We start from the raw sequence: 72089 nt of genomic DNA, 5'->3' as shown, positions 1-72089 counted from the left end.
AGAATTATGTGTCTTTTAAGGGCTTCTCATCATCTTATATTTCCTATGCACTCAATGTTTATTCCCATCATAAACCCAGTTCCTTCCAAGAAGCCAATCTTGATCCAAAATGGAGACAAGACATGACCGAAGAGACCCAAGCTCTCGAAAAAAATTGTACCTGGAAAATGCTCCCACGATCAGAAGGAAAAAGTTGGTCGGATGTCGATGGATTTATAAGATTAAGTATAACAACAATGGCACCATTGAACGATACAAAGCTAGATTGGTCTCAAAAGTATACACTCAAATTGAAGGAATAGATTATAATGAAACATTTGCCCCGGTAGCCAAAATGACTTTCATAAGAGTTTTAGTCTCTGTAGCCACAAAAAATTTGGAAAATGTATCAATCTGACATCAAAAATGTCTTTCTTCATGGAGACTTAAAAGAAAAAATATACATGAAACTTCCTTCGAGCTATAATTCACAAAACCATGGCAAGTTAGCCTGCAAATTAAAAAGGCTATATATGGTCTCAAGCAGTCTCCAAGAGCATGGTTTGCTAAACTGAGTATGGTTCTTGTTGAAATGAGTTTTAAAAGAAGCTCAACTGATTACTCGATGTTTATATTTGTTCAAGGATCGATGACGGTTATTTTTATGGTATATATTGATGACATAATAATGACAGGTAATGATGAAGGTTTGATTAAGCAAGTGAAAGAGAAGCTTCATCAAAAATTTGAGATCAAAGATTTGGGGACTCTTAAATATTTTCTTGGTTTAGAAGTTGCTCACTCAAGCAATTGCCAATGCAAGTACACTCTTGATCTCCTTAATGATGCAGAGATGCTTGGTGCCAAACCCGTTGACACACCCATTGATCCAAGCTGTAAATTAAGACAAGAAGATGGCAACCAAGTGACAGATGTTGGTGAGTTTCAAAGATTAGTGGGTCGGCTCATTTATCTTACTGTCACCCAACCGGATATTACTTATGTTGTAAATCTGATAAGCCAATTCATGCATAAGCCTAAAGAACCACATCTTGAGGTTGTTTATAGAATCCTTAGATACCTAAAAGGAACTATTGGAAATGGAATTTTAATTAAAAGAAACGGCAACCTAAAGGTCATCGAATATACAGATGCTGATTGGATTGGGGATCCTAATGATCGAAGATCTACATCTGGCTACTGCGTATTTATTGGAGGAAACTTGGTGTCACGGCACAGTAAAAAGCAAAATGTTGTTGCTCGATCTAGTGCTGAAGTCGAGTATCGATCTATGGGCCTTGGAACCTGTGAGCTTATATGGATCAAGTCCCTTCTATCTGATATGGGAATCAAGGTTGATGAACCTATGGACTTGAGATGTGACAATCAAGCTGCTATTTATATTGGAGCCAAGATCAACTTGCAGATATTTTCACCAAAGGCTTGGGTAATGAAAAGCACCTTGACATTTTGTGCAAGTTGGGGTAGATCGATATTTGTCCACCAACATGAGGGGGAGATTGTTAAGGACTCTTCATACGAGAGTCTGTTTTATTCAGAAGATTGATAATTGATTGTTAAGGACTCTTCATTCGGGAGTTTGTTTTATTCAGAAGTTCGTCTCATGCTTATCCTGTGTAGCCGTGGAGTCTATTTGTGCTTTTTATGGTTATCTTCAAGGCATCGATGCATTATAAATAGGCTATATCCCCTGTAGAGTTTATTCATTTAATAAATGAGAGTATGTGAGGTTTTTAGTCATGGACGTAGGTTGAATGATGAACCACATCATTTCCTTGCCGTGTTCTTGATTCGTGGGTTTACATTGTGTTGAGCTATGAGTTTTAACATGCATACCTTGAGTATCAAACTCTTGACACCCCTTTCCTTGAAAGCTTTAAGCCTACCACGCCTAGCCAAGTATATCGAGCTCTTGTAGGGAAAATGTTTTGGACATAGCCCAAGTTGTTTAATTTTATTTTAGACATAGCATTGTGTTGTTATCACCAAGCCAATTAAGCCTGGTTGATATTTTGAAATGATCTTTTTAAAATAATTATTTTCAATAAACTTTGGAAAATCGTCAACCAAAAATATAAAAACCGACTTTCCACAAAGTGGTAAGTACGGGTCGAATCCTCAGGGAACAGGAATTAAACACAATATTTCTAGAAAATCTAATTTATTAATGACAAATATCAATCTACAATTATAAAGTTAATACAACTACAAATAATCACTAAAAGAAAAGTAATCAAGCAATCAGTCTTCTGCTCCACGCCAAGGGTATTTCCGTCTTTTCGCCACGTAGAGAATCTTCTCACTTGGTCAATAACCCTGGACACTAAATATGTTTTTCAACCTAAAAATGCAGAAAAATACAAAGTTAGTTTTCTATTCTAACAATTAAAACAATAACTAAAACTATTTCTAATTTTACGAAAATTACAAAACAAATGCTATTTATCAAGCAAAAATTAAATAAAATACTAAGTTAATTCTAAAATTAACCAATTTAACTCTACTAATGCTGTATGATGATAATGCAACTCCTAAAATGCAGAAATTATTGAAAACAAGTCTAAATTGCCGAAACTAAGAAAATTACGAAACTGCCCCTAACTAGTGTAAAATAGCATTCTGACAGATTATCGGAAAACCACAGTTTGACAGGGCAAACAAGGTCCGATTTTCCCGAAATTTGTTCTGTTCTGCAACTGACAGATTAAACAATCTGACAGTTTTTACAGAATTGAAAAACAGTATTTGGAACTCCAGATATAAGCGTTTCAAAACTGGGAAAAATCAGGATATCGAAAGTCCCGAAATAAAAAAACCAGAAAAAGCGGTTTTCACAAAACGCTTAAAAATCAGACCAAATCAACTCCGAATGAACTGAAATTTGGTCTGCAGTCAAACAACACGTCTAGAAAGTGAATAGAATAAAAATGTTTGGAAAACACAGAATTTTTGTACAGAAAATAAGGCTGGTGCGACAGGGCAAAAATCTGGTTTTGATTTGAGTGCACTATTCACTATTTGAACTATTTTACTCTCTAAGAAGGTAATCTACATGCAATGCAAGCTTAATTAATCCTATATAACTGATTATATGCAGATGATAACTATAATGAAGCTAAATGAACTCTACACGGAATATGATATGCATGTTATGACTATGCACTAAATGAAATACTAATGCAATTACAATCAATACACTAAATAATATAGTTAAATATATGACTAAATGATATATGCTCTATAAACTAACTATACTAACTAACTAATCAACAAACGGCAAACTAACAAACACCAATCAAATCGACAATTAGAAATTTTGGCTAAACAATTAAAGAGATAACTATATTAGCTAATCTAAAATCGCTATAAGTAAATAAAAAAAAACTTAGGGGACTAAAATGGGCCAATGGGACACGTGTTCGACTAGGACTAGGGTCGGTTGACTCCAATGGACTCGGTTTAGGCTTAGCTAAGGGGGGTTAACTTGGGTAGGCTCGAGTTAGGTTTGACTCAACTCGGTTCAGGTTTGGGCTCGGCTAGGTTTGGTTTCGGGTTTGACTTGATCAACTAGGTTCGAATAGGATAAGGTAAACTCGGTTGACCCACTAGGTTTAGACTAGGGTTTGGCTAAGCTTGACTCAACTTAGATTTGACTAGGCTCGAAAAGGTTGAACTAGGTTTGACTCGACCTAGGCTCGGTTTGAGTTAGGTAGGTTGGGATAGACTTGGATCAAGCTTGACTCGGGTTAGATCTTGGTCTTGGATTAGACCTATGGTGGACTTAGGTTGACTTAGACTAAGTTAATTAGACCCTACTCTAATTTAATCCACTAAGGAAGGTTAACTAAGAAGAAGGAAAGGCGCATTGATGATTTTTAGAAAATGGGAATATCAAAAACCGTCTAACCCCATTAAGAATGGCATTAAAATGCAAATTGGAAAGTGGAAACGTCTAACCTAGAGAACCCCACGAATTGAACTTTCCAAAAAGAATTTAAAAGCACTTATTTCTTTCTTGAAATCATAACCTCTCACTTGGGAAATGCAATAAATTTTCAAATCACTTTCCAAAGTTCACTTCGTAACTCCCTTCTAATAAATAATCAGATTTTAATGCTTTCTTTCTTTACTCCACACGATTTTTGAAAATTCAATTCTTTCCAAAAAAGAGTTTCCCAATTTCCATACATTAATTTCCCTCCTCCTCAAAAATCGTCTACACTAATTAAAACTATTTAAACTAAAGAATTTAAAATCTACCTAAAGTAATTAGAGGATCTAATTTGAAAAACACGATTTCCTAAATTAATTGAATGAGCTACTCTAATTCCCAAAACTTCCTTAAATGGCCCCTAAAAACGACTAAGACACTAAACCCTAATACAATGAACCTAGACAACCTAATTACACTTACCTAACTCAATTAATGACAATTAATAATTTCTAAAAATTCGACCAAGAGCTCAAGGGGAGCTCTAATGGCTGCCGCCCCACCTTGGGGAAGAAGAAGAACTACACGAAAATAAAAAAAATAAAATTATAAACTAACAAAAAGCAATAAAACTAAGTAACTACTATTTTGATAAAACTAAGTTAGAAAATACTAAAAATGACTCCTAATTACACAAAAGCTAACAAGACCATCACTATGCTGGAATTAAAAACATAAAAAATAAAGAAAACTTGATTTTTATAATTTTCCATAATACACTCAAACACAAAAACGAAAAAATGATTAAAACAATTAAGTAAATCAATCCTAAAACAATAGAATGACTAACACCAATTTATGCTACTGTTAACACACTAAACACACAGCAAGCAACACGACTTACCACTCTTAACACCCTTTTAACAAAAGTGTAAAGATCGGCTAGAATATCTCTAGCCGATTTTTTTTTTCTTTTTCAAAAATAAAATCAAAACGAAACACAAGCACAACCCACGACTTAGAAAAAAAACTAAAATGAAATTTCCTAATGAGATTTTCAGCAACACAATACAAGACACATGCTGGACAAAACAAAAATATCAAAACAGAAAAATATTTTTGTAAAAATCAAGAATCGACTAGAATAAGTCTAGCCGATTTTTGGATTTTTATTTTCAATTAAAATCAAATGAAACCCACACACAAAACCGACTAAGATGAATCAAAATGAACACTTTATTTATTGGATTTTCTGTAAAACAACACCAAGAACACTTATGACAAACTTGAAAAATCGGCTAGATGAAGATCTAGCCGATTTTTATAAAAAGGATGAAAAATCACTAAAAACTCGATTCCAGCGAATCAACCAAACACATAAACCTAATCTAACGTGCTGGTCTATGCACGAATGCTACTCTAAGGTTGAAACAAAAAGAAAACTAAGAAACACACAAAAAAAAACAAAACAAAATCCACACACAAATCGGTTTTATCTAGAAGAGAAGGAAGAAGAAGACCTACCTTTTGGAAGATCCGACGACCGGGGGGATGAAGAAGAGCTGACCGTGGCTGGAGATGGACGTCCTATACAGTTCGAGAATGCTGTACTTCACCAAAATCGATACCTTTTGCAGCTGCTACACGTTGGAGATCCACCGACGATGGAATGTGAGCCGATTCGCGATCGGAGGGTGTAGAAAGCAGGATGGAGGTAGGGCCAGCTCACCTTGGTGGTGTGTTGCGCACTCCCGCCCAAGATTAATGGTCTCCACCTCTGCTACACCTGCAAAAGTACAGAAAAATGGTGAAAAGACAGCAAGGAACAAGAAAGAAATGAAAAGAAACAAAAGAAAGCTCGAAAATATGCTTGAAAATCAAGCATAGGTCGATCTTCACTGGCCAACACGTGGGGGAGATGGAGAGGAAGGAGCTGCTGCTGTAGAGTCACTGTAGGGGGCGTCCAAACACAGCCAAAGACGCCTAGGGCTTCTCTAAAAAGTATATTTATACTTTTTGGAATTTGCAAAAACAATGTTATAAAAAATATATTTTCTAGGCGCCTCTTTCTGGGGGGTTTTCAGAAAAACTTTTTGAAATGGATCTGGATAGGCGTGTGGGTTGGGTTTTGGACTTTTAAATAGTTGATCCAAGGTCCAATTAACCTAATTGGGCGGATATGGATACGATCCACCTCGAAATCCGTGCCCAAACACTGAAATAGCCATAACTCTCTCATTTTAACTCCGATTTTTCTGAAATTCGAACCATAGCCCCTTACTATCAAAACACATCTAAACATGGGTTTAAAACCTTAAACTTGATACAAAATGCATGAAAAACTTGTTTACATGATGTGCATTTCATGCATCATCAAAGCCGATCGCTTTCCCTTATTCGTATAGAAGACCTATCGAAGTGAAAGAAAGGTTGGGTTGAAACTTGATAGTTAAATTTCTTGGTACTTGTCATCCTTATCCCAAAGAAAAATCTTTGTCGTGCTAACTAAAACTAAAATTAAAGGGAAAAACAAAAGTAAACCATAAAGGGATAGGCAACATCAAAGTCCTAAGGATTCAATCATGCAAAAAGGTCTAAGGATTCAATAACTTATGGGTACTGCTAGGAGCATGAGTCAGGCTGGGCCCCCCAATCCCTTCCAAGGTTCCAAGTTTCCACCCAGAGGACTTGGCCAAGCAAAACCTACCAATGTTTCAAAGCCTCTGACATGTCAATTGAGCATAATTCTCTAGCTAAATCTTGCTTACAACTTGTCTCAATATGTGGCCTTTCTAAGGAACTACTCACGTAGCTAGGTAAGTTCAAATCTTGTTCTTATAGGAAAAAAGAAGAAGTTTAATTCTTGCATGAATTTTTCAAGTATATATATTTCAGAATCTAAGTTCCTTTCAATTCTCTATTCTCTTAATTAAGTTTATTAGTCCCCCAATTTCCAATCTTTCTTATTTGCCAAGGGACCACATTTAGATCCAAGTTATATGATTTAGCTAAAAGTTCTTTAATTCAAGCCTTGTCTACTCTCTCGGGTAATATGGGTTGTGTTCAATTGAGACTGCTTCAATCTTAATAAATGCAATATCGACTTGATTTCATGAGCCTTCTCAAAATAGAAGCTAGCTAGGCATACTGAAGGGATGCAGGTGAAGAGCGGATCCAAGACCACCTAGGAGACCCTGGTTTATGTATACTCCATTCAACTCTGTCGCGGGATGGTAGGTCCAATTCTCATGTAGACCAAGTTACAGATCAAGAACCCAATCACAGTGAGGGCACTATTCATATGTTTCTGCAGAGCACGAGGGGACGATGGAGGCTTGTCTATAGCTGGTCGGCCTAGCTTAAGTTTCTTAGGACCAAGATAGTGGTTCAATCTGTAAAATCTGTAAATTTCGATAATTTTTGAAGTAAATAAAAGATAAATTTTCTTCGAAATAGATATGATAATATGATATTATCCAAATGAATTTGATCCAAATGGATCTTGGATCCAAACAAGGTCATATGGATCTAGTATTTGGATTTGGATATGGCAAGTGGATTTGAATTCCGGATAAATTCGAAACCCAGTTGAGATTTGATAGCATTTTTAATAGATCCAAAATATTGTATGACCCAACCAAGATGCGAAATCCAGTTGGGGAGTTTTAGAAGATCCAAAGTATTATATGATCCAACTCAAATCTGAGATCTGTTAGAAAACCCATATGCATATAAATAAATTTATGAAGACATAAATTACAACGAAAAGAGTAGTATTGTGAAGAGGTTCATTGCCTCTTTGAGAGATGATGTGAGTTCAAATATTAGCACACACAGTTTTGGTAAGAAGGTGATACATTTACTTTTTGACAAAAACTTTAACTCCTATATACATACAAATAAATTAATGGAGACTCTAATTGTAGTGAAAAGAATAATAGTGTTGTGGAGAGGTTTGTTGCCTCTTTGAGAAGTGAACTGAGTTCAAATCCCACCACACACACGATTTTTGTAGTGGTGTACTATATTTCTTTTTGAAAAAAACTTTGACTAAATTTTATGAGTAAACATTTCTTTTTATGGAAGATAAAGCCAATCAAGAATTCCAAATTGAGAAACACAATTAGGGTTTTGGAATTCAAAATTTTGTTTTAAAAACATAAAGAAATTTTCTCATATAGCACACGTTTTTCCTATGGGATTTAAGATAGAATTTAAAAAGAATGTGAAGGCTGAAAAAATTATCTTGGAAAACTATCTATTCCTTCTTCCATTTTCATAATTTTTCTTGAGGGATTTAAGGTTGTTGCCTTGTGTATATAACTAGAAGAAAAGGTAAGAGTGGAAAAAAAATAATGAGAAATGAGGAAAACAAAATAAATAAGGAAAGAACCAGATGGGCGTGAATGGAGAAAGAGGAGGGACAGTTTCAAAGAAATTGTGATTATGACAATGATCCAAAAGAAATAAGAAAAGTCATTTCTTGAAGTTGCCAAAAGACAGGTTACGCAATTTTTTTGTTGGTCTTAATCCCTCTCTCTCTCATCTCACTCATCCCTCTCGATTTTTTCTCTCTTCCTCTCTTCTCTTCTCTCTCCTTCTTTGTCGTGCTATCACCCGTAGTGGAGGTGCTGGACAAAGGAACAACCGAAGGAAGGACTACGAACCTTGATCCAGCCACATAACTTAGGAGTTGTTTGGTGATTCGACTTGTTGGAAGAGGTAGGGGCATACTGTTCTTATATGCTTGCTTAGGGACGCGTGATACACATAGACATTCACTGTTCGAATATATGTACAACCACACATATACTAAGTTGTGGGTTCTATATATATATGGGATACTATTCGAAAGAGGATCAAGCACTCGATCCTTTAAAAAAGAGTATACAGGTATAGATGAAGTCTCTTGATTTACAGTTTTAGATCTGCCAACAAAATTATAGCTATAAAATATTTGGATTTATGGTTTTAGATCTATCAACAAAAGTATAGCTATGAAATATCCTGATTTACGGCTTTGGATCTATCAACAAAATTATAGTTATAAAATATCTTGATTTACGATTTTAAATCTGTCAAAAACAAATTTAGATATAAAGTCTCTTGATTTAGAGTTTTAGATCTGTCAAAAAGATATAGCTATGAAGTCTCCTTATTTACGGTTCTATATCTGTCAAATGAAAATATATATATCTTGATTCACAGTTTGATATTTGTCAAAAGAAAAAAAATATAGTTATGCCTATATCTAATTCACTGTTTGATGTATGTAAAAAAAAAAGTTTTGCATGTATGTTGATTTACGGTCTCATATTTGTCAAACTCTATGATGATCTTAAACATGCATGCATAAAGACTGTGTGAGAAATATTTTTCACGATTCGAGAATATTGATCTTTTTGTTATAATATGAACTGAAAACCAATGTGCTTATCATTTAGAGATATTAGGAGAAATTCTAGTGTAAATGCTTCTCTCAATATTACAAACCATGAAAAGTGTTGTTTCTACATATATCGATGCTTGATGATTTATGACTACATTTATAATAAAAAATTGTTAAATGCAAAGTTTGTGCTGTGGGCTGCAGGCTTGGCATAGTGTGCTAGAACAACCAGCCGTGCCGTTCAACACAAACCAACACAGCGTTGTGCTGGGTACTGCAGATCCGAAGGGCAGGGTTCTGCCGCAGCCCAGCCTGCTTTACAAAAAAAATATAAATGCATTGTGGCTGGGCACTGCAGACCCGGACTATAGGGTTCTGTCATAGCCCAGCTCGCTTCTCGAAAGAGAATGTACAATTGGTGTTGGGTGTTGTAGACCCAACCAGTCGAGTTCTACCACAGCCCAGCTTACCTAAAAAAAAAGAGAGAAAATATATATGCATGTGCTGGGAACTGCAAAACCGCATAGTGTGGTCTGCCGCAGCCCAGCCTGTCTTTAAAAAAAAAATTACATAGGTGCTAGAAGTTGCAAACCCACACAGAGTGGTTTTGCTGCAACCAAGCTTGCGTTCCAATATATATATATATATATATATATATAAGATGATGGCTGGGTGCTGAAAATCAAACAACAATACATGTTGTCTCAGTGAGCTTGAATATCAACATAAAAAATATATATATTATAGATATAAAGATAAGATGGCAATCAGATGGTTTCCATTGCCACCACCAATACTCATCGTTGTAAGGGAGTGATCGACTTGTATGCTTAATGGGGCAGAAGCCCATCATGGACTTGCTGCAGTCAGTGTGTAAAGGAAAAATGACAAATCAGTGAAATAACGAATTGTTTTACGTTGGATAACCTGACACCCAGTCAGGATAAGTTCAAAAATGGATCAAAAGAGGTTTTTATAGCTGGTCCATGAATAACACACTCTTATATGTATATTTGTGTGTAAAATTGACATATATAGTTATATATGTCGTGGTATACTTATTGAAGGAACTAAATTGAATAAATTTTCAAATTGCATATCAAATTATGATAATGCACAAGAGGTGTTCACACTTTGAATACAAACTAATGTTCAGTTTAAAATTAGTGGTACCCTAAAAGGAGATTTCGTGCATTTCTAAAGCTCAGAAATGCATGTGTAAATTCACCGAAAACTATATAGAGTCATAGAAGCTTTGGTGAAATCTATGAGAAACCTGACACGGTCATATACATTCGATTTATCAAAGTGACTTGACATGTAATGAAAGAGTGTTAGGTGAACATGAGTCGGTGGTTTGTGAATAGTTGTCTGAGTGTTTACTTGCGCTAATCCAAACCTATTTATACTTGTTTCCACCAGAGTGCGGGATGGAATTACGGTATCCTTGTGAGATGTTGTGACATGAACCAAATAACATACAAACCAATATAAACACTCTCAAGTAAAATTTAGGATTTTTGGGTATACCTAAAAGATGGTATATGTTACTGGATTCCCTGGGTTCTGGGTACACCTAAAAGATAGTGTATGTTACAGGACTCGTGGTCTACTTAGAGAGGTAGATGGTACAAACTTTGTGGGACACTCTTTGTGTTTGTGAGAGAGAGACGTCTCATCCAGTCCCTAGTCCTCGAAGTTAGGGGGGCAGGACTACCAATGTGTCCTAGGTGGTAGATCCAAGTCCTCTTCATAAGTTACAGGATGTATCTTAGTTCTAGTTCTTGCCATTGGGGAGTACTCTCTCGGTCATGCAACATCCCCTTTGGGTATCCATACGGCTAGTCACTCAGATTACTTGATAAAATCATAATGAACCCTCGAGTGGTCTCGGTCCGCTACAACGTTTAGCCTATGCATACTCACAGAGCGAGTTAATAAGATAAACTTAAATCTTTACTATTAATTTGTAGTAATACATGTCTTTTTGAATCAAAATGGTGATACTTTGGTTTTGAATGAATGTTGTGAACAATTAGTGTGATTCGTATGAAATATGCAAATTGTACATTTATATTCTGATAGTTACATGTTTACCTATACACATGACACTATGCACATATACAATGATAGCATGTTGCTTACTCAGACTGGTTGTAGTCTGACCTCTCTACCTTTCTTGTTTTTTCAGGAAGTGAATGATGTGCATGGAGCGTATTATGGGCATCATTGTGAGAGGAGCTATGAGATCATATATTTGTAGTCTTGTGGATCTCTGATCAACGTTATGACATATGACTTTTATTATTCTTGTAATAATGTTAGACATTTAATTTATTGAAATGATATTGAATTTGGCATGAATAATCTTTGTTATCCCCTGTAACTCGCCCAACTATTTGACCGAATGGTTAAATAAATATTTTGTTGTGATTTAAAAAAAAGAAAAAAAAATTATTCTAAATTTTTTTATTTAAATAATTGGGGTATTACAACTTTGGTATCAAAGCAGGACAAATATGTAGACTCATAGCTCTTCCAGTGACCAACAATAACTCTATAAGTATAAATTAGTTAAATTCATAAGTGTAGAGTAAATTAGAATAAATAAAACACTATGTATGAACAAACTTGAAATAAGAATATATATATATATATATATATATATATATATATATATATATATATATATATATATTCTGTTATAATTAGATGGCATGGGCAAGTAGGTGCAATAACATTATGGACACCTTGAACAACCTAGCCAAGGTTGTGGGGCAATAGGTGACCACCATGTAGCAAATGGGCATCAATCTACAATACGTGGCACAAGAGAAGATGATTGTAGGAGAGGGTATGTCCTATAAAAAGTTTATAGACATGTACCCACCTTTCTTTCTGAAAAAGGCTGATCCAAAAGCGACAGAGAACTGTCTAAGAGAAATCAAATGGATTTTTTGAGTGCTCGAAGTTTCAGAGGACCGTTAGGTCAATTTTAGAGTATATTGCCTCAAGGAGCATACAGAGAAGTTGTGGGAGACCACCCATGAAGTCAAGTTCCAGAATGGTCTGGTGACTTGGGCTCCGTTTGTGGAGACATTTAATGCCATATATTTTCTAAATCACGAGAAAACCAATAAGATGTAGAAATTCTTGGACTTGTAGCAGGGAGAACTTTCCTTGGCGGAGTATATCACGAAGTTCCATAGTTTGGAAGGGTATTGTCTGAATGTGTATAAGATCGATGATGACAGGGCAATAAAATTTGGCCAAGGAATGAAGGCGGGTCTGAGGAATCATCGATATACTAGAGAGCTGAAAACCCTCGATGATGCCATCCAGGTAATAAAGGCGTATATCTTAGCCTGTTAGTTTTAGATTGTTCGAAGATAGTTAGTAAAATCTTACCCTTGATTCTAATATTGTTTGAGCATGTTGCTATCCTGCTGGAGGATGTCTGGAAGGAGGGACAAAAGTCTCGAAGGAATCGAACTGAGGTGCAAAAACCCGAGTTCAAGAAGAGATTCAAAGAAAAGAAGTTTACCCTGCCATCAAAGAAACATAAGCATAACGGGGAAAACAAATAGAGACAAGTGCAAAACCAGAGGTGCACGAAATGCAATAGCTTCCACCCCAGGTAGAAGTGTCCCCGAGAGACCGGTGTCTGTCTCTACTGTGAGAAGATGTGACACTACATCAAGGAGCATCGCAAGAAGTAGGCAGATGAAGCGAGCCGTGCGACCAGAGGACCGCAGCAGTGGCAACAACCACAACAATCGCAAATAGCTCACCAGAAGGTGGTGGGTAAGGCCTATGCTACCTCAGTAGAATAGTTCTAGAAGAGAGATTTGATACAAGGTACGGTTCTTATAACTGGTCAAGTCGCCCTTGTATTGTTTGATTATGGTGCAACACATTCTTTCATAGCTATAGATTTTGCTAAACAACTTAGAGTACCTACTGAATCATTAAATTAGGAACTGGTAGTGTATAACTCTATAGGCTTCAATAAAACTTGTGTAAATTACATGCCAGGTGTAGAAGTCATATTAGGAGAACAAAACTTGCCAGCAAACCTAATCCTTCTCGATATAACGAAATATGATGTCATATTGGGTATGGACTGGCTTTTTGAGCACTATGCTAGGGTCCTATGTAGAGGAGAAAAAGTTATATTATCTCAACCTAGTATGCCAGAGGTCGAATTCTGAATTTCGAAACCAGTGTTAAAACAAAGGGAAATCTCTACCCTTAGAGCTCAGAAGTACATGTGAAGAGGAGATATTGCATTTCTGGTTAGTGTAACAGGAATGAAAGCCAAACACAAATCGATCAAGGCGTTGGAGATTGTTCATAATTATTCTGACGTATTTCTAAAATAACTTCTAGGATTACCTCCACAACAGGAAGTGGAATTCGGAATCGAGTTGGTGTTGGGTACAAAGCTAATTTCTAGAGTACCCTATCGGATGGCGCCAACGAAACTGGAAGAATTAAAGAAGCAGTTACAAGAGTTGATGGAGCATGGTTTTGTGCGACCAAGTATATTACCTTAGGGAGCACCGGTTTTGTTCATGAAAAAGAAAGGCGAATCCTTGAGGTTATGCATTGATTACAGAATGCTTAACTAGACGACAGTGAAGAACAAGTACCCATTACCATATATAGAAGATTTGTTTGACCAGTTGCAGAAGGCAAAGGTCGTTTTGAAGATCGACTTGAGGTCTGGTTACCATCAGTTGAGAATAAAAGATGAAGACATTCTAAAGTCATCATTTTGGACAAGGTACGAACATTACAAATTTATAGTAATATCGTTCGGACTCACAAACGCCCCAGCCGCCTTCATGGATCTGATGAATCGGGTATTCAGGCCATACCTGAATACTTTCATCATTATTTTTATTGATGATATTTTGGTGTATTCTGGGAATGTGGAGCAACATTGAGAATATATGAGGATCAACTTGGAAACCCTCCTAGCACAGCAGTTGTATGCCAAATTTTTGAAATATGAATTTTGGCTCTATGAGGTCATGTTTTTAGGGCATGTGATCTCAAAGAATGGAGTCTTGGTGGATCCAGCTAAGGTGATTGCCAAACTTTACTAAAATTTCTTTATGAGCTTATCATATTTTTTTTTATCTTGGAAATTTAAAACTTTAGTGTTTTGATAGGTTGAGGCCGTAATAAATTGGGTACAACCGAAGAATGTCAGCAAGATCTAGAGTTTTCTCGGACTGGTAGGGTATTACAGGTGATTCATACAAGTTTTTTCACAGATCGCTATGCCTATGACGAAACTCCTAAGAAAGCGAGTGAAGTTTGAATGAAATAAAAAATATAAGGAGAGTTTTCAGATCCTCAAGACGAAGCTCACAATGGCACCAGTGTTAGCTTTGCCATTGGGAAGCGGTGGATTCGTTGTCTATACTGATAAATCTGGTACTGGCCGAGGTTGTGTATTAATGCAACATGGTAAAGTCATCGCCTATGCATCACGACAGTTGAAAACCCATAAAAGGAATTATCCTACCCATGATTTGGAATTGACAGCAGTGTTTTTTGCCTTAAAAGTCTATAGGTATTATCTGTATGAAGAATAATTTGAAGTATTCACGGACCATAAAAGTCTAAATTACTTGTTCTCACAGAAAGAGTTGAACATGCAATAGAGAATATGGCTTGAATTCATAAAGGATTATGAGTTCACCATTTCTTACATTCTTGGGAAAGCAAATGTGATAGTCGATACCCTTAGTCGCAAGGTTGAGGGTACTTTGGCTAGCTTGGTAAATATAGGATGAAATCTGGTAGCCGACTTTGTGGAGTGGAAGCCTTTTTTGGACAATCGAGGTGCAATAAAGGTGGCAAGTCTGACGGCTTGACTTGAATTTCATTAAAAAAATTATAGTTAAGCAGAAAGAAGACCTGCAGTATGGGAAAATGGAGGTGCTGATGCAGTAGAAGAATACTGCATTCTGGCGTAAAGAGGATGGAAGCATATGGATGCAAGAGCGACCTTGAGTGACAAATAACTCAAAAATAAAATCAGAGTTGTTAGAAGAGGCACACAAGAGTAAGTACACCATCCACTCGGGCAGTACCAAGATGTTCAAGGACTTACAACGCGGGTACTGGTGAAATGGCATGAAACGAGATATCGCTAGGTAAGCATATTTTTAAACATGTAATACCACATATTTTCTTACTTAGTCATTTTCTGGTTTTCCAAAATTTGGTTAAGTCTGGGAGAAAAATTGTTTGAACCTCAATTTTTAACTGATGATTTTGAGTCTGGGCTTGGCCCAGGTCTCATCAGCTAGGTTGAGACGAGCCAATCAAAACATGAGAAAAAGTTTAATTTTTTACTTTTAAATTCAAGCAAAATTTGGGTAAAATTCATGTTATTTTCAGGCAAAATTCAGAATTTGATATTTGTGTAATATGTCGTTGGATGCATCTCGACATGCTGAGGGCAACACTACATCATTTTTTTTTAAATTCGAGTTTCGGTTGTCCCCAAAATCACATTTTTTCAAAAAAAGAGCAGTTTATCGATTTAGATCTGAAGTTGGATCGGACTAGATACGATGGATTTGATCCAAATTAACATGGATTTGAACTCTATCCAACATCGATATTAATCTAGATTTGGTCCAGTCCAAAACTTATTTGGATTTTTTGAAAATAGATTTGGATCTGGATTCAGATCTAAATCCATGCCCAATATTTTTCTAGCTTTAAATTCAATAACAAGCTTTAATTTGGGGTTAAATAAGGTTGAGAAGTCTTCTAAGTTAATTTGGCTATTTTTGGAAGCTTTTAGATAATTATTAATTAATTAATATTTAAAAATTAATTAATTGATTTTTATTAATTCTGAATTTTAATTAGGGTTGAGAAGGACTTCTAAATGGAGTCCATGTACATGCCTAAGAATCGTAGAGTATGTTTTAGAAAGGACTTTAAAAAAATTGGAAACTTTGAAAAAAAGTAAAAAAGAAATGAAGAGTTTAGAAACTTTTGGGAAAAAGAAGGTGAGAGGGAGAGTCCTCTTATGAGAAAACCCTCCCTCTCCAGCCTTTCTAAAGAGGGCTGGAGAAGGGGAGGGCATCACGTTCTCTCTTGGCTATATAAAGTAAAAAAAAATGAAAAAAGAGAAAGAGAAAGAGAAAGGAAGAAAGAGAGAAGGAAAGAAAAAGAGAGGAAGGAGGAGGAAGGAGAGGAGGAGGATAGCTGCTCCAGCCCTCCACCCATGTTTTTCAACCTTCACTCCTATTTTTCTTTACTTTTTTTATTCAAGGTATGGGTTTGAATCAACTGAGAAATTGATATAAATTGGATGTTCATGCAATAATTTGATAGAAATCCATGGAAAAAGAAGTTTAAAACCTTGTTTTTGTAAATATACATGAAGGAGGATGCATGGATGATCCTCTATGGTAGAATTCTTGAATATCTCTATTCTTTCAACGAAATAAAATTCTGTATACGTAAAAACAAAATTTTTATTAGTGGTAAAAGTGTTTGTTTAAAGGTTTCTTTTGATAGATATTGATTTCCATGGATATATTTTTGATACTTTTCATCTTTTCCCAAATAAAATTTTGTACATGTCTATTTCATACCATAATAGAATTTAATTTAGGATAAAAATAGTTCATTATGGGTTTACATTATCATGAATATCGGTTTCCATGGATGGTCCATGATAAGTGTTATTAGATGCATGTGAGTGTGTGATAAAATATTAAATATGCATGCATTCTTCGTTGAAACTTTGTATAATGGTGTATGAATCTGAATATATTCTTTGAATGTATTAGCATGTTTGATTTCGAGTATTTATATGATTTGTACATCATGCGCATTTGGATGCCAACATGCATATGAAAGTCTACATTTAATGTAAATCTATACATGCAAGTGAGAACTGAAATTTTACATGATTAAGAGTTGACGCAAGCATCGCTCACTGGGGTTCTTGGTCCGGCAACCAGACAAGTCGAGCTCGTCTCGTCTCGTCTGGTTTGACCAGACTCGTCATGGTGCCGTCAGTTGGCTGGCCAGGAAGTTGATGCCGCTTTTCTTAGGTTTTGATTTGAACCTTATTATGGGAAACATGGCTAACTGTATGGTATGTATAAATATACCTATACATGGTCTTTCCTCACTAATATGAACTTCAAAACAACAATCTAATAAAGAAACATCAAAAGTAAAACAAAGAAGCAGACCAGATTGATCACCAATTAATAAAGATGTCAAAAGAGAAGAATCTTACTTGTTCTATGGTATGTGTGTCTTCATTGTTACACTTAGAATTTTGATTGGCAAAAATAGAGTCTGCAAGTTCCAAAAGTGGTGTCTCAGCACCTGGATGGAAATTTTATTTGCATTAATTTGATCCTATATGTGGGTCTAAACAATTCTAGATGATTTTTTTTTCTACATCAAACAAGATTTACTATGTAAACATGAAAATAACAAATATCTTTTAGCCAATGAAAGGACCAAGTACACTAACACAATGTCTTATCAATACTTATGCTCACGTGTTATAATCCTAGCTATAATTCTCATTCTGAGCAATTTCTTGGCAAGGTTTTTTCCCAAAAAGTTGTTTTTATTGAAAAATCTTAAGAAATTTTCAGATGTTTTAAACAAAAATTAAAGGCCAATACCTTATAAAAAAATACTTCTATGTGGTCTGGCCATACTTGGCCAGACCTGGACAGTCTCTATACTGGGTTGACAGGCCCAATTATTAGGCCTGTTGGGCCATATAGGTCCAGCCGAGTGGACTCGGCTGGGTAAGTGGGCCTTACGAAAAAAAACTTAGCAATGCATGATTAATTTTCCGTTTTTGACAAGTGTAAACATATTTTGATTTCAATACATGTTAAGAGTAAAATTTTTAGTATGCTTTGACTGGATTCGACATGCCTACTATATATGTTATCTTCAGTTTGTTCTAGTGCATATGCATATATATAATGAATGTATGCAGCTATGTAATTAAATTTCCAGATTGGTTATTTGCACTGGACTTGGTTTATATATGCAAAAGAAGGGTATTTCATATGTTAACACATAGTATAGCATGACCAATCACTTCACCATTGCATGTTCGCTTTCGTGGGCATGGGTAGATATAAAGTTGATGTGCCATTGCGTGGACCTGTTTGCATAAGTATCCACCTGTTTTACATGAGATGATTCGTGAATGAAAGCATTCATTTAATAGGAATATGTAAATTAAATAAAGGCACACATTTAACATGATGATGTGAACTCAAGCGCATACATATGAATATTACTGATCATGCACATTTTTAGTTGGCATATATGAATGTGCAATTGGCAGCATGTCGACATCCTTGTATATTTTGTCAAGTTGTTATGATATTTGCATATATTGCATCGATGATCAATGGATCATCGCGGGCCTAGCGAGCCTTGAGCTGGATTGCTCCTTTATTTATTTTTATGCATCACAAAAATCATATTTTTGATCTTTTTCTCTATATTGCAATGTTCTGCATTTTTTTCCACGGGTTGGATCCCCATGGTGAGCCTCACATTTGAAAATGCGAACTTGTGATATTAATTTGGCATGCTGAATTGCAAATTAATGCAACAACTATTAATAATAAGACAAAGAAAAAGAACAGTGTAATGTACTTTCTGAGAGGTTTCGTCGGGTGTACGAGACTCTTGGAGTTACGGTTATAGGAAAACCGAAAGGATACAAAAAATTCGGTGTGCATTGTTATTGCCCCTGAACCCGATATTGAGGTTCTTGCTCCTAGCCACAATTTTAGGGAGTTTCCGCCACTTTGCCTGGGGGTGATGTGTAGACACAAGTGTTGTTTTGGTAAACTAAAAAGTGGCACTTGTGAATGTTGTTTTTCTTGGTGGCCCGACATTAGATGTTTTTCTAATATTTTGATGGATGGTGCTTTTTTCTGATATTGGTGGAGGGCTAAGTTTGGAACCCAGTAATAAAATATAACTTGTATGCTAAATTACCCTGAGAACCATACTTGACCTAAAAAAATTTTACCCATCTTGAGTATCTGCAGGCAATGGTAATAATAAAAAGAGAAGATTTAAATGTGTATGCATCCTAGTAGGGACATGCATATGAAAGGGGACTTGATTAAAGATAATAAATTGTTCATGCATTGAATTAATGCATTTTCCTATTATACATTAGATCATGCATTTTGCTTACATATTTGCTTGCCTTGCATGATTCATTAAATATATTACATACTATTGCATGATGGATTATTCCTACTACATTCTTGATATTCCACAATTATTCTAATTGTATCACTTCAGATTGTTGCATGGATCCTATCTATACTCTTTATGATTAATTGTTCATTAGAGAAACTTATACTCATAATTTTGGTTCTGACACCCATATTTTCATATCTTGCAGCCTCAGGTACCCAGTGAGAGGACATTGTTCTGGTAGAGCTACAAGTACATCACGACTGCTGGACAAATCACTTAGGGACAACGTGACTCTAGTCTTTTTACTTACTTTTGACTTACTCTGATTTTTTTTTATTCTGCACTTGTCAGATTATTTGATTTTAAATTAATAAAGTTGATTCAATTTGGGTTTGGTTTGAAGGATGGTGTGTAAGATCCCTTGTGGTTTTGTGCATGTGAAATAGAACTGTAAAGGCCCCAGGTTTCTGGGAAACTTTCCACAATTGATTTAAAAAAGAAAAATCTGTATTTTTTAGTGGTATGAGTTGAGGTCGTTACAAAACAATTTGTATAGATTTTTAAGTAGTTTACCTCCTTGTTGACTCAAACTAATGACATAAAATAGAAATATGCTTTCAGATATGTCGCAAAATGCTTAACTTGCCAACAGATCAAGATCAAGCATCAGAGACATGGGGAAATAATGCAGTTTATGGAGATTCTCCAATGGAAGTAGGAGAATCTTATGATGGACTTTGTGATAGGTTTGCCGTGAATCCGTAGAAACCAAGATGTTATTTGGGTTATGGTCGATTGACTTACAAAAGCAACACACTTTCTACTGATGCGAAAGGGACAATCCTTGGTGAGCGTGACAAATTTATATATTAAGGAGATAGTGCGACTACATGGAGTTCTTGTCTTGATCACCTCGAACAGAGATTCTCAATTCATATCTCAACTTTGGAGTCAGTTGCAGATGGCTATGGGCACAAAGTTGAAATTCAGAATAGTCTTTCACCCTCAGACCGACGGTCAGTCAGAAAGAACAATACAAACATTAGAGGATATGTTGCGTGCCTGTATGTTGGACTGGAAGGGAGAGTAGGATGCTCACGTGGTACTGGCCAAATTTGCTTACAACAGTCACCACATAAGCATCATGATCATGCATATATTTTTGCATTTTATTCACACTATTTTATGCATGATCCATTGAGAAATAGCATTAAAAACTCAGTCTTATCTTTGTTTTTGAGAGATTGCTTTAAAATTGAAAATGTAAAAAACTGCACATTTCAAAACCTGCCCTGCATTTTTCAATGTTTTAGTTAATTAAGAATTTTTCTAATTCATAGCCTAATTAGATTAGGAGTGTATTTACTAATTTTAATTAGTTTAGAAAAAATTTCTTTTGAAAAACACATTTTTGAGAAAGACCTATTTTACATTTTCTGAAAATTTTCCAGTCTTTCATAGAAAATCATGTTTTGACCTAGGAATTTGTATAAATAATATTTTTAGAGATGTGTTATCGTCGCAAAATTTTTCCCTTCCCTGCGGGTGAGAGGGGAACCATTCCGCGAGTGAAACTCGACCAAAGTTTGAAAATTGTTTTGAAAAGAATCGCCTCCATTTTTAAAATAGCAGAAAAATCCATAGGATGGGGCTCGCCTATCGGTACGAGGTTCGATCATTCTTGGCACCTTTACCAGGGATAATCGAACCAAGGATCAAAGAATGCTTAGCTTAACTTAATCATCAAAATTGATGTTCTATCCTAGATGCATAGGGAATTCAGGCATGTGTCATGAAATTTTGTAAAATGCACATTGAGAAATATGATGTATGCTTTTGAAAATATCTAGGAAAATGATGGAAAATGTTTTTGAGGAAAGAAAGAGAAATCGATTTCCTAAGGAAACCTTGATAATTTTGATAATCTTGAGAAAACTTTAAAGAAAATTGACCTTCTCAATTTTGGAAAATGCACTTTGGGAAATCATGAATGAGTGAAAGTCTTTGGAAAATGGAAGAGATTTTAAGAAATCTTAATTATAGGATAAATAACTTCGAGAAAAAGCACCTTTTGAGAATTCCAATCTTGAAAATCGATTTTTGATTTTTGATTTTTGACAAATTATAGAAAATTCACTGAGAATCTTTTTAAGAAGGGAAATCAAACATTGAAAAATCAAAATTCTAGGAATTCTAGCCTGGAGAATTTGAAAATCGATTCTGGCTTTTGAAAATTTGTTGACAAATCCTAGAATTCTTCTTGAAAATGAGAAATTCAAATTTTGAGAAAAATTTAAAAGAATTTCTGGGTATTCTTGAGAAATCGATTTTCTTAAAATAGGATTTTCTTGAGAAAAACAAAAGAAATGCCTATAATTCCATGATGCAGAATACTTGAATGGACAAATGCACTTTTATGAAGATATTTAGGAAATTTCTGAGAGACTCATTAGAAAATGTGCATTTTAGAATTAAATCAAAGTAAATTATTTACATATTCCAACTATGGTCGTAAATATGCTTGGAATTTAACTTGTTTAATTCAAAATCATTTTTTTTGTTCCAAAATATGAAATATGCTATGACTTTTGAAAGTAGCCTAATAGTGTAGGCTTAGTGTGGCTAATAGGAAGATGCTGAATCTGGGTCTCGTCCGTATTCTGAATATAGCCATAAATACAGACTCCACTGAGTTCATCAACTCCCTAAGAGTTAGTGCACGTGCCATTCGTGTTCATCCATGGTGGTTTTCAAAGAAAAATGCATGATTCACATATCAAGATATTACAGAAGTAAACTATATGCTATGCGCCCTTGTCTAAGCATAAAAGTAACTCTTATTCCAATATTCCTTTTACATTTACATCGATAAAATAAAAGAAATGGAAATAAAAGGGAATCTAACTCCTCCTTTTGAATGTCCCTGCAAAGCTAGAAATTGGATTAGTATAGACAAGTAGGTTTTTCCAGAATTTTCTGATAATATCCAGAAATTATTGGATTTATCTAGATATAAACCCGATTTCATATCTCCTTGATATAAATATAATTAAAATAATGTGAAATCATGAAAACATGAAAATAACGATTTTGAAAATTTGAAATTATGGTGAAATCGACCAAAATACCCCTAATAACAAAGTTGTGACTTTGAAATTAGGGTTTTTAGAAGAAATTTTTGTCAAACTTCAAAATTTTGAAATTCAAATAGATGTAAATAATGATAAAATTGACTATGAACCTTGATGGAATGATGTCATGCATGATAAAACCCTAAAATCATTAAAGTTTCTAAAAAACTTGCCAAAATATTGAATTTAACTTATATTTCACGCAAGTGACTACTCCACGGATACTTGATTCCTATATTTTTATCAAATGAAATTCTGAAAGGACTCTAGACCCTAAAATGATCCCTCATTCTTATGTAATTAATCCTAAACACAAAATAAAAATTTGAGATTTTCATGGGGGCTAATCATGTGAAACACATAGCATGCAATAAATTGACCATTTTTGGCCCGTGGTCACTAACCAAACGCAGTATCACACAACAATGACTTATGAAATCACTTTGAAAAACTCTGAAATCTTGCATACAACAAATAGACAGAAAGGAAAACATTTTTTATTTTTACAGTCCCAGGATCCGATCTGTGGTCGAAGAGATATGACTATGACAATGCAAGTCGAATTCTGATGCACTTAACAGAATTAGTTTTTAAAAGGGATAAAATGCTAATCCATCACCAAAATTCATAAAAAATCAAAAGAGTATTGTGAGTGAGCCAAGAAGCACATTTCATCTTGACAGATTTAGGATTCAACCCACTGTTACTGAAAAATGAATCCGATAACAGAGACCTAATTCAGCTAAAAAAGAATACAACAACAACAACTATTACTACGCCTTCATCCCAAAACAATTGGGGTCGGTGATATGAACCAAAAAAGAAAATCATTTTGGGTCTTCCACATGAATCCTTCTCCTCCAATCATTTCTATCCAATGCCATGTCCTCGGTGAGGTTCAAAGCATTCATATCCTTTCCTATCACCTCCACTAAACAAGAATAGGCAATAAAAATACAGGTTTATCTTAAAATCATTGGTGATGATGCATGAAATGCACATCATGTTAACAAGTTTTTCATGCATTCTGTAATGAGTTTAAGGTTTTAAACCCATGTTTAGATGCATTTTGTTGGTAAGGGGTTGTGGTTCGAATTTCAGAGAAATCAGAGTTAAAACGAGAGAGTTATGGCTATTTCAGTGTTCGAGCACAGATTTCGAGGTGGATCGGATCCATATCCGACCCAATTAGGCTATTAGGACCTTGGATCAACCTTTAGAAAGCCCAAAATCCAACCCACACGCATATCCATATCCAATCCAAAAAGTTTTACAGAAAACCCCTCAGAAAGTGGCGCCTAGTGAAAATTTTTATTATAACCTTGTTTTTGAAATTCCAAAAAGTATAAATATACTTTTTAGAAGAACCCTAGGCGTCTTTGGCATTAGTATTGGTGCCTCTTGCTGTGATTCTAGCTCCAGCCCTTCTCCTACCTATCGTTCCATCACGTTCTCCATTGAAGATTGGTTCTTGCTTGGTTTCCAAGCATTAGTCTTTCTCCCGTTTTAATTCTAATCATTTCTTTAGCATCCTTGCTGCATTTTCTCACCATTTTCTGTATTTTTGCAGGTGTAGCAGAGGTGGAGACCATTAATCTTGATTGGAAGTGCGAAACACTCCATCAAGATGAGCCGGCCCTACCTCCATCCAGTTTTCTGAACCCTCCGATCGCGAATCGGCACCCGTTCCATCTTCGGTGGATCTCCAACGTGTTGCAGCTATGGAAGTACTATTTGTGGTGATATTCCAGCATTCTCGAACAGTTCGGGACATCAAACCAAGGCCATTGTCCGCTCTCTTCTTCCCCACGATCGTCGGATCGCCCTAGAGGTAGATCTTCTTCTCTCTTTTCTTCTAGCTAAAGCCTAAAATGTGTGCGCGTATTCTTCGTGTTTTATTTTCTGTGTGTTGCTGTGTTTTTCATGTTTCAGCCTTAGTATAGAGCTCGTGCATAGACCAGCACGTTAGATCTAGGTTTTGATTCATTGTTTGTATGTTCGAGTATTGATTTCCATTGTTTTTCAATCAAAACGTGTAAATCGGCTAGAGGTTCTTCTAGCCGATTTGGGTTTTCTTATCCAACATTTTTGTCTGTGTTATTTCAACAGAAAAAGTATTTAAAAAGTTTAGTTTGCTTTATTCTGGGCGTGGGGTCTAGATCAAAGGACATTTTTCATTGAAAACCAATAAATCGGCTAGATCCATTCTAGCCGATCTTAGTTCATTTTTAATTTTAGCCTTTGATCGGTTTTTGCAGAAAAACTGGGTTAGCAGATCTCATTCAGATTATATTCAAGTTGAGTTTGCTGCAGATCCATTTTGGTTTGAGTTTATGCTTATCGTGTGATGTGTTTTTAACACAATCATTGAATAAGAGTTCTCTTCTGTGAAGTGCGTGTAACCTGCAATTTCCAGTTGTGTGTCTGCATGTTTTGTTTCTTTTACAGCTTTACAAATGGTGTCTTGGTCGATTTTAACATTTTAGGATTGTTCTACATAGGATTTTAATCGTTTGTTGTTTTGGTGTTGTGTCATATTGAGAAAAATACAAAAATCGAGTGTTCTTGTGTTCTTGATTTTAGTGATTATTCAGCCGGCTGTATGTTTGATATCTAACTTAGTTTTTCAATAGTATAATGTGTTAATTCATGTTTATTGAAGTTAGATATTACATTAGAAATAAGTTTATTATTTTTTATTTCCCTAGCTTAGTCCATTAGGTTAGCCGTTTAAATAATTTGTTGTTTTATGTTTGTTTTATTCCCAGCATCTTAGACTACTTGTGTAGATTTTCGTTAGTTTAGATTGTTAGTTGTAGATGTAATTTAATTTCGTTTATGCAATTTCATGTTTGTGTTAGCCTAATTATGAAATTTGGATTTTAGTAGCTTAGTAATCATCTTCCCCAAGGAGGGGCGGCAGCCATTAGAGCTCAAGTCGAGCTCTAGGCTTCTTTTGGTAGCTTGTTAGCATTTTGGTAAGTTTAGAATTTAGGAAGTCTCTAGTGTGTCTAGGTGCATTGTATTAGGTATTGATTATTTTGGACGTTTTATTGTAAATTTTTAGTAAGTGTCTTATGTTAGGTAATCAAGTTAATTACCTAATTTGAATTGGTAGAGTCATTGCTCCAAAAAGAAAAACGTTTTGAGAAAATTTTATTGCTCCAAAATCGTTGGCTCCCATTTAGTCAAGTTTGAAATTGAGTTCAAGATAGAATCCATAATTTTGACGGAAAGTTATATTGAAATTTCAAATCTTTTCTAAAAGTTTGAAACGGTTTTGTAGAAGGGACTTTTTTGTTTTGAAAATAATTTTTGGTAAGCCAAAATCGTGGAGGCTATCTTGAATTAGACTATTCTAAATTCCCTACTTACCTAAATAGTTTGTGAAAGACATTGAAGAGGTGTAACCGTTCCTAGTTGGCCAAATTATACATCTTACCTTTTTAAATTGATATTTAAGGTAAGTACAGGCAAACCTCAAGCTGGACGATTTTTAAATCTATCAACTTTCCAAAGTTGTTCTTTTTGAGCATTTACTTTTGCTTATTTCATTAACCGTCTATAGTAAGATAGAATAAATTAGTATGAAGTAATTTAGTTAATGGTGTTAACATTAGGTTAGTAATTAGGTTCTTATTTAGTAAGGTCTCAACTAGGGTTTAATACAATAGGCGTGTAAGGAATGGATTCATTAGTGTTATTTATTAGTTTTAATTAATTAGGTTTTAATTTTGATGTTTCTATTTTAGTTAGTCTAACTTAGGTGAGTCGTGTACCTAACCCAACTCGAGTCATAGTTCCAACCAAAACCAATTCAACTGAGCCTAGTCGAGTCAACCTAGTGAACCTAACCCTAGTCTTATCCTAAACCTGAAGCCCCTTTGGTCCTTAGTGGCTTCATTCCATTTAGTTGTAATTCATATTGATTTTAGACTAACTAGTTTAGTTATTTATTCAATTGATCTAGTTATATTATAGAAGTGTGTGTTCAAGTTGTAATTGTTTCTTGTGTGTGATTTTTGTAGTTCAATTATTCCAATAGTAGTTAGTTAGTAATAACTACAGTTTTTAATTTATTTAACTAGGTTTGCATCTCTTTGATTATCTTAGTTGCATTTGCATCGTTAGTTAGCTTAGTGTTAGTCAAAAATTGCATCTTGCGGTTATTCTTTCATTCATTTAGTAAAAGTGCATTCATCATCTCTATATACACTGTTAATTAGTGTCATTTAGATTGCATTAGGATTATTTTGCATTTCTAGTGTTCAAAATAGACTTATTTAGTGAATAGTGCATTGAAAGCAAAACCCGATTTTTTCCCTATCGCACTGTCGTCATTTCATGTGCAAAAATTTTTGAGTTTTCAAAATATTATTTTTCTATTCACTTTATTGGTGTGTTAATAATCTGTAGACCAAATTTCAGCTCGATCCGAGTTGGTTTGGTCTGATTTTTAAGCGTTTTGTGAAAACCGCTTTTTCTGGTTTTTAAATTTCGGGACTTGCGATATCCTGATTTTTCCCAGTTTTGAAACGCTTATATCTGGAGTTCCAGATATCATTTTTCCATTCTGTAAAAACTGTCAGATTTTTTAATCTGTTAGTTAAATAACAAAACAAATTTTGGGGAAATCGGATGTCGTTTTCTTTGTCAAACAGTGGTTTTCCCAAGAGCTGTCAGAAGTCTATTTTACACTAGATAGGGGCATCTTGGTAATTTCATTCTTTTCAGCATTTTCGTACTGTTTTCAGTATTTTCTGCATATTAGGTGTTGCATCTGCATCATATATCATTGTTAAGCCTTAGGTTAGTTGATTTTTGAATTAGTTTAATAATTTAAGTAATTGCTTTAGTGTAATTAGGAATTATTTTGCTAATTGCTTGAAAATTAGGTTTAGTTGCATTTTTAACTTGCATTATTAGAATAAATTACTAACTCTTCATTTTTCTTTGTTTTTAGGTTGAAAAGCATAATCATTTTCCAGGGTTATTGTCCAAGTGTGTAGAGTGGATAATTGGCGAAAAGACAGAAATACCCTTGGCGTGGAATAGAAGACTTATTTGCTTTTCCCTTTCATTTTAGTGTTAATTTGTAATTGTAGTAGATTTGTGATTGTAGATTGATATTTGTAATTAATAAATTAAATTTTTGAGAAATATTCTCAGTAAATCCTGTTACCTGAGGATTCGACCCGTACTTACCACTTTGTGGAAAGTCGGTTATTTACTTTTGGTTGACGATTTTCCAAAGCTTTTATTGAAAATTATTGTTTTAAAAATACCACTTCCAAAATATCAACCAAAATTTTGGCACCGTTGTCGGGGAACGACGAATTACTTATTTTATTTCTTAGAGTTTACTTTATTAATCTGTTTTAGTTAGTTACTTAGTTGTTTTTATCTGTTTTAGTTAGTTAGTTGTTTTATTTTCTAGTTAGTAGGATTAGTAAGTGAATATAGGATTAACCTAGTTAGTAAATATAGGATTCACGTACTGTTCTTTCTAGGATTCACTTTATATTCATTCTGCAAGGAGCGATTAGACAGGTGGGTTTTAGAAAAACTTAGTTTGTGATTTCCTGTATTTATCTTTTCAGTACTTTAGAGTAGTTTAATTTGTTATTTCATATACTTAGTTAGATAATTCTGACATAATTAGTTTAGCATATTTGTGTAGTAGTTGTTCTATTTGTGTTATTTACATTTTAGTATCTGTGTTAGTTTAGATTTAGATTTAGGTCGTGTGCTTACATCTGGACTTAGTATCAGTGTATGTAGGGGCGACGAGGTCTAGGAACACCATTACATCCATTTGTTGACAACCCAGAGAGAATTTTACATTCTCATCGAAGTTCGACAACAATGGCTGACATGGATCCTCCACCTCCACCCCCAGTTCATCCACGTCCTCTGCGGGAATACTTCATTCCCACAGATTATGTCCAGGCATCCTGCATTCGGAGACCCGATGTAGGAGCACCTCACTATGAGATTAAGGCCAACATTATTCAGATGCTCCCATCTTTTTATGGCCTTAGTCACGAGGATCCCTACCGACATTTAGATGAATTCCTCGAGATCTGTTCTACTGTAAATATACAGAATTTCAACGAAGACGCTTTGAGGTTGACTCTATTCCCCTTTTTATTGAAGGACAAGGCCAAGTATTGGCTAAAGTCCTTAGATTCTATAGAAATAGAGTCCTGGGATCAGTTACAGCAGGAGTTTCTTAGGAAATACTTTCTCATTGATCGTACGAACCAATACAGGTGAGCCATCACTAGCTTCGCGGAGCTAGATGGTGAGCACTTCCATGAGACTTGGGAGAGAATGAAGGATCTCCTCAGGAAATGTCCCCATCATCAAGTGTCGAGATGGCAACTGGTGCAGAGCTTCTACGATGGATTGTCTGACAGGAATCGTCAGATGATCGACTCTTCATGCGGGGGGACATTCATGCTGAAGAGCGAGGATGAAGCATGGAGGTTGTTCGATACATTGGCAAAGAATTCCCTCCACCATGCTTCGAGCTCTCATTCGGATAGAGCCACACTCAGCATTCATAAGAAAGCTGGTGTTCTTGAGATTGGTCCATCTACTGCACTACAGTGCAAGGTAGACATGATTGCTCAGAAGCTGGAGCAACTTCTCTCAGGACCACCTACGACTCAGCAGACGTGTACTCTGTGTGCCAGTCCGGCACATGATATTACTGAGTGTCCTTCGGCAGCTCAGTACCCTGAATTTGTTCAAGAACAAGTTCAGGCAGCTTAGGGTTACGTCAGACCACCGAACAACCCATTTTCATCTACATATAATCCGAGTTGGCGTAACCATCCCAATTTTTCATGGAAGAATCCACAGTCTTCCATGCAGATGCCTACATCCTCTCAGCCAGCTTGGCCGTCATCTTTTACTCAGCCATTCCAGAGGCCGAGCTATTCTCAGTCTTCTCCCTCATTTCCTCCCCCGATTCAGCAGGAGTCTGGCCCGCATACATCTTTTGAGGAGAGACTTCTTTAGGCATTCCAAGAGGTGAAAACCTCTAATCAGAATGCCTTCGAGAAGTGTAGCCAGATCTTGAGCTCACATACGCAGTCCATTGCAAAATTAGAGTCGCAAATGGGACAGTTAGCAGAGGCGATCAGTAGGAGACCCGAGGGTACATTGCCAAGCCAGGCTGTCATGAACCCGAAGGGCAAGGACCAGATGACTGGAGGCCTGTTTCATGCTGAGTCACAACAGCAGGCCAAATCTGTTATGGCTCTCAGGAGTGGACATAAGTATCATGTCGAGAGTAGAGAGAGTAGAGAGAGGATAGAGGAGCCAGAGACCATTGTTTCACCTTCGTCGGCTCAGCCATCATTATCATCCCCGTCCCCATCATCATCATCATCTTCATCCTCAGTGCAGAAGAAGGATAGGAGTGAACCCTCTCACAAAAAGGAGGAACCACCCGAGTATATTCCCCCACCACCCTATCCCAAAGCATTAGTCTCTCGGATTCAGAGGGAAGCAGGGTGCGAAGATCCAGGACATGCTTGACATCTTCAAGCATGTGCAGATCAACTTACCTTTGCTCGATGCGATTCAGCAGGTGCCGGCTTATGCCAAATTCTTGAAGGAACTCTGTACGCAGAAGAGGAAATCCAGAGAGAGAGTTCCTAACAAGGTCCATCTGACTGAGCAGGTGAGTTCAGTACTTCAGCATCAGACACCACCAAAGCTCAAGGACCCTGGAGCCCCTATCATTGCTTGCACTATAAAGAACATCCGGATAGAACGCGCTTTGCTCGATCTTGGAGCAAGCGTGAACATTCTGCCTGAGTATTTCTTTGATTCTTTCGGGCTAGGAGAGATGAGATCGACCTCTATTACACTTTAACTGGCAGATCGTTCTGTCAAGGTACCGAGAGGTGTCTTGGAGGACGTGCTAGTTAAGGTGGATGACTTTTATTTCCCCGTCGATTTCATCATTTTGGATATGGAAGGAGTAGACAGCCAGCACCAGACTCCGATCATTTTGGGCAGACCATTCTTGGCGACTGCCATTGCGTGCATCAACTGTAGGACCGGAGCCATGGATCTCTCATTCGGCAATAGGAAGGTCAAGCTGAATATTTTCAATGCCGCTATGGGACCAGCAGAAGACATGGACTGCTTCTGTGTAGATATTGCGCAGGAGTTATTGGAGGAGCAGCCTGATTTGTATATTACTGAGGATTCTTTAGAGTTGTACCATATAGAGAAGAATAGTTGTATAGATAGCATAGATGTGTCTAGAGTGTCATCAGAAAGACCACCTTGGGGAGCTATCATTGAGCCTCTCCCACTACTTGCGGAGACCCCCGCCAAATCTTTGATCGAGTCACCTCTGAAACTTGAGTTGAAACTCTTACCGGATTCACTCAAGTATGCATACCTTAGAGAGGATAAGACTCTGCCTGTGATCATCTCATCCCTGCTCACTGAGGAGCAAGAGCAGAGATTGTTGACTATTTTACGAGAGCACAAGGTAGTGATTGGCTGGGGAGTTGTTGATCTGAAGGGGATTGATCCTTTGTTGTGCATGCATAGAATTCATTGCGATGAGGAAGTCAAGCCAGTGAGAGATATGCAGAGAAGGCTAAATCCCAACATGAAGGAAGTGGTGAAGAATGAGGTGGTGAAGTGGTTGGATGCAAGAATTATCTACCCTATTTCTGATAGTCAGTGGGTTAGTCTGATTCAGGTTGTTCCGAAAAAGTCAGGACTCACTGTTGTGGAGAACGAGAAAGGTGAGAGAATTCCGATGAAGACCACTACAGGATGGCGAGTCTGTATCGATTACAGGAAGCTGAACGTGGCAACTAGGAAAGATTATTTCCCATTGCCATTCATTGATCAGATCTTAAAGAGACTTGCAGGACAGAGCTACTATTGTTTTTAGATGGATATTCATGATATAATCAGGTAGCTGTCCATCCTGACGACCAGGAGAAGATGACATTTACATGTCCTTATGGCACCTTCGCATTCAGACGTATGTCGTTCGGGCTCTGCAATGCCCCAGTAACTTTTCAGAGGTGCATGCTTGCTATCTTCTCGAACATGATAGATGATGTGATGGAGGTCTTTATGGACGACTTTTCAGTGTATGGCTCTTCATTTGAAGATTGCCTCCAAAAACTTACTCGAGTACTGAGTAGGTGTGCGGAGATAAATCTTGTTCTGAGTTGGGAAAAGAGCCATTTTATGGTCCAGGAGGGGATTGTGCTTGGACACATTATGTCCAAGCGAGGCATTGAGGTTGACAGAGCGAAGGTGGAATCCATTTCTCGTTTGACTCCACCCACCTCTGTGAGGCAGATTCGGTCATTTTTAGGGCATGTAGGATTTTATAGGCGGTTCATAAAAGATTTCAGCAAAATCTCTCAACCACTTTGCACTTTATTGGAGAAGGACCAGCCCTTTGTTTTTAGCGAGGATTGTATGAAGGCCTTTGAGATTCTCAAAGAGGCCTTGATTACTGCGCCTATTTTGAGACCTCCGGATTGGACTCTCCCATTTGAGATTATCTGCGATGCATCTGACTATGCTATGGGGGCTATATTAGGACATCAGATGGATAGGAAGCCCTATGTGATTTACTACGCAAGTAGAACTCTGTCTGATGCTCAGATGAATTATACTACGACAAAAAAGGAGCTACTTGTTGTAGTTTTTGCATTGGACAAGTTTAGGTCCTATTTACTCAGTTCGAAGGTGGTTGTTTATTCTGACCATGCTGCATTGAAATATTTGTTGAATAAGAAAGACACCAAACCAAGACTCATTCGTTGGGTTCTGCTACTACAGAAGTTTGATCTCGAGATTCGAGATAAGAAGGGAAGCGAGAATATAGTAGCAGACCATCTTTCTAGACTGATCGTGGAGACCACGCAGGATCAGAGGCCGATCAGTGATTCTTTCCCCGATGAGCAGATCATGTCAGTCAGGACATCGCAATTACCCTGGTTTGCGGATATTGTGAACTATCTGGTTTTGAAGCAGATACCTGAGCATTGGAATAAGAATGAGCACGAGAGATTCTTATCTCAGGTGAGGCACTATTATTTTGATGAACCAGAGTTGTTCAGATACTGTGCAGACCAGATCATTAGGAGATGTGTTTCGGAGGAGGAGTACGAGTCCATTTTGAGTTTTTCCCATTCATTAGCCTGTGGAGGGCATTTTAGCAGTAGGAAGACGGCTGCAAAGGTTTTGCAGTCGGGATTTTATTGGCCCACACTCCACAGGGATGCTCATGAGTTTTGTAGGCGTTGCGTTAGATGTCAGCAGATTGGGAACATGTCCAAGAGGGACATGATGCCCTTGCTCCCGATTTTGATTGTCGAGATTTTTTATGTTTGGGGCATTGATTTCTTGGGACCATTCCCGCCTTCATTCGGAAATTTATACATTCTTGTGACGGTTGATTATATGTCCAAGTGGGTCGAGGCTGTGGCAACCACGACCAACAATCATAGAGTGGTGCTTAAGTTCATTAAGCATAACATTTTCAGTCGTTTTGGTGTGCCACGTGCGATGATTAGCGATGGTGGCAAGCATTTTAGGAATGTACAGATAGCTTCTCTGCTGAGAAGATATTCTGTCAATCATAGATTCACCACTTCGTATCATCCGCAAACTAGTGGACAGGTAGAGGTGTCAAATAGGGAGATTAAGCAGATTTTAGAGAAAACAGTTCGCCCGGACCGCAAGGATTGGTCCCAGCGCTTAGATGATGCACTTTGGGCATATAGGACTGCATTCAAGACTCCCATCGGCATGTCCCCGTATCGCCTTGTATTCGGAAAAGCATGCCATCTTCCTGTCGAGCTGGAGCATAGAGCGTATTGGGCTATCAAGAAATTGAATTTTGACCTCACCCAGGCTGGCAAAGCGAGAGCACTGCAGCTCTCAGAATTAGAGGAACTCAGGAATGATGCTTATGAGAATGCCAAGTTATACAAAGCTCGCACTAAAGCATTTCATGATAAGCACATTGTCAGAAAAGTGTTTGAGCCGGAGCAGAAAGTGTGGCTATACAATTCTCGTTTGCATTTATTTCCAGGGAAATTGAGATCGAGATGGACAGGACCGTACATTGTGAAAGAAGTGTTTCCATATGGAGCAGTTACATTATTCGATCCTATGACCCAAGGTACATTCAAGGTTAATGGGCAAAGAGTGAAGCCCTTCATTTAAGATTCCTTGCAGAATGGTGAGTGTGAGATAGTGCATCTCACAAAGGCATGAGGATTCAACCAGAGGGATGTATCATATATACACTAGTTTGTTTTTCATTTCAGTATTTTTCTTTATTCAGTATTTCATTTCATATGTGCTGACATTTGTTTTGATGTATAGAGGATGAATCTAACACTTAGTGTATCAGTTACCAGGTACAGAGAAGAGCTTTCAAAGAATTCATTGATCAGATGAAAAAATCAAAAGGCAATTAAACTTCAGAAGCTCGAGCAGATCAGGTTGTATCTATCTTTTCTCCCATATTCATTTTATGGTCTTTTAGTGTGCATTCGCATTGCATTTTTACATATTTTGTATGCCACTAGGGACAATGTCATTCAAGCATGGGGGGGTGGTTTAGATGCACACTAAATTTTTTTTTTTATGTCTGGTAGCTAAAGTAGGCATTTGAGAACAAGTTTGTAGCATATATGATTGTTTTTGGCATAATCTAACAAGTTAGAAACTTTTAAGTCCCATGATTTTTTTTTTTTGAACTGATTCAAATAGAGTAGTTATTTATGAGAAAATTCAAAGAAAAGATAGTATTTGATTGTTAGAAAATTTTGAATCACTTTAGTATAAGTATGCACAATATGTTTTGTGAAAGAAATAAGCAATGGAAAGATGTTTTAGAAAAATGAGTTTAAAAGAATAGAGCTACGTTTAGTTGTTGATGTCTTCGTGAATCCTAGTAGTGGAACTCAGACACGAGATGAAGTGTTTGAGTCTCTTGACGAAAAGGATAATGAAGGAGATCATCCTCTTGTCTAGTCGATATCTGTGGCCTTTATAGTTCGAGTAAGTAGAATCTGAAGGGTGTTTTACACCTGGTGCCCCAAAGCCAGCTGGTTTGGGAGCCATCGGTTCGAAAGCTTGTTACATGGACTGCATAGAAAGCCTAAGAGATAGAGACATTGCACATGACGAGAGGAAGACTATACGTAAACTATTAGAATAGAAGGTCTAGTGACTCGAGCAATTAAGTCCGAGGGATACTTTGTATCTAGTTCCCTAAGGTCGGCCGACCTGGGAGTCACTGACCCAAAGCTCGCTACACGGGTCACAAAAACTGACTATTCGAAATAGTGCTCAAGAGAGAAAAATTGAAAAAGGGTGAAAAGTTGAAAATCCAAAGAAAGAAAAAGAATGTGCTGAATGAGAAAAATTTCATTGCTTAGGAATATGTGTGCATTACTGTGCAGAAAATATACAAGTGAGAAAAAATGAGTAAAACATGATAGTACTTGACTTTCTGAGAAAAATCATAGATACCTACAATTTTAGAAAAGTGAAAGAAAAAGAATTTTACTGTGGTGGCATGAGATTTCTGAATTTGTTTTGAGAATGTCCATTGCATGAAATATTTGTTTCAACTGTTTTCTTAATTGCCTAATATTCTTGAAAAGTCATTCCTACATTCCATTGATGTTTGTGGGTAGCATCTTTGCAAACCCTCACGAGACCTTACTCATCCACTGGTGTAAGCTAGGGGTTTAAAGGGCTTGTTGCATACGCTAAATGCAACCATGATTCCTACGAAAGTGAGTTAGTTTTTATGCATTCATGTTTAGCACTTCTTGTTTTTGTTGCATAGCATAATTAGGGTTTGTTAAGGGACTAACAAACATTCAAGCATGGGGGTATTTGATGATGCATGAAATGCACATCATGTTAACAAGTTTTTCATGCATTCTGTAATGAGTTTAAGGTTTTAAACCCATGTTTAGATTCATTTTGTTGGTAAGGGGTTGTGGTTCGAATTTCAGAGAAATCGGAGTTAAAACGAGAGAGTTATGGCTATTTCAGTGTTCGAGCACAGATTTCGAGGTGGATCGGATCCATATCCGACCCAATTAGGCTATTTGGACCTTGGATCAACCTTTAGAAAGCCCAAAATCCAACCCACACGCATATCCATATCCAATCCAAAAAGTTTTACAGAAAACCCCTCAGAAAGTGGTGCCTAGTGAAAATTTTTATTATAACCATGTTTTTGAAATTCCAAAAAGTATAAATATACTTTTTAGAAGAACTCTAGGCGTCTTTGGCATTGGTATTGGCGCCTCTTGCTGTGATTCTAGCTCCAGCCCTTCTCCTACCTATCGTTCCATCACGTTCTCCATTGAAGATTGGTTCTTGCTTGGTTTCCAAGCATTAGTCTTTCTCCCGTTTTAATTCTAATCATTTCTTTAGCATCCTTGCTGCATTTTCTCACCATTTTCTGCATTTTTGCAGGTGTAGCAGAGGTGGAGACCATTAATCTTGATTGGAAGTGCGAAACACTCCATCAAGATGAGCCGGCCCTACCTCCATCCAGTTTTCTGAACCCTCCGATCGCGAATCGGCACCCGTTCCATCTTCGGTGGATCTCCAACGTGTTGCAGCTATGGAAGTACTATTTGTGGTGATATTCCAGCATTCTCGAACAGTTCGGGACATCAAACCAAGGCCATTGTCCGCTCTCTTCTTCCCCACGATCGTCGGATCGCCCTAGAGGTAGATCTTCTTCTCTCTTTTCTTCTAGCTAAAGCCTAAAATGTGTGTGCGTATTCTTCGTGTTTTATTTTCTGTGTGTTGCTGTGTTTTTCATGTTTCAGCCTTAGTATAGAGCTCGTGCATAGACCAGCACGTTAGATCTAGGTTTTGATTCATTGTTTGTATGTTCGAGTATTGATTTCCATTGTTTTTCAATCAAAACGTGTAAATCGGCTAGAGGTTCTTCTAGCCGATTTGGGTTTTCTTATCCAGCATTTTTGTCTGTGTTATTTCAACAGAAAAAGTATTTAAAAAGTTTAGTTTGCTTTATTCTGGGCGTGGGGTCTAGATCAAAGGACATTTTTCATTGAAAACCAATAAATCGGCTAGATCCATTCTAGCCGATCTTAGTTCATTTTTAATTTTAGCCTTTGATCGGTTTTTGCAGAAAAACTGGGTTAGCAGATCTCATTCAGATTATATTCAAGTTGAGTTTGCTGCAGATCCATTTTGGTTTGAGTTTATGCTTATCGTGTGATGTGTTTTTAACACAATCATTGAATAAGAGTTCTCTTCTGTGAAGTGCGTGTAACCTGCAATTTCCAGTTGTGTGTCTGCATGTTTTGTTTCTTTTACAGCTTTACAAATGGTGTCTTGGTCGATTTTAACATTTTAGGATTGTTCTACATAGGATTTTAATCGTTTGTTGTTTTGGTGTTGTGTCATATTGAGAAAAATACAAAAATCGAGTGTTCTTGTGTTCTTGATTTTAGTGATTATTCAGCTGGCTGTATGTTTGATATCTAACTTAGTTTTTCAATAGTATAATGTGTTAATTCATGTTTATTGAAGTTAGATATTACATTAGAAATAAGTTTATTATTTTTTATTTCCCTAGCTTAGTCCATTAGGTTAGCCGTTTAAATAATTTGTTGTTTTATGTTTGTTTTATTCCCAGCATCTTAGACTACTTGTGTAGATTTTCGTTAGTTTAGATTGTTAGTTGTAGATGTAATTTAATTTCGTTTATGCAATTTCATGTTTGTGTTAGCCTAATTATGAAATTTGGATTTTAGTAGCTTAGTAATCATCTTCCCCAAGGAGGGGCGGCAGCCATTAGAGCTCAAGTCGAGCTCTAGGCTTCTTTTGGTAGCTTGTTAGCATTTTGGTAAGTTTAGAATTTAGGAAGTCTCTAGTGTGTCTAGGTGCATTGTATTAGGTATTGATTATTTTGGACGTTTTATTGTAAATTTTTAGTAAGTGTCTTATGTTAGGTAATCAAGTTAATTACCTAATTTGAATTGGTAGAGTCATTGCTCCAAAAAGAAAAACGTTTTGAGAAAATTTTATTGCTCCAAAATCGTTGGCTCCCATTTAGTCAAGTTTGAAATTGAGTTCAAGATAGAATCCATAATTTTGACGGAAAGTTATATTGAAATTTCAAATCTTTTCTAAAAGTTTGAAACGGTTTTGTAGAAGGGACTTTTTTGTTTTGAAAATAATTTTTGGTAAGCCAAAATCGTGGAGGCTATCTTGAATTAGACTATTCTAAATTCCCTACTTACCTAAATAGTTTGTGAAAGACATTGAAGAGGTGTAACCGTTCCTAGTTGGCCAAATTATACATCTTACCTTTTTAAATTGATATTTAAGGTAAGTACAGGCAAACCTCAAGCTGGACGATTTTTGAATCTATCAACTTTCCAAAGTTGTTCTTTTTGAGCATTTACTTTTGCTTATTTCATTAACCGTCTATAGTAAGATAGAATAAATTAGTATGAAGTAATTTAGTTAATGGTGTTAACATTAGGTTAGTAATTAGGTTCTTATTTAGTAAGGTCTCAACTAGGGTTTAATACAATAGGCGTGTAAGGAATGGATTCATTAGTGTTATTTATTAGTTTTAATTAATTAGGTTTTAATTTTGATGTTTCTATTTTAGTTAGTCTAACTTAGGTGAGTCGTGTACCTAACCCAACTCGAGTCATAGTTCCAACCAAAACCAATTCAACCGAGCCTAGTCGAGTCAACCTAGTGAACCTAACCCTAGTCTTATCCTAAACCTGAAGCCCCTTTGGTCCTTAGTGGCTTCATTCCATTTAGTTGTAATTCATATTGATTTTAGACTAACTAGTTTAGTTATTTATTCAATTGATCTAGTTATATTATAGAAGTGTGTGTTCAAGTTGTAATTGTTTCTTGTGTGTGATTTTTGTAGTTCAATTATTCCAATAGTAGTTAGTTAGTAATAACTACAGTTTTTAATTTATTTAACTAGGTTTGCATCTCTTTGATTATCTTAGTTGCATTTGCATCGTTAGTTAGCTTAGTGTTAGTCAAAAATTGCATCTTGCGGTTATTCTTTCATTCATTTAGTAAAAGTGCATTCATCATCTCTATATACACTGTTAATTAGTGTCATTTAGATTGCATTAGGATTATTTTGCATTTCTAGTGTTCAAAATAGACTTATTTAGTGAATAGTGCATTGAAAGCAAAACCCGATTTTTTCCCTATCGCACTGTCGTCATTTCATGTGCAAAAATTTTTGAGTTTTCAAAATATTATTTCTCTATTCACTTTATTGGTGTGTTAACAATCTGTAGACCAAATTTCAGCTCGATCCGAGTTGGTTTGGTCTGATTTTTAAGCGTTTTGTGAAAACCGCTTTTTCTGGTTTTTAAATTTCGGGACTTGCGATATCCTGATTTTTCCCAGTTTTGAAACGCTTATATCTGGAGTTCCAGATATCATTTTTCCATTCTGTAAAAACTGTCAGATTTTTTAATCTGTTAGTTAAATAACAAAACAAATTTTGGGGAAATCGGATGTCGTTTGCCCTATCAAACAGTGGTTTTTCAAAGAGCTGTTAGAAGTCTATTTTACACTAGATAGGGGCATCTTGGTAATTTCATTATTTTCAACATTTTCGTACTGTTTTCAGTATTTTCTGCATATTAGGTGTTGCATCTGCATCATATAACATTGTTAAGCCTTAGGTTAGTTGATTTTTGAATTAGTTTAATAATTTAAGTAATTGCTTTAGTGTAATTAGGAATTATTTTGCTAATTGCTTGAAAATTAGGTTTAGTTGCATTTTTAACTTGCATTATTAGAATAAATTACTAACTCTTCATTTTCCTTTGTTTTTAGGTTGAAAAGCATGATCATTTTCCAGGGTTATTGTCCAAGTGTGTAGAGTGGATAATTGGCGAAAAGACAGAAATACCCTTGGCGTGGAATAGAAGACTTATTTGCTTTTCCCTTTCATTTTAGTGTTAATTTGTAATTGTAGTAGATTTGTGATTGTAGATTGATATTTATAATTAATAAATTAAATTTTTGAGAAATATTCTGAGTAATTCCTGTTCCCTGAGGATTCGACCCGTACTTACCACTTTGTGGAAAGTCGGTTATTTACTTTTGGTTGACGATTTTCCAAAGCTTTTATTGAAAATTACTATTTTAAAAACACCACTTCCAAAATATCAGCCAATTGGAAAAATATCAAATCCATTAAAAAAAATCATGAAATTTTAGAATCATATAGAGGACATCCGGACAACAAATTCTCTTTTTACAAACCCAGTAGCAGATCTACAAATCTGAGGCTATGATTGACCTAAGTCAGTCAATGGCGCCAGAGACCTGTAACAGGCTCTATGATAGAGTTTGTGCAAACAGATTTGTATAAAAAGAAAATTACTAATTCATGTCAGAAAGATCTGATAAAATCACATTAAAAACAAGACTTACCTGTGGAAACACTGCATTTTACAAATCTTGAATCGGATTTCCCATGAGGGAAATCTCGATTTTCAATCTGACGGCACTAAACTAATACCATTTTTATAGTGCTTGACCCTGATTTAGCTCTTCAATTTTCATATAAGGGTACAAACCATAAAATGATCTGAAAATTTTATGAGAGATTAGGGACAGATACAGATCACTATTATGAATTTATCAAGATTTTGCCATGGAATCACAATAGTATCATATGCCTAGGCAAAACCTAATTCAAATATTGACAAAAGCTAAGTCATACGAATAAAAAAAAAAGAAAAAAAAACTGTGAAATGAACTTAGATGCAAAACATTAAAACTATATGAAATATGATAGTAAATCTAAAAATAAAAGGGAGATATGATATTCCATTGATGTAGACTATTAGAATGGTAGGTTCGGTCCATTGAAAGGATGAACCATCTCATCCACGTAGTTTGAATGTGAAAGCATTCCAACTATATCATTTGAACTCATCCATTATGCTAAAACTTGATTTCAAATGGGTATTCACGACACATTTATTCCTTCCAGCAGATTGCAACGAGATCCAATTTAATAAAAAACGAACATGAAGGTAAAGTGATGGAAAATCTGAAAGTGCTATAGGATCAAGGCAACGAGCACTAGAGGGGGGGGGGGTGAATAGTGTTTTTAAATAACATCTATGGAATTTTGAAGGATTTTGAAATTCACAAAGCAATCACACAAAGAACACAAGAATTTATCCTACTTCGGTCTTCCAGACCTACATCCAGTCCCCAAGCAAAACCCGCTTGAGATTTTCACTATCAATCTTATGTTACCACAAGAATATACAGACCAAAACCGGTCCCACTTTCAGTAACAAACCTACTGAAAGCAAACAACTCCTTTAAACCAAGGAGTCCTTTCCTTTTACAGAAAAATAAAACAATCAACTTACAATCAACCAATGAGCCCTTCTTATGAATGCAAATGGAATGCAATTGGCTTTTGAGGTTGTTGAAATACTCAACTCACGAATTCAATGTCTCTCAAAAGAATTTGAGTAAAAAAACTAGAGTGAAAATATCAAGTGAGTGAGAAAATGAATACTTGAATGAATAGGAGTGAAAAGCAAAGAATTTGATCTTTGTAATTCAATGTAATTCAATATGATTATATCTTTTTAAGTGTGTAATGCACTCATATTTATAATTGAAAGATTCCATACGTTGAGGGTATGAAAGGGTGTCAAAACAATCCATTTTGAATGATCAAAACGTTTGAAAAATGAAAAGACACGCCTTTTAAAAGTTACAGAAAAATAACAAAATTAGTCGACTGGAATAGTAGTTAGTCGACTGAAATCAAATATTAGCAGACTGACAGTTATCGTCGGTTGACTAATGTGTTTAACAGAGCCATTTGAAAATCTTAAGTTTGAAACTTAGTCGACTAAAGAAAAAGTTAGTCAACTGATAATATCATCAGTAGACTGAAAAATCTTTCAGTCGACTGCTGCTAAATTTTTCTGAAAACACAAGTTTTGTCCGGTCGACTGATAAAACTTTCAGTCGACTGCTGCTAAAGTTTCTAGAAAATAGACATTCTGTCTGGTCGACTGATAAAACCTTCAGTTGACTAATTTTACAAAAAATGACGTTTTTGCTTAGAAAATTTGGCGCGAAAAGGGTGGTTGACTGGTGAGTCTATTGGTTGACTAATAAACATGAAAAATTAAGTAAAGAGTTTTCTAAAATGATTTTCATCAAGGGTTCTTTTAGAAAAGTTTTTCTAAAGACTTTTTAGGTGAAATGCAGTCGAAATATGCACTCTAAGTAAGGCTCTTACAAGAATCTAAGACTTTTAATGAATTTTACATTTGCACACTAGTCTTTAAAGATTCTTCATTGAATTCTTCAATTCTTGCCATCTTTCTTCATTGTCTTAGCTGAAATGCAGTTGATTCACTTGTTCATCATCAAAACCTTGTACTTGTAGTATCGTGTACGACTTTATTGTCGTAACAATCTCTCCCTTTTTTATGATGACAAACTAGTCAAAGATGGAGCATTCAGATGCGTAGATTTAGATGCATAAATGGAGATTTTACTCCCCCTATCAATTTGCTGCAAAACATAAGAAGTTAGCACAATCAAAGCATATATATCACATTGATTGTTTTGCATTTTCATCATTACTTCATGTATTTCTATTTTTTTTTCATGAATGCAATTTTCAATGCTTTCACATGATGCAATTCCCATGTTTGCAATTTACTTCATGTTGGTCCTTTTCTCCTCCTTTGTCATAATCAAAATGAGTAAGTGCAGTCATAGCATAAGCAAAATGCAAATTCAAGTTCAAAATATTACAACCCTGAAATTAGCAAAGTTTAGTAATAACAATAAGCAAAATTCAAGAGAAGTGTTGCTTGATCATCTCCTTGAGTTCAGCAATGTCCTTTTGAATTGACAAAATTTGTTGAGTCACGTCTTTACGAAAAGTGTATTGATGTAGCTCCAAAGCTTCAATTTGTTGCAAAATTTCATCATTGTCTTGACTAGTAGAGACTTTCTTTCATTTTACTTGAGATGAGGGTGTCACAGGAGATGGTGATGGTTCAGAGGGTTCAGTTTGATCAAAATTTAAAGGAGGTAGATATTTGATTTTCATTCGTTTAAAAACAGTTTGATCAAAGTATTCCTTTTGTTCAATAGATTTTTTATTCATTAGGGGTACTTTGAAATATTTGAAGATACGGGTAAGAAGACATCCATACGGAAGAAAGGGTTTTTGTTTCCATAAAGTAGTAAAATACACGTTGGCCCAATTTATCGAAATATTTCCAAATAAGACGTAAAGAGCCGTAGAGAGATCTGTGGAATAGTAATCAAAAGATCCAGTTTTAGGTAGAACATTGTGGGCAAGAATTCATCCAGCAATACGAGAGCGAGTTTGAAGATTGGTATTCTTGAAAGGAGGACAATGAGGTGCACCGAAAGAAGAATTTGTTCAAAAATTCTTTCATCATTAAATTTAATAGTATTGAAAAGAGTTTTTGAAGGTGGAATATCTAGGATTTGTCCAAGAAGTTTAGAATCAAACTCAATTTCAACATCCCAAACAAGAGAGGAAATAAATCCAGTTTCGTGATCAATTTGTAAATTAGTATAAAACAAATGGATCAATAAAGGATAATGATAATGAAATCGATCCGAACCAGCGTAAAAAAAATGTAAAATGCCTGTGAATAATTCTCTGATATTGTAGTGAGAAATTAGGTATAACAAAACATTTCAACCTAGTAAAATAGGAAGTGCAGAAATCGATCCAAAAGTATCATATAAAAAGGGATTTCTGAGTAGTCTAAGAGAAAACCATGACGTGCTTGTGGTGTAGATGGAGGGGAACCTTGTGCGGAGGCTATTTTCTGATAAGGCATGGTCATTAAGAACGAAACAGATTCACATGTTAAAGAGAATCACTGTCGCAGAGAGTGACTGATCAACAAGGTCTTTGAGAGGAACGGGTGGAGACACTGTTGATGTCGGCTTTCCAATGATGTCTGGTGGGAGGAAAATGTCGTCTGGCATTGTAGAGGATAACCAATGTTGCATAATCACTTTTGTCATGGCAAGAAGGTTTTGGCAAGAGATTAAAATCTCCTAGGGTTTGTGGAGGACGGTAGCTATCTGCCGAAGAAAAACTGGAGGAGCCTTCGTGCGATGCGAATGGTGCTCCATTGATACGCTAGAGAGGATATGATGGACAATAGGCCTTCCACAATCACGGTTTCTGTTAGTGGCCAAATCAATTGGTAGGAGCAGTCCACCAAAAAGGCATGTCGAGTTTCCAAAGATTTTAGGCAAAAGGGAAGAGGCGATAAAGGGTTTGGCGAACATGAGGTGACGCGGTGGATGGCAGCAGGTGAGAAGATGTTGTTGCAAGCATCGCAAGCATCGACTCCTGTCACAACAAGAGGATTCCGGCGAGAAGGAGTTTGTTCGACAGACAGAGGAGAGGGAGTGTTCGGCTTTCGAAGAGGAAAAAAAACACGGGTAAAAAAAATTAATGATTGCCCTTTTTTAAACAAAGCCAAGGGGTATTGGGTCTCTTCAGTTTTAAAATTTAAAAAATAACCATCAATCGACTTGAATTTTATCGGTCGACTAAAAAATCTGATTTTGAGATTTTTCAAAAATAAAACATTTTTAAAAAAATTTATAAATCTAAAAATGAGCAAATGCCTAGTTCTCTCCTTATTCTCATAAAATCTTCATTTTTAAGTGGTTTAGTGAAGATATCAGCATGTTGTGCATTAGTGGGTATAAAATTTAACAAAATATCTCCTTTTAATACATGATTCCATAAGAAATGACGCCTCACTTCAATATGCTTAGTTCTTGAGTGCTGAACAGGATTTTTCAAAAAATTTATAGCACTAGTGTTATCACAATAAATAGTTGTTGTGGAGTAATTCAAACCAAAATCTTTTAAGGTTTGTTTCATCCATAGTACTTGTGAACACGCTAAACTAGCCGCTATATATTTTGCTTCAATTGTTGAGAGTGTCACTGAATTTTGCTTTTTACTAAACCAAGAGACTAAGAAATGTCCTAAAAAATGACAAGTTTCACTAGTACTCTTGCAATCAGATTTGCTTCTAGCAAAATCTGCATCACTATATGAAACTAAATCGAAGGAAGGTGATTTTGGGTAAAACAAACCAAAATCTGAAGTATCTTTCAAGTATCGAAGAATTTGTTTTACTACAGTTAAGTGAGATTCCTTCGGATTAGCTTGAAATCTAGCACATATATAAACACTAAACATTATATCAGGTTGACTAGTAGTTAAGTATAATAGAGATCCGATCATACCTCTGTAAAGCTTAATATCTACATTTTTACCATTTTTATCTTTGTCAAGAGAAGTAGTTGTGCTCATAGGATTTCTTCTTGTTTTCGATGAGTCCATCCCAAATCTCTTAAGAAGTTCTTTTGTATACTTAGCCTGGTTGATGAAAATTCCTTCTTCAGTTTGTTTTATTTGAAGTCCAAAGAAGTAGTTCAATTCGTTCATCAAGCTCATTTCAAACTCTTTCTATATAACTTTAGCAAATTCTTTACAAAGAGAATCATTAGTAGAACTAAATATTATGTCATCAACATAAATTTGCATAATAAAAATATCTGAATTAAGATTTTTAATAAACAAAGTGGAGTCTACCCGACCAATAGAAAAACTAGATTGTTCTAGAAAATTTTGTAGCCTTTCATACCACGCTCTTGGTGCTTGTTTGAGTCCGTACAAAGCTCTTTTTAATTTGTAGACTTTTTCTGGATATTTCTCATTTTCAAAGCCTGGAGGTTGCTCTACATAAACTTCTTCATTAATGTATCCATTTAAGAATGCACTCTTAACATCAATTTGATATAACTTAAAATTCATGTAACTAGCAAAAGCAAACATCATTCAAATTCACTCCAATCAAGCCACTGATGCATATGTTTCATTAAAATTTATGTCTTCTTCTTGATTATAGCCTTGTGCTACCAGCCTTGCTTTGTTTCGAATGACTTCACCATTTTTGTCCAGCTTATTTCGGAAGACTCATCTTGTTTTAATTACCGGATGATCCTTTGGTCTATCAACTAGATCTCATACATCATTCATAGTAAATTGGTTAAGTTCTTCAGACATAGCCAAAAGCCAAAATTCATCATCACAAGCTTCATTGATATTCTTTGGTTCTATTTTAGATATGAAAGCAATATTTGCAATATATTGCAATTGCTTTCTAGTTTGGACACCACTCTTTATTTCTCCAATAACCTGCTCATGTGGATGATTGGGAACTTCTTTCCAAACTGGGGAAGAGGAACATTTTCTTGAGAAGTGCTCTCTATCAAAGGTTCTTCTTGAAGTATGACTTCTTCTCCTTCACTTAGAGGTATAACCTGCTCACAATTCTCATCAAATGCAACATGTAAAGATTCTTCAATGCAAGATGTTCTTTTATTAAAAACACGATAAGCTTTGTTTCTAGAAGAATATCCAAGAAATATTGCTTCATCTGATTTTGAATCAAACTTATTGAGATTATCTTTGGTATTTAACAAGAAGCATTTACTACCAAAAATTTGAAATATGAGATCTTTGGTATACGATCATAATACAATTCAAAACATGTTTTATGTAAGATTGGTCGAATAAGAACATGGTTTTAAACATAACATGTTGTATTTATTGCTTCAGCCCAAAAGTATTTTGGTAAATTTTTATCTTGAAGCATGGTTCTAGCACATTCTTGCAAAGTTCTATTCTTTCTTTCAACAACTCCATTTTGTGGAGCTTCTCTAGGAAAAGCAAAGTTGTGAGATATACCATGTAAATCACAAAACTTTAGAAAAGATTCATTTTCAAATTCACCACCATGATCACTACGAATGGTAATAATAGATGTAGATTTTTCATTTGTAATTCTTCTACAAAGTTTAGAAAATTCAGAAAAAGCATTATTTTTGCTTTTTAGAAAACTCACCCAAGTAAATCGAGAATAATCATCTACTATAACAAAAGCATACTTGCTACCATTCAAACTTTGAATTCTAGATGGTCCAAATAGATCTAAATGTAAAAGTTCAAGAGGACGCTTTGTTGAAATTATATCTTTTGCTTTAAAAGAACTCTTGATTTGTTTACTCATTTGGCAATCATCATATAAGTGATCCTTCTTATATGGTATTCTAGGTAGGCCTCTAACAAGATCATTCTTGGATAACTTAGAAAGTAATTTAAAGTTAACATGCCCAAGTCTCTTGTGTCATAACCATTGAATTTCATTTGAAGCAATAAGACATTTTTCATTAAAAGTGGGTAACTCATCTAGATAAAGTTCATATACATTATTTCTTCTTTTACCTTTAAAAATGATCTTTTTAGAATGAAAATCAGAAATTAAACATAAATCATGTTCAAAAGAAACGTGAAAACCTTTATCACATAATTGACTTATGGATAATAAATTATGCATTAAACCATCTACTAAAAGAATATTTTCTATCAAGAAAAATTTTGGATTACCAATGTTACCAATACCGATTACTTTTCCCTTGTTATTGTCACCAAAGGTGACGGTTCCTCCATCCTTACTTTGGAGGGTGGAAAATAACTTCGGCCTTCCAGTCATATGTTTGGAACAACCACTGTACAAGATCCATTTGCTCCTTATTTTGTGTACCTACAACAAAATTGGAAGACAAAGCATTTGACCATTTTCTATTTTCGGGTCCATGAGAGTTAGTCTTAGGAACCCATATCCATTTAGATTTTGGTTTTCTTTGAGAATAAATATTCTTTCTATAAAAAGATTTAGCATTTTTAGAATAATCATGTCTAGGCTTATAAGATTTATAAGTACCATGATTAGATGCATTTCTATTATAACTAGAAAATTGAGTTCTTTGAACAAATGATTGAGAATTTTGACTTTGATTCTTTACCACATAGTTTGGTCTATTTTGAGTATCAAAGAAGCTATATCCCAAATCGGTTTTGTTAACCGAGCATCTTTGAGAACCAAGAAGTCTTTCTAGATTTTCTTGTCCATTAGTGAACTTAGTCACAATAAAAAGAAGATCATTTGATTTTTCTTTTAGACTTGTTATTTCTTTTTGTAAGAGATTAGTTCTAATTCCAAATTCTTTTATCTCAAATGCTTGACAAGAGTTTTCCTTCTTGAAATCTTCTATCTCTTGAAGTAACACTTTGTTTTGAGAGTCAAGAGTTGAATTTTCAGTTTTTAACTCTTTGTTTTTAGAACTTAGACTCTTAAATTTAGCATATAAATCATTAAATGCTTCTAATAAATCATCATACTCATATTGACTTACCGAGTCTTCTTGTGCTACAAAGCACATGTTGGCGACTTCTTCATTAGATTCTTCATCAGAAGAGGAGTCACTATCATTCCAACATGCTTGAAAAGCCTTTTTCTTCTTGAATTGGTTCTTAGTATTGATTTTGAGAAGATGACAATCTTTCTTAATGTGTCCTGCCTTTTTGCAGTTAAAGCACTTGACTTCATTAGGATTAGAAGAATCAATTTTCTTTACCTTCTTTTGAAATCTTCCCTTTTTGATGAATCTTTTGAATTGCCTAGTGATGAGGGCAATATCTTTATCTTTATCTGAGTCTTTAGAGTCAGAGGTGGCCTTGAAATCAAGAGATTTTTTCTTGGGTTCTTCTTCTTGCCTGTCTTGAAGTTGAACTTCATATGCCATCAAATTACCAACTAAGTCTTCAAGAGAAAGGTTATTTAAATCATTGGCTTCCTCTATAGTTGTGGTCTTTCTCTCTCATTCATGAATTAAACACCTCGGGACTTTTCTAACTAAATTCACTTGCGAATATTCTTTCCCAAGGGATTTGAGAGTATTAGTAATATCGATCATTCTTGTTACCATGTTCGATATAGACTCATTTTGCTTCATTTTAAATAATTCAAATTTATGAACCAAAGAGGCAATCTTAGATTTCTTTACCTTTGATGTACCTTCATGAGTTACGAGAAGAGTATGCCAAATTTCATTTGCTGTGAAACTTTGAAAGATGCGATTGAACTCTACCTTGTCAATGGCATAATACAGCGCATTCATAGCTTTGGCATTGAGTGAAGCAATCTTCTTTTCTTCATCGGTCCATAGGTTGAAATCAATAGATGGTATTTGGTACTTTTCTAAAAAAAACTCTCCAAATTTCGAGATTCATGGATTGTAGGAATATTGTCATTCTTACTTTCCAATATCCATAGTTTGTTTTGTTGAAGAGAGGAGGATGAACAGAAGAGCATCCTTCTTTGTACTGAGAAGATATTGTTGTCATGCTAGATGATGGTAAGATAAAAAAATAAAACCTGCTTTGATACCAAATGAAAGTGTTGTAGGATCGAGGCAACGAGCCCTAGAGGGGGGGTGAATAGTGCATTTAAATAACGTCTATGGAATTTTGAAGGATTTAGAGATTCACAAAGCAATCACATAAAGAACACAAGAATTTATCCTGGTTCGGTCTTCCAGACCTACATCCAATCACCAAGCAAAACCCACTTGAGATTTTCACTATCAATCTTGTGTAACCGCAAAAATATACAGACCAAATCTGGTCCCACTTTCAGTAACAAACCTACTGAAAGCAAACAACTCCTTTAAACCAATGAGTCCTTTTCTTTTACAGAAAATAAAATAATCAACTTACAATCAACTCACGAATTCACTGTCTTTCAAAAGAATTTGAGTGAAAATATCGAGTGAGAAAACGAATACTTGAATGAATAAGAGTGAAAAGCAAAGAATTTGATCCTTGTAATTCAATGTAATTCAATATGATTCATTGTTTTTGAGTGTAGAACGCACTCATATTTATAGTTAAAAGATTTCATACATTGAGGATATGAAAGGGTGTCAAAACATTTCATTTTGAATGATCAAAATGTTTGAAAAATGAAAAGACACGCCTTTTAAAAGTTACAGAAAAATGGCAAAATTAGTCGACTGGAACAATAGTTAGTCGACTGAAAGAAAATATTAGCAGACTGACAATTATCGTCGGTCGACTAATGTGTTTAACAAATCCATTTGAAAATCGAAAGTTTAAAACTTAGTCAACTAAAGAAAAAGTTAGTGGACTGATAATATCATCAGTAGACTGAAAAATCTTTCAGTCGACTGCTGCTAAATTTTTCTGAAAACACACGTTCTGTTCGGTCGACTGATAAAACCTTTAGTCGATTGCTGCTAAAGTTTCCAGAAAATAGACATTCTATCAACTCGATTGATAAAACCTTCAGCCGACTGATTTTACAAAAAATTACATCTTTGCTTAGAAAATTTGGTGCAAAAAGGTTGGTCTATTGGTAAGTCTATTGGTCGACTAATAAACATGAAAAATTAAGTAAAGAGTTTTCTAAAATGATTTTCATGAAGAGTTCTTTTAAAAAAGTTTTTCTAAAGACTGTTTAGGTGAAATGCAATCGAAATATGCACTCTAGGTAAGGATCTTACAAGAATCTAAGACTTTTAATGAATTTTACATTTGCACACTAGTCTTCAAAGATTCTTTATTGAATTCTTCAATTCTTGTCATCTTTCTTCATTGCCTTAGCTGAAATGCAGTTGATTCACTTGTTTATTATCAAAGCCTTGTACTTGAAGTATTGTGTACGACTTCATTGTCGTAACAAAATCATATTACCTTGGGATCTTTTGCACCAGTTGAAATCGTAACAACAATGAAGGAGTTGGTCCTTGTCTGCTTGGCTGAAGGAAGCAGAGAGAAGGAGAGCTTGGTGTATGGCTGTAACATTTGGGAAGGCTTTAGCAGCAATGGAGGCTGCTTCTTGGATCTTTGGCACACGTTCAGGAAGGAGAAGGAGAGCTTGGTGTGTGGTTATACCATTTGGGAAGGTTGTAGCAGCAATGGAGGCTACTTCTTGAGTTTTCAGCTGAAGGAAGAAGGAGAAAGGACTGTTGCCACACGTCCAGGAAGGAAGAGAGGAGTCGTGCGATAGAGAGGAAAGGGGAGAGAAGTTCGAGAGAAAGGAGAGAAATTAGGAAAACAAAAGTCGCCCCTCAAGGGTCGATCAAGAGGGTTTAAATAAACCTAAGTTTTTCCTAAAGTGACTAAGGGAAAAGAAAAAAAAAATCAAACTACTTTTCCTAAAGTCTAGGGAGGGGGATGATCTTTGCCCTTTTTTTTTTTGAACTTTTAAAAAGCCTAACTAAAATGTTAAACCTAATTTTTGAAATGATGCTACTTTGGAATGGACTACACGTTGATTCTAAGATAACTTTAAAAAATAAAACAAAGAGAGCTTTTGGATGTGGCGCCACTCAAGGTGGGCCCATATCCATTTTTTTTGGAATTTTAAAGTTCTAAACTAAATACTAATTAGCAAGCTATATCTAGTCTAATTTCAAAAATCTTTAAAATCTAATTAGTAAAGTAAAAACCCTAACTAATTTTTTTAGAGGGGTGCCACTTCAGAGGGGACGACTCCTCAATTCTAGGCTTTTTCAATAAGCTAAGCAAAAGCTAAAAACCTAAATTTTTTGAGTTTTTGAAGTGGCACCACTTTAGGAGGGGACCCCACCTGGTTTTGAATAAAACAAAATAAAAGAAAATAGGTTCTAGATGTGGCGCCACCTCAGGGTGGGCCCCACATTGCCTTTTTATTGATTGAAATTAAAAAATGAGGACTAAAAGGGAAAAAGGAAAACTTAAACCTCTTTTTATAATTTTCATAAAACTTTAAACTAATTAACAATTACAAAATAATACCTGACTTAATTGCAAATTTTTTTAAAAGAGAGTGTTTTCCAAAGCACTTTTATGAAAACGATTTGAAATTGTTGGTAAGAGGGGTGAATAAAGAGATTTTTTGAAATTCAAAGCCTTTTTGCAAAATTTGGAATAGAAATTCTAGGTTCAGAGCTTCGTCCCCTCCTTTAGGCAGAGCCGGTTCAGCTGACAAAATTTGAAATCAATATTAAAAATTATCCAGATTGTTTAACTGAGAAAATATTTTGAAATTCAAGGTCCTGGGGGTTAAAATGGGAAAAGATGGTAATTTTGAAGACCCAGAGGTTGGAAATTGATTTGAAAAGAGTTTGTAATTCAAATCTGGATTAAGAATTTTAAAATCAAGAGTTTTGGACCTCAAAATGACATGATGTGCAGGAAATGATATGAATTGATGTGCGATGGCATGCAGAGACATGTTTAGCGGAATTCAATTTTGAACCAAGAGTTGGAGATTCTCGTCTCCTAATATGAGTAAGATTTTGGAAATCTGCGACTGGAAGTGAAGATTTGAGCCAGAATGTGGAAATTTTGAGAATTGTAAATGAAATTTGGACTTCTACATGGTTCAGGCTCAAAAATTAACTGTTTTTCCCTCTGAAGATCTCAGAGGACAGGATGTGATGATTATGAGGAAGTGCTGGGAAAGGTGAATAAAAATTTGGGGTGTTTACAAGATGCAACCCACATTTTTTCTTTCTAAGAAAATGCAAGCCTCATCTCCCTCCTCTCTTCTCTTCCTCCTCCTCTTCATTCTCAACCGATTCCCCCCGATCTCTTCCTTTCCCCCTTTGATTCATCTTGCTTTTAACAATTTCTTGTCGCCGGTTCTTCTTGTCTTGGTCGATGGAGGTATGTGCAGCTCAAGGAAAAGCCATCTTTTTCTCAACCCTTCCATCGGAGGTAAATCACACGGTTTGCTTCTTCTTCCCTGTTTCATAGTAGTTTTAGTTTTCGCATAGCATACATCATATCATTACATGTAGTTCTTGTTTATTCATGACATATTCATCACATCTAGTATAGATTCATCATATTTTTCAGCATCTGAAAATATAAAAAGAAAACAAATATAAAATAGTTTAGTTTAGCTGATTTTCTTGATTTATAGGTAGAATAATATTTTATTCAAATCAGTAGATTTAGCCTAGCATTTTCTGATATTCTCGTGAGTTTTGATTCAGTTTGTGGTAGATGTAGGTCAGATTTAGTCTAGACTAATTTTCTTAATATTCAAGTTTTATTAGGTCAATTAATTAGATTTTCTTTAATAGCAAATTAGAGTTTTTATAATCTTTTTAATTTTTTTTTATTGGCATAATTAGATCTAAGTATTTTTTGATTATTTTTCAGTATTAGTTTAGTTTATTCAATGCCTAATTCATGTTCATGATTTTTTTTTGTTAAGTGTTTTAGTTCATTTTATTTAATTGATAGCTTAAATTAGAAATAGGTAAACAAATATATTAGTTATTTTAATTTTTATTATTTTTATCGAGTGAATAGTTTGATTTACTATCTTTATTGGTTAGTTAAATTATTATTTACTTTTAGAAATTAATTTATAGTACTTAGATTAGAAAATAATGTTTTCGTTCAAATATCATTTTTTGTTAAATAGATTAATTAGCCGATTTAGATAGTTTGGAGTTATTCTTGGTAATTCATTATTTTAATTTCACATTTTATTTCAGGTTGCACTTTAAGTAGATTAGTAGCAGTAGATTTAATTTCATTAGATTAAATTAGTTAGTTGTTAGAGAATTAGTTTAGTTAAATAATTAGTCATAATTCTTATTTTGTTTCAATTATCATCTCTCTTAAAGTAATTAGCTAATGTTAATTTTGATGCAAATGTAGTGTTGTAGTTTAAAAGTTAGTTTCTAGATTCATTTAGTTAGTTAGTTTTCAATTGATTCATGTAATTAGTTTTAGTTTTAAGTCAGATTTGATTTTGTTTGCCTTACGTGATTAATTAATGCATAGTTGTTGAGTTCTTGTTTTCATTTGTAGTTACATAATTTATTAGAGTAGGTAGATTAAATAGTTAGTTTAAATTCATATTAGTCATTTAGATATTTGTTGCTTAGTTCAATTAATTATCTAGATTAGGTTTAGTTAAATTCCATGTTTTTAATTAGTCAATTCCATTTTCTTAGCTAAATTGCATTCACGAGTTATTGAGTAGTTAGTGTCTTCTTGTTTTAATTTAGTTAATTTACTAGTTTGTTTCGTATTCTTGTTACTTAATTATTTGTTAATAGTTAGTTTAGTCAATTCTTGATTTTCGGTTAGTCTAGTTTCTTTTGTTTTTTTAGTTAAATTGATTCTTAGTTATTATGAGTTAGTTTTCTTCTTGTTAGTTAGTTTGTTTTACTATTTTGTCATTTAGTGTTTAGTTTGTTCATGTTAGTTCATAGTTGTTACATATAGTTAGTTTGTTCTTAGTGGTTAGATTCATGTTTTTGTGATTTTTTTTCAAACTGACTTTGAATTTTTGTCTAGTTTTGCATTGTTTTGTGTTCGTGTTTTGCAGGAAAGCGTTTGATTGTGCGATGAGCCCCAAAATGAAACCTTGAAGCACCCTCTGAGGTCCCAAAAAGGCCCCTCAGAGCCCCTCAAGGAGCTCTTAGAGATCAGCAAGCAGGTAGAAGAAGAAAGGAAGGGACTAGAAGCTCGAGCACTGAAGACCCTTTTCTTTTATTTTTAGCTTAGGATTTATTTTATTTGATTTAATTCAATTGGGTTTATAATAAGACCACTCTTAATTATTTTTATTTGTTTAAGCCTCTGTAAATAGTCATACTTTTAGTTAATTAATTAATTAATTCTTTATTTTTCAAGGCAATAAAGAGTAGATTAGTTTTCTGTGGAATACAAAGTGTTTCTTTCGTTATCTGAGATCGACCCAGACTCCACCACTCATGCGAGCCAATTTTTAGTATTTGGTGTCTGGCTTTCACACTGTTTTTATTGAAAATGTTATTTTAAAAATCTATTTCATAAAACTTACACCAAATTTTTGGCACCGTTGTCGGGGAACATTGATATAAATACGAGTCTTCACTTTATTGCCTCTTGTGTGTTCTCATTTTACTTAAGATTATTAGTTATTTTTCTTTATAATATTTAAGATTGCTAGTTTATTTTCCCTCTTCATCAACTAAGATTGCTAGTTTGCTTTTGTATTTAGGATTTTTAGAACCATGTTGATTGTGAGCCCTAGAGACCAGTTTACTATTCCTACACGACACACCTATTAGGCTACCCCTAGGAGGTGACTCACACTATTGGTATCGTGCTCATAGTTTGTTTTTTCGAATAATATCTATTTGGGTGTAAGTGTGTCATGCGTATTTACTGTCTTTCTACTTTATTTCATTCTACCCGCTTCATGGTTTGCTATAGTTTGATTACGTTTGCGCATTAGGTAGGTAGAAAACCCCTCTTTAGGATGGTTGCTACACCGGTCTATCCTTAGGTGTATGCAAGAGCACCGCTCGCTTGATCTCAAGCTTGTGGACAATTTAGAGGACCCCGAGTCCCTTGTTAGGAAAGCCCGTAGACCCGACCCCATGGCTGAGGATCAGCAATTGACCCATCCTCCCAAAGAGTACTTCATTCCCAATGTTTACACTCCCGCCTTATGCATCACGAGACCTGATGTAGGAGCTAACCATATTGAAATAAATGTCAGTGTCATTCAAATGCTACCCATTTTTTATGGCCTTAGCAACGAAGACCCCTACCGTCATCTAAATGAGTTCCTCGAGATATGCTCTATGGTGCAGATCAATAATTTCAGAGATGACGCATTGAGGTTGATGTTGTTCTCGTTCTCCCTCAAGGACAAAGCCAAACACTAGCCGAAGGCTTTAGATACGGTTCAGATTACCACTTGGGAATGGATGCAAAGAGAAATTCTCAAGAAATACTTCCCAATTGGTAAGACAAACCAGTTTCAAAAATTCATCACCATTTTTTCAAAGATTGAGGGGAAACGGTTCCATGAGACACGGGAGAGGATGAAAGATCTTCTCTGAAAGTGTCCCCACCACCAGGTGCCTCGTTGGCAACTGGTGCAATACTTTTAGGACAGGCTGACTGAGAAGAACCGTCAAATGGTCGATGCAGCCTGTGGGGGCACTTTCATGCTGAACAGTGAGGATGAAGCATGAGCCCTGTTTGAGACCCTGAGTAAGAATTCGATGCACCACACTTCAACCTCACGATCCAAAAGGGCTGCACCTGCACAAGATGGAGCGAAGAAGGTTGGCATTTACGAGATAGGGACACACCTTGAGTTGCAAAATAAGGTTGACATGCTGACTCAGAAATTGGATCAGTTATTGTTAAATCCCTCACCAGTTGTGCAGGTGTGTGCGTTATGTGTTAGCCCAGCACACCATGTGCTTGACTGCCTTGCAGCACCACAATACCCTGAGTTTGTCCAGGAGCAAGCTCTAATGGCGCAAGGTTTTGCTAAACCCATACCCAATCCATATTCCAGTACTTATAACCCAGGTTGGTGAAACCATCCCAATTTCTCGTGGAGGAATCCACAACATCTCCCTGTACCTTTCCAGAACCCACCCAGGCAAGACGCTTATGCGCCTGGTTTTCAGCAGTCTAGTTTCCCTTCAACCCAACCTTCGTTTAGTCAGCCTCCATCCCAAGAGCCTGCATCCCGTCAGTCCTTCAAGGATAAGATGTTGCAAGCCTTCTCAGATATCGAGGCTAATCTAAGCTCCCACACACAGTCCATTGCCAAATTAGAGACACAGATGGGACAACTCACCGAGGGAACACTACTTAGTCAGCTGATGGTTAACGCTAGAGGTAAGGAGCCGATGCATGGCTTGCACATGATAGTTGTCCATCAAGAGCACGCTCAAGCAGTTGTAACCCTTAGGAGTGGGAAGCAGTACCAATCGAGAGAGGCTGCAGAAGAAAGTGAGAGATCTAGTGTTGAGCAGTCGTTCCCTACTGTCGTACCTTAGGAAAGCAAGAGGGTTCCCCCATTTGAGCCTTCCAAGTCTGATATACCCAAAGCCCCCTTTTCTGAGGCGTTACAGAAGCCGAAGTCATTCAACAAGCATGGAGTGAAGATGCAGAAGATGCTTGAGATTTTCAAGCACATTCACATAAACTTTCCTCTGTTTGATGCCATCCAGCAGGTCCCTGCATACACAAAGTTTCTAAAAGAACTTTGTACGCAGAAGAGAAAGTTGAGGTCCAATGTGCTGAAGAAGATTTATTTGACCGAGCAGGTGAATGTAGTGCTCCATCACTAAACTCCACCAAAGCTCAAGGACCCAGGGGCTCCTATTATCTCTTGTGTCATAGGAGACATTATAGTCGAGCGTGCTTTGCTCGACCTCGGGGCAAGTGTGAACATCTTGTCGGGTTTTTTTATGATGCATTTGGATTAAAGAAGATGAAGCCAACGCCGATGACCCTGCAGCTGACAGATCGCTTTGTTAATGTTCCACTAGGGATTCTTGAGGACGTGTTAGTCAAGGTAAAGGATTTCTATTTCCCTGTAGACTTCATTATTTTGGATATAGAGGGAGTGGATGAGGTGAGGCAGATGCCCATTATTCTTTGTCGTCCCTTTCTGGCTACTGCCAACGCGTGCATTAATTACCATACTATACTGGTGCGATGGATATTTCATTTGGCAACAAAAAGATGAGGTTGAACATTTTCAACACTATAATGGGCCCTGCAGGGGCAGATGCTTCTTTCTAGGTTGATTTCATTTAAGACCTGGTGGAAGCAGAGCCAGTATGGACGTTGAGTGCTCCACCTCAGGACGTGGATGATGATTCACTCAAAGGAGAGGACCATGATCTGCTTGATAGATTTACTAGAGAAGTGCAGTGGACCTGGCAGTTCGAACCACTCCCTAATTCGGCAGAGAAGCCTGCCCGACCTTCCATTGAGAATCCACCCGAGCTTGAGTTAAAGCCCTTACTGGCTTCACTTAAGTATGCCTTTTTAGGCAAGGATCAAACTCTCCTCATCATCATTTTCGCAGACATGACTGACACTCAGGAGTGTTAACTTCTTCAGGTTCTACATGAGTATAAAGAGGTGATTGAATGGTAGGTGGCAGATCTGAAGGGGATAGACCTCTCCTTTTGCATGCATCAGATCATCATGGATGAGGGTGTCAATCCCTCACGAGAGATGTAAAGGAGGTTAAATCCCCATATGAAGGAAGTGGTGAAGAAGGATGTAGTCAAGTGGTTGGATGCAGGGATCATTTATCCAATCTCCGATAGTCAGTGGGTGAGCCCCACCCAAGTTGTCCTCAAGAAGTTTGGGCTCACCGTTGCGTTGAATGAGAAGGGAGAGAGTGTCTCCATGAGGACTACCACGGGGTGGCAAGTGTGCATCGATTATAGGAAGTTGAACAGTGCAATATAGAAGGATCATTTCTCGTTGCCGTTCATCAACCAGATTTTGGAGAGACTCGCAGGCCAGCATTATTTCTGCTTCTTGAATGGTTATTTAGGATACAATCAGGTGGTTGTTCACCTTGAGGACCAGGAAAAGACTACCTTCACCTGTCCTTATGGTACCTTTGTATTTAGGAGAATGCCATTTGGGCTTTGCAATGCTTCGACAACTTTTTAGAGGTGCATGATGGTCATTTTCTCCCATATGGTCGACGACTACCTAGAGATATTTATGAACGATTTTTCGGTGTATGGCTCTTCATTTGATATTTGTCTCCAAAAATTATCATGAGTGCTTAAACGTTATATAGAGACAAATCTCGTGCTTATCTGGGATAAGAGCTATTTCATGGTTTGTTAGGGGATTGTTCTTGGACATATTGTGTTTGAGAAAGGGATTGAGGTCGATAAGGCCAAAGTGGAGTCGATTGCTAAATTATCTCCACCGACCTCTGTGCGGCAGGTACGTTTATTCATAGGGCATGCAGGTTTCTATCAGCGGTGCATTAAGGATTTTAGCAAGATTTCTAGACCATTATGCAACCTGATCTCTAAAGACCAACTATTTTGCTTTGATGATGCCTGTCTGAAGGCATTTTTGTCTCTGAAGGAAGCCTTGACCACTTCACATATTCTTCGATCTCCCGATTGGTCAGTACCTTTTGAAATCATGTGCGATGCTTTGGATTACGCAGTACGAGTCATTATGGGCCAGAAGATAGAATGGAGGTCTTATGTCATTTATTACGCTAGCAAGACCCTCTTCGATGCTTAGATGAATTATACGACTACTGAGAAGGAACTGCTAGTTGTAGTATTTGCCCTCGAGAAGTTTCGTTCATATTTATTGGGCTCCAAGGTTATCGTTTACTCTGATCATGTCGCTTTGCAATATTTGATAAGTAAAAAGGATGCTAAACTGCGTCTCATCCGGTGAATCCTTCTGATACAAAAATTTGATCTCGAGATTCAAGATAAGAGTGGATGCGAGAATCTTGTAGCACATCATCTGTCCAGACTGACTATGGAGACATCCACTAATCAGAGATAGATTAATGACTCCTTTTCAAATGAGCAACTTCTTCATGTCAAGTGTCTGCCCTGGTTCACGCATATCATCAACTTCTTAGTGACCATAGAGTTCCCTGCACATTAGAACAGGAATGAGAGAGATCACTTCATGTCGCAGGTGAAACATTATTTCTGGGAGGATTCAGAGTTATTTCGATTATGTCTTGACCAGATGATTCGAAGGTGCATCCTCAAGGAGGAGTTCACGTCTATTTTAGAGTTTTGTCATTTCTTAGCTTGTGGAGGACACTTTTCTAGCCGAAAGACCGTTCCAAAGGTCCTTCAGTCTGGATTTTGGTGGCCGACACTACATAGAGACACTCATGAGTTTTGTAGGAGGTGCTTCGCTATCAACAAACAGGGAGCATTTCCAAGAGCGATATGATGCCCCTTATTCCAATTCTTGTCATTGAGATTTTTGATGTTTAGGGCATCGACTTTATGGGCCCCTTCCTGCCATCGTTCGGTTTTGTTTACATTTTAGTGGCGGTTGATTATGTGTCCAAGTGGGTCGAGGTCGTTGCCACCCAGACCAATGATCATAAAGAGATGCTTCGATTTATCAAGTACAATATCTTTAGTAGGTTCAGACTTCCAAGAGTGATGATTAGTGATGAGGGTAAGAACTTAAAGAATGTGCATATTTCTTCCTTACTCAGAAAGTACTATGTACAACATCGGATTGCTACACCATACCATCCACAGACGAGTGTCCAGGTCGAGGTCTCCAACAAGGAGATCAAGCAGATTCTTGAAAAAAAAGTTCGGCCAGACCGAAAGGACTGGACCCAGTGCCTTGATGATGTATTATGGGCTTATATGACCACTTTCAAGACTCTGATTGGCATGTCCCCTTACCATTTGGTTTTTTAGAAGCCATGCCATCTCCCTGTTGAGTTGGAGCATAGGGCATACTGGGCGATTAAGAATTTCAATTTTGATATGGCCCAAGTTGGCGCAGAGCGCAAACTGTAGATGAGTGAGCTTGAGGAGTTGCGAAATGAGGCTTATGAGAGTGCCAAGATCTACAAGGCTCGGACTAAGCATTTTCATGATGAACATATTTTAAGGAAACAGTTCGAGCCTAGACAGAAGGTCTGGCTTTTCAATTCACGACTCCATCTTTTTCAAGGAAGCTGAGGTCCAGATGGGACAACCCGTTCATAGTACATGAGGTGTTCTCGCATGGCACAATAGTTATTTGTGATCCTCGTACGAACAAAACCTTCAAGGTCAACGGGCAATGACTGAAGCCCTATATTTCTAATGTCGTGGTTAGTCAAGACATCGAGGTCATTGTCCTCATTGATGAGTGAGGCAGTGCACAACGTTTGTATGTTGTATTTTTAGGATTAGATTTTTGGTTCTTTCGTAGTTTTCTTATAACATATTTGTTTATTTCTTTGTTTATGATCATGAATGTTAGATCATGTATGCATTACTTTTTGTGCATTTTTATGAGTTATAAGCATTGAGATAGATGGAATCTCTACAGAGCCAGTACAGAGTAGCATTAGGTAAGATTCCACAGTGCGAATCAGGTAACTTATACTACTTTCCTTCTATTTCTTTTGTTTCTCATGTGCATTCATATAGTTTCATTCAAGCATGGGGGAGGGTATAGTTTGCACACCCAAATCTTTTTTTGTCTTTGTACCTGCACATTGATGAAAACTCATACAAATTGGGCTTTTAAAGAATGGTTTTGACCTTAAATGAATGCTTTACATAATCTAATATTTTTAGATAATTTTTAAGCCCCACAAATTTTTTTTCTGACACTGATATAGAAAAACATGGTTATTTGTGTGGATTTCAAAGAAATGGCAATAGATGCATGTTAGAGTTTATTTTGAATCATAAGTATGAATATGCATGGTTTATTTTTAAAAAATTAAGCAAATGAACAAAATTGAAAAGAAGAGTTCAAAAAGTGAAAAAGAGCATACATTTAGTTGTTTGATCTCTTTTTATTCCCTAGTAGCTGGGCTCATACACAAGTTGAAGTGTTTGATTCCCATGTCTAAAAGGATAACAAAGGAAGTCACTTCTTTGTCTAAGTTAATATCTATGGCCTATTTTGTTCGAGCAAGTAGAGCCTGAGGGGTGTTTACACCTGGTGCCCTAAAGCCATCTGGTTTGGGAGCCACTGGCCTGAAAGCCCATTACATGGACTTTATAGAGAGCCGAATAGATGTTGACATTGCACACAACAAGAAGAAAGCTATACGTAAAACTGTGAAAATAGAAGGTCTAGTGACTCGAGCAATTAAGTCTGAGGGATACTTTGTATATGGTTCCCTAAGGCCATCTGACCTAGGAGTCACTGACCCAAAGCTCATTACACGAGTCACAAAAACTAAAAATTTGAAATAGTGCTCAACAAAAAGAAAGAAAAAGTGTGGAAAATTGAAAATTTGAAAAAAAAAGAAAAAAAATTAAGAGCATGAAAGAAAAAGTTCACTTCTTAGGAATAAGTATTGAGAAAACCTGTGTAGAAAATCTACGAGTGAGGATAAGTAAATAATGACATGTATATATTTGATTTTTTTAGAATAAAGCATAAATGATTATGGTTTTTCATAGAAAAGCAAAAGAAAAAGTTCTACTCTGTGGTGACATGTAAAAGACTCTAAATATGTTTTAAAAGTGTAGTGGGATGAAATATTTATTAAAATCAACTCCTCAATTACCTAATGTTTTTTTAATTTTAATCTTATGCATACATGATAGAGATATTTGTAGGTAGCATCACTGCAAACCCTCACGAGACCTTACTCGTCCACTGAGGTAACCCAGGAGTTTAAAGGGCTTGTTGCATACGCTAAATGAAACTGTGATTCCTACGAAATTGAGTTAGGTTTTTACTTTGTTTGTCTTTTGCTTTTTGTTCAGGGTCAGTTTGCTCGAGGACTAGCCAACAATAAGCATGGAGGAATTTGATCATGCATATATTTTTGCATTTTATTCACACTACTTTCTGTATGATCCATTGAAAAATTACATTAAAAACCCAGTCTTATCTTTGTTTTTGAGAAATCGCTTTAAAATCAAAAATATCAAAAAATCGCACATTTTAGAACCTGCCCTACATTTTTCAGTGTTTTAGTTAGTTTAGAGTTTTTATAATTTATGTCCTAATTAGATTAGGAGTGTATTTACTAATTTTAATTAGTTTAGAAAAAACTTCTTTTGAAAAATATATTTTTAAGGAAAACCTGTTTTGAAATTTCTGAAAAATTTTCAAACTTCCATAGAAAATCATGTTTTAACCTAGAAATTAGTATAAATAATATTTTTAGAGCTACAATCCTTTCTGAGAAAACACAAGCCTCTTCTCCCTCTTCTCTTCTCTTCTCTTCCTCCTCTTTGTTCCCAACCGGTTCTCCCTTTTATTCATCTTGCTTCTAACGTTTTTCTGCTGCCAGTTCTTCTTGGCTTGGTCAACGGAGGCACGTGCAGCTCAAGGAAAGGCCTTGTTCTTTTTCTCAACCCTTCCATCAGAGGTAAATCATACAATTGCTTCTTCTCTCCTATTTCACCGTAGTTTTTGTAGTTTTGGTTTTCGCATAGCATACATCATATCATTGCATGTAGTTCTTGTTTATTCATGACATATTCATCACATCTAGTGTAGATTCATCATATTTTTTAGCATATGAAAATATAAAAAGAAAACAAATATAAAATAGTTTAGTTTAGCTGATTTTCCTGATTTATGCATAGAATAATATTTTATTCAAATCGGTAGATTTAGACTAGCATTTTTTGATATTCTTGTGAGTTTTGATTCAGTTTATGGTAGATGTAGGTTAGATTTAGTCTAGACTAATTTTCTTAATATTCAGGCTTTATTAGGTCAATTAATTAGGTTTTCTGTAGTAGCAGATTAGGATTTTTATAATCTTTTTAATTCTTTTTTATTGGCATAATTAGATCTAAGTATTTTATGATTATTTTCAGTATTAGTTTAGTTTATTTAATGCTTAATTCATGTTCATGATTTTTTTTGTTATGTGCTTTAGTTCGTTTTATTTAATTGATAGCTTAAATTAGAAATCGGTAAATAAATTGATTAGTTATTTTAATTTTTATTATTTTAATCAAATGAATAGTTTTATTTACTATATTTATTGGTTAGTTAAATTATGATTTACTTCAAAAAATTAATTTGTAGTACTTAGATTAGAAAATCATGTTTTCGTTCAAATATCGTTTTTCGTTAAATAGATTAATTAGCCGATTTAGATAGTTTGATGTTATTCTTGGTAATTCGTTATTTTAATTTCACATTTTATTTCAGGTTGCACGTTAAGTAGATCAGTAGCAGTAGATTTAATTTAGTTAGATTAAATTAGTTAGTTGTTAGAGAATTAGTTTAGTTAAATAATTAGCCGTAATTCTTGTTTTGTTTCAATTATCGTCTCTCTTAAAGTAATTAGCTAATGTTAATTTTGATGCAAACGTAGTGCTGCAGTTTAAAAGTTAGTTTCTAGATTCATTTAGTTAGTTAGTTTTTAACTGATTCATGTAATTAGTTTTAAGTGAGATTTGATTTTGTTTGCCTTGAGTGATTAATTAATGCATAGTTGTCGAGTTCTTGTTTTCATCTATAGTTACATAATTTATTAGAGTAGGTACATTAAATAGTTAGTTTAAATTCATATCAGTCATTTAGATATTTGTTGCTTAGTTCAATTAATTATCTAGATTAGGTTTAGTTAAATTCCATGTTTTTAATTAGTCAATTCCATTTTTTTAGATAAATTGGATTCACGAGTTATTAAGTAGGTAACATTTTCTTGTTTTAATTTAGTTAATTTGTTAGTTTGTTTTGTATTCCTATTACTTAATTATTTGTTAATAGTTAGTTTAGTCAATTCTTGATTTTCAGTTAGTCTAGTTTCTTGTGTTTTTTAGTTAAATTGATTCTTAGTTGTTATGAGTTAGTTTTCTTCTTGTTAATTAGTTTATTTTACTATTTTGTCATTTAGTATTTAGTTTGTTCATGTTAGTTCATAGTTGTTACATATAATTAGTTTGTTCTTAGTGGTTAGATTCATGTTTTTGTGAGTTTCTTTAAACTAACTTTGAATTTTTGTCTAGTTTTGCATTATTTTGTTCTTGTTTTGTGTTCATGTTTTGCAGGAAAGTGCTTGATTGTGCGGTGAGCCCCAAAATGAACCCTCAAAGAGCCCTCTAAGGTTTCAAAAAGGTCTCCTCAAAAGGCCCCTGAGAGCCCCTCAAGGAGCCCTCATAGATCAGCTAGCAAGTAGAAGAAAAAATGAAGGGACTAGAAGCTCAAGCACTGAAGACCCTTTTCTTTTATTTTTAGCTTAGGGTTTATTTTATTTGATTCAATTCAATTGGGTTTGTAATAAGGCCACTCTTAATTGTTTTTATTTGTTTAAGCCCTCCACAGACGATCGTACTCTTAGTTAATTAATTAATTAATTCTTTTATTTTTTAAGGCAATAAAGAGTAGATTAGTTTTCTCTTGAATACAAAGTGTTTCTCCCATTCTCTGAGATCGATCTGGACTCCACCACTTGTGCGAGCCGGTTTTTAGTATTTGGTGTCTGGCTTTCACAATGTTTTTATTGAAAATATTATTTTAAAAATCTATTTCATAAAACTTACACCATATCAAAATGACTCTATTTTAAGCGTTGTATGGGCGACCCTGCAGATCACTGATACATTAGAACGAAGTTGGCGAAAGAATAGTAGAGTCACTGATGGTACTCCAACATTATACCTAACAGATCCAGATGATACAAGATAGATTGCGCACTGCTCAAAGTCGACATAAAAGTTACGTAGATCAACGACGCAGGGAGCTCACCTTTGAGGTAGGGGATTCTGTGTTTGTAAAGGTGTCACTGACCAAAAGTGTTTTTTGATTCCAAAAGAAGGAGAAATTGAGTTATAGATATATGGGACCATTTGTCATATTGGAGTGGATCGGTGAAACGACTTACTGAGTGGAGTTGCCTCCTTAGTTTGCAAAAATTCATAATGTCTTCTACATGTCAATGTTGAGAAAGTACATACATGACCCCTCTTATGTAATTCAATTTGAAAACGTAAATGTGCAAGAAGACCTGACAGTAGAGGAGAGACTAGTTAAAATTATGGATCAGAGAGAACGAGTGATGCGAAATAAGACCATTTCATTGGTTAAGGTGCGATGGCAACATCATGGCCTTGAAGAATATACTTGGAAACCCGAGGCGATAATACGAGACAAGTACTGTCATTTGTTTGATTAGTATGTAAAACGAATTTCGAGAACAAAATTCCTTTTAGGGGGGAAGGATGTAAAACTTGTAAATTTTAAAAAAATGTAAAGTAAATAAAAGATGATTTTTTTTCAGAATAGATATGATAATATGATATTATTAAGTTGAATTTGATCTAAATAGATCTTGGATCCGAACAAGGCCATATGGACCTAGTATTTATATTTGGATATTATAAGTGAATTTGGATCCTAGATGGATCCGAAACCCAATTGAGATTTGATGGGATTTTTAATAGATCTAAAATATTGTATGACCCAACCAAGATCTGAAATCTAGTTGGGGAGTTTTAGAAGATCCAAAGTATTATACGATCCAACTCAAATCAGAGATCCGTTAGAAAACCCATATGCATATAAATAAATTTACAAAGACATAAATTACAACGAAAAGAGAAGTGTTATGGAGAGGTTTGTTGCCTCTTTGGGAGATGATATGACTTCAAATCACACCACACAGTTTTGGTAATAAAGTGCTACATTTACGTTTTGACAAAAACTTTAACTCCTATATACATATAAATAAATTAATACTCTAAGTGCAACAAAAATGGCAATAGTATTGTGGAGAGGTTCATTGCCTCTTTGGGAAGTGACCTGAGTTCAAATCCCACCACACACATGTTTTTTGTAGTGGTGTGCTATATTTCTTTTTGACAAAAACCTTGAGTAAATTTTAGGAGTACACATTTTTTTTAAAGAAGATAAAGCCAATCAAGAATTCAAATCGAGAAGAACAATTAGGATTTTGGAATTCAATTTTTTTTAAAAAAACATGAAGAAATTTTCTCAAATAGCACATGTTTTTTCCTATGGGATTTAAGATAGAATTTAAGAAGAATGGGAAGGTTAAAAAAATTTCTCATGGAAAACTATCTATTCCCTCTTCCATTTTCATAATTTTTCTTTAGGGATTTAAGGTGGTTGCCTTGTGTATATAGCTGGGAGAAAAGGTAAGAGTGGGAAAAAAATAATGAGAAATGAGGAAAACAAAATAAATAAGAACCAAATGGGCGTGGATGGAGAAAGAGGAGGGACAGTTTCAAAGAAATTGTGATAATGGCAATGAACCAAAATAAATAAGAAAAAGGCATTTCTTGAAGTTGCCAAAAGATAGGTTACATAATTTTTTTGTTGGTCTCAATCCATCTACCTCTCATCTCACTCATCCCACTCGATTTTTCCTCTCTTCCTCTCTTCTCTTCTCACTCCTTTGTTGTGCTACCACCCGTAGTGGAGGTGCTAGACGAAGAAATGACCGAAGGAAGGACTATGAACCTTAATCCAGCCACATAACTCAGGAGTTATTTGGTGATTCGACTCATCGAAAGAGGTAGAGGCATACTATTCTTATATGCCTGCTTAGGGACGTGTGATACACGTAGACATCCACTGTCCGAATATATGTACAACCATGCATATACTATGTTGTGGGTTCTATATATATATGGGATACTATTCGAAAGAGGATTGTGCACTCGATCCTTTAGAAAAGAGTATACATGTATAGATAAAGTCTCTTGATTTACAGTTTTAGATTTGCCAACAAAATTATAGCTATGAAATATCTAGATTTATGGTTTTAGATCTGTCAACAAAAGTATAGCTATGAAATATCCTAATTTACGATTTTAGATCTATTAACAAAATTATAGCTATGAAATATCCTGATTGACAGTTTTAGATCTATCAAAAAAAATTATAGCTATGAAGTCACTTGATTTACACTTTTAGATCTACCAACAAAATTATAGCTATGAAATACCTGGATTTATGGTTTTAGATCTGTCATCAAAAGTATAGCTATGAAATATCATGATTTATGGTTTTGGATCTGTCAACAAAATTATAGCTATGAAATATCTTGATTTATGATTTTAGATCTGTAAAAAAAAAAAATAGCTATGAAGTCTTTTGATTTATGGTTTTAGATTTGTTAAAAAGATATAGCTATGAAGTCTCCTTATTTATGGTTCTATATCTGTCAAATGAAAAAAAAAGAATATATATATATAGCTATGCCTATATCTTGATTTACGGTTTGATATCTGTCAAAGGAAAAAAAATATAGTTATACCTATATCTAATTCCCGGTTTGATGTATGTCAAGACAAAAAAAAATAGTTATGCTTGTATGTTGATTTACTGTCTCATATCTGTCAAACTCTATGATGATCTTAAACATGTACGCATGAAGACTGTGTGAGAAATATTTTTCATGATTCAAGAATATTGATCTTTTTGTTATAATATGAACTAAAATCCGATGTGCTTATCGTTTCAAGATATTAGGAGAAATTCTAGTGTAAATGTTTTTCTCAATATTACGAACCATGAAAAGTGTTGTTTCTACATATATTGATGCTTGATGATTACATTTATATATATATATATATATATGTTAAATGCAAAGTTTGTGTTGCGGGCTGTAGGCCTGACAACATTGGCATGGTGTGCTGGAATAACCAGCCATGTCATTTCAACACATGCCAACACAGCGTTTTGTTGGGTGCTATAGACCCAAAGGGCAGGGTTCTACTGTAGCCCAGCCTTCCTTACAAAAAAATATATAAATGCATTATGGCTGGGCGCTGCAGACCCAGACCTCAGGGTTCCATCGTAGCCCAGCTCGCTTCTCGAAAGAGAATGTACAATTGGTGTTGGGTGCTGTAGACCCGACCATTCGGGTTCTGCTATAACCTAGCTTACCTAAAAAAAAAGAGAGAAAATACATATGCATGGCTTGGGAGCTGCAAAACTGCATAGTGTGATCTGCCACAACCCAATTTGTCTTCAAAAAAAAAAATTACATATGTGCTGGGAGCTGCAAACCCACACAGAGGGGTTTTGCCGCAGCCCATCTTGTATTCCAAAAAAAAAAAAACAAATAATGTAAGATGTTGGCTGGGTGCTGCAAACCGAACAACAATACATGTCGTCTCAGTGAGGTTTGTCGTAGCCCCGACTTGAATATCAACATAAAAATATATATATTAAAGATATAAAGATAAAATGGCAATCAAATGGTTGCCATTGCCACCACCAATACTCACTGTTGTAAGGGAGTGATCGGCTGGTATGCTTAACGGGGTTGAAGCCCATCATGGACTTGTTGAAGTCAATGTGTAAAGGAAAAATGATAGATCAGTGAAATAACAAATTGTGGACACCCAGTCGGGATAAGTTCTAAAATGGACCTAAAGAGCTCTATTTAGCGGGTCCACGAATATCACTCTTATATGTATATATGTGTGTAAAATCGACATATATAGTTATATATGTTGAGGTATACTTGTTGAAGGAACTAAATTAAATAAATTCTCAAATCGTATCTCAAATTGTGATAATGCACAAGTGGTGTTCACACTTTGAATACAAACTAATGTCTAGTTTAAAATCAATGGTACCCTGAAAGGAAATTTCATGCATTTCTAAAGCTCATAAATGCATGTGTAAATTCACCAAAAACTGTATGGAGCCATAGGAGCTCTAGCAAAATCTATGAGAAACATGACACAGTCATGTACATTCGATTTGTCAAAGTGACTTGATATGTAATGAAAAAGTGTTAGATAAACATGAGCCGGTGGTTTGTGAATAGTTGTTCGAGTGTTTACTTGCACTAAGCCAGACCTGTTTATACTTGTTTCCACCAGAGTGTGGGATGAAATTACGGTATCCTTGTGAGATGCTGTGACACAAACCAAATAACATACAAACCAATATAAACACTCTCAAGTAAAATTCAAGATTTCTGGGTATAGTTAAAAGATGATATGTGTTACTGGATTCCTTGGGTTCTGGCTACACCTCAAAGACGGTGTATGTTACCAAACTCGTGGTCTGCTTAGAGAGGTAGATGGTATAAACTCAGTGGGACACTCTTTGTGTTTGTGAGAGCGAGGCATCTCACCCGGTACTTAGTTCTCAGAGTTATGTGTCATAAGTGATAGATCCAAGTCTTCTGCAAAAGCTCTAGGATGCATCATTTTTCTATTTTATGCTATTGGGAAGTACTCTCTCGATCACAGGCCATCCCCATTGGGTATCTGTACGGCTAGTCACTCGGGTTACTTGATAACATAACAAACCCTCGAGTGGTCTCGATCCGCTATGACGTTTAGCCTGTGCGTACCCATAGAGCGAGCTAATAAAACAAACTTAAATATTTACTTTTAATTTGTAGTAATACATATCTTTTTTTTATCAAAATGATGATACTTTGGTTTTGAATGAATGTTGAGAACAATTCATGTGATTCATACGAAATATGCAAATTATATATTTATATTCTAATAGATGAATGTTTACTTATACACATGGCACTATGTACATATACAATGATAAAATGATGCTTACTCAGATTGGTTATAGTCTGACCTTTCTACCTTTCTTGTTTTTCCAAGTAAATGATGTGCACATAGCGTATTGTGGGCATCGTTGTGCGCGGAGTCATAAGATCATATATTTGTAATCCTACGGATCTCTGATGAACATTATGACATGATTTTTATTATTCTTGTAATAATAATGATATTGAATTTGGCATGAATAATCTATGTTATCCCTTGTAACTAGCCCAACTATTTGACCGAATGGTTAACCAAATATTTCGTTGTGATTTAAAAAAAAAATTATTCCAAAATTTTAAAGTTAAATAATTGTGGCGTTACACAATCGAATCAGATCCATAGACTCACATGGAAATCCATGCCAGATCTAGATCCATTACATTTAAGATTTTTTTATAAATAGATGATTTAAAAGAGAGGGACAATCGTTGATGGAAGCTATTTGTGATTTCTTATTCTATTATTTTCTCTCATATTTTTCTTAAATTATTTACATTATTGAATTTTGAGTTGCTTTCATATTCCTTTGTTTGCAAGTAGCAATCAAGCCCCTTCGATTTACATCAATTGGTGTTACAGCCGAAGTCCTGATCATGTTTACGATGTCGAAAAATGAAAGTGAAGAAAGCATGAAAGTGATAACGGTCGAAAGCCAAGATTCATCAAAAGAAGCAACGTTGAAGGGATGTTTTCCTGATTGAGTGATAATGTCTTGTTGATAGCTTAGACAATAAATAAGCTATAAGAGGATGAAAGCATAATAAATCTTGGTTTTGGGGAATTTGAACGATAAAATGTCACTCATGCGATGTCTAGAAGAGCGATCCTTCGAAGAGGATGCGCCCAAGGAAAACCCCTATCAAGAGGTTGGTGACAGTGCATTGATGTCGTAGGGTTGCAGCCGGTATGTAGCATGGAGGAGGCTTCGACAAGCAGCGATGAGGCATCGTCGATCGAGCCACTGCCATGTGCGCACCTCTTGGTGCATAACATAGGAGGAGGGTTTTCACACTCTCTCCCCTTTCTGCCACCGCCCTTCCCTTCTAGTTCGTTCGCCCTCCTTTGTGCCCTTGCCACCTCTGACCCACCCAACAGCTCATTGTCGATGGGTGCAGGCCGGCAGGGACCAATCCCACCGTCGGGGGTGGTCGGCGGTGCACCTCAGTCCACCGCTCCACCAGCCCTAGGGCAGAAAGGGGGAGTCGTCGTGGGAGCACCCATCGATGGCCAGCCATCGTCCAGTGGGTTTCTGCCAGACGGGGCAGACCGACAAGGACCATCCCTACCTGGGGTGGCCACGTTGTCGACGGCAGTGGATGGGAGCCACTGCCTGCCCAGCCTGGGTTTCCTGAAATTGGTCGGGCTCCCCGTGAACCAGGAACCAGCCAAACTGGTTCGGCTCAGGAACTGGTATCCAACCTGGTTCCTGGCATTTTGGGTCTAGATTCGAGCCAGTTTTCACCAGTTCCTACCCAAAATGCTCCGGTTCCAGGTACTATGGGTCCGGTGCAGGGTGTCCCACCTATGTATTGGGCTCAATCTCTTGATTTTGGTTGGAATGATCATATGCAAACCCAAACTGGACCTAATCGGACCTTAATAGAGCTTTAGTTCTAAACTGAACTGTGTCAAGATCAGACCCATAAATATTTTGGATCTGGATCAGAGTTAAACTAGACCTACAAGCATTAAGCTTCAATCCAATATCTGACCCACCGTGATCTAATTGAATCTTCACCAAGCCTGTTATCCTGGTCACCCAAATCCAAATTCAACCCATGAACTAAACCAAACCCGTACTCAAACCCATCAACATCAGCCCTTAGTCACCCTTTTGTTCCATGAATTCCCCACCTAGGCCTACCCAAATCAACCGAAACCCCACTCTGCCCTTAATTGAGCCAGCTTCAATCTCTTGGAGACTCGTGCATTGTACAGTAACTGAGAAAACTCAGATTTGAGTCACCATAAGCCTTCTTATATTAAGACTCAAGGTATACAATGGAGTCAGCTGTATGTTTTAGCTGAGTAAATGAAGTCATCTATGCACTCTACTTAGAAAAGCAAAAGTAGGTATGGTCAACGAGTCAAACCAACAAAACAATGGGTGTTCAGGCTCAGCTTATAATTTGCATTCCAACCATGTTTGAGATCAGTTTTTTTTGCTCGCGTTAATCAAGCCGAGCTTGAGCCAGATGAGCTGAGATCAAGCTGGCACATTCAAATAAAAAAAAAATCAATATGCTCCATGGAGAGAATGGAACCCATGTCCTGGAATTTGCAAGCATTTGACTCATCGTGCTATTTTTGATATAAATGCTACACGAATGATATA

The 72089-nt window shown here is 35.8% G+C and overlaps 1 protein-coding gene and 1 pseudogene across 1 annotated transcript; both read left to right on the top strand.

Annotated features, from left to right (window-relative positions):
• The first annotated feature begins 30836 nt into the window (after window positions 1-30836).
• Window positions 30837-58967, top strand: LOC149828532 (uncharacterized; annotated as a pseudogene).
• A 575-nt stretch (window positions 58968-59542) lies between these two features.
• On the top strand, window positions 59543-59974 carry LOC149828531 (uncharacterized). The gene has a single exon (XM_090017073.1). It carries the CDS (start codon window positions 59543-59545, stop codon window positions 59972-59974), a length of 432 nt encoding a protein of 143 aa, XP_089873199.1.
• Window positions 59975-72089: the final 12115 nt, after the last annotated feature.

This window comes from Nuphar pumila, chromosome 9, assembly GCF_984573655.1.
Source record: "Nuphar pumila chromosome 9, dmNupPumi1.hap1.1, whole genome shotgun sequence".
Lineage (NCBI taxonomy): Eukaryota > Viridiplantae > Streptophyta > Magnoliopsida > Nymphaeales > Nymphaeaceae > Nuphar > Nuphar pumila.
The sequence above is the reverse complement of the archived record's forward strand: the minus strand, read 5'-3'. Positions and strand labels throughout refer to the sequence as shown.

What these genes read in the sequence shown, in the direction of transcription:
- LOC149828531 (XM_090017073.1), top strand. Translation starts at nt 59,543, where the DNA reads ATGGGCCCCTTCCTGCCATCGTTCGGTTTTGTTTACATTTTAGTGGCG.